Source organism: Carassius carassius, chromosome 19 (assembly GCF_963082965.1).
Source record: "Carassius carassius chromosome 19, fCarCar2.1, whole genome shotgun sequence".
NCBI lineage: Eukaryota > Metazoa > Chordata > Actinopteri > Cypriniformes > Cyprinidae > Carassius > Carassius carassius.
Window position 1 is genome coordinate 13,314,418 of NC_081773.1, and position 72,089 is coordinate 13,386,506.

Below are 72,089 nucleotides of genomic sequence, written 5' to 3' on the forward strand. Positions count from 1 at the left end.
TGTGTGAGAGAGAGAGAGAGAGAGAGAGAGAGAGAGAGAGAGAGAGAGAGAGAGAGAGAGAGACAGTGTCACACAGTGGGGTCAGCTGTCTTAACCATCCGTGGCTTGTGTACTGCAAACACATACGAGCTTTATCACTGTGTCTGTCACATCACTCTGTTCCCTTTCAGGCTTGAACTGATGGAAAAACTAAGGTAATTATAAACTGTCTTTACATTTATTTTGAAGCTCGCAATTATGGAAATGGGCATTACATTTACAACGAATGCTTGCAGTGATCGGCAAATCACAATGCACTGGGTAAGTTGGCCAATCAGAGCAGACTGCTCTTTGTCAGAAGGAGGGACTAGAAACAACGCATTTGAGAGAGGCAGGGCATAGACGACCTACAATAATACAGTATTTGAAAAATATTTTTGTACATTAAAGCAATGCTACATATTCTGTCACACCAAACACAGAAAATAATGATCTTTAAAAAAGCATCATATGACCCCTTTAAACAATGAGTCATTCAAGGTGCACACACATTTCTTTTAAAGGATCTTAAGGTCATGGAGTACAATCAATGACCTTGTAGTCCTGTCATTTGCACAAGTACGTCAATTTGCCGTATTGAACAAAAGGGGAATGGAGTGTGAATAATGAGTAAAGACCATTGAAGCTCATTTGAGGGAAACATGAGTGGCTTCTCTTTGATGAAATAATAGAGGAGGTCAAGGATAGTTTTTAGACTGCAGAACAAGAATTATAAATGTGGCCACTGTGGGATGTAAAAAAGAAATATAAATGAATGTCAATAAATTAATAATTTGAATGATTAAAGGAAACCCTTGCTTATTTCTACTTAACTTGTACTAAACCCAGAATATTCCTAGAACCAACAGAATTTACATGTTAATATATTAGCTATGCTAACAAATACCTAATTCTGTTCAATTTATGATTCAACAATGTCAAGAAATGGGAGTTATAATATAAACTAATTTATGCCACGTTTAAGTATAACTTATGCTAATATATCAACTCAGGCTTATGCATAGATGTAAAATTCATCACATTCACTTCTGCTGACATATTCTCTAAATGGGTCTTCATTCTTTGATCTATAGATTTATAATTTATATTGAAATTGCAGAGACTGTATTAAGCACTGAGAGGTGCTCAGCAGAGTACAAAAGGCAAAAATGTCAACACAAATATGAACTGGAAGTATAGAGTGAGATAAGTTGACAGAGTGATGAGTTATCCATTTCCGTTACAGACAGCAGCTGTCAGAGACACAATATCAGCTAGTGTTTCCTTATTACCTCCGGAAATACGAGACTAGCCTCATCATGAGAGCAGCCATCAGCTACGACAGAAACAATAAACAAACTCATACATGTAGGATGATCCATGTTACCCCTGGCCTTTCTCTTGTGTATGCTCTGCAGCATGTCCGTCAGAATCTCATAATACAGTGTTGACTTTATTGACTTTTCACAGACTCCTTGCCTTGACTTGGGTTTCTGTGTACATATAGTGTCTTGTAAAAGTATTCATACCCCTAATTTTTTTTCACGTTTTGTTTTATTGCTGCCTCATGTTAAACTGCTTTAAATGACTTTTTTTCCCACATCAATTTACACTCCATACACCATAATGACAAAGCAAAAACAGAATTGTCACAACTTCGTAAATTTATTAGAAATAAAAAAACTGAAGTACATTGCATAAATATTCAAACTAAATATTTAGCTAAAGCACCTTTACAGTTTCAAGCCTTTACAGTTTCTTTTTGATAAGACAAGCTTTGCTCATCGGCATTTGGCAATTATCTGTCATTCTTCTCCTCACCTCTCAAGCTCTGTCAGGTTTTGTCTGTCACTTTACTTTCGAGATGGTACTCTGCAGGAAATGAGCAGAGCTGGTTTCCTTCAAACATGATGCTTAGAATCGAGGTTCACCAGAACAAAGAATCTTGTTTCTCAGCATCTAAGGGTCCTTTGGGTGATTTTTGCTAATTCCAAGTGTGTTTTCATCTGTCTTCACTGAGGAGAGGATTGAGTTTGGCCACACTGCCATAAAACCCAGATCAGTGGAGTGTTTCAGTGATGTTTGTCCTTCTGTAGATTTCTCCTATATCCACATATGATCACACTAACCAAAGCCGTTCTCCATCAGTCCTGGTGGTTTCAAACTTCTTCCATTAAGGGTAACAGAGACTACATTCTTCTTTGAAACTTCAATGTATTTTTTTTCCCTTCCCCAGATGTGTGGCTTGAAGCAAACCTGTTTCTGAGCTCTACATGCGTTTCTTTAGACTTCAGGGTTTGGTTTTTGCTCTGATATGCATTATCATCATTTAGACCTTTTATTAAGATGAGTGTGCCTTTGCAAATCATGCCCATTCAATTGAATTTGCCACAGGTTAACTTTACTCGAAGTGTAGTAACATCTACAAGCAATATGAATACTCCTGAGCTAAATTTCAACTGTCCCAGATATGAATACTTATGCAATGGAATCGTTTAAGTTTTTTTTATTTTTAATACATTTGCAAAGATGTTAAAAACCAATTTCTTGCTTTACCATTATGGTGTATTGAGATTGATGTGGGGGTGGGGTGAGGGTAAATTAAAGCAGTTTAACATAAGGCAGCAACTTGACAAAACATGAAAACAATTAAGGGGTATAAATACTTTTGCAAGGCACTGTATTTACAGAAGATCATGATGGTAATGTTTATATCTTAATATCTTCATGCCTTTTAGTACTGTTTAGCAGATTAGAGCTGAGTGTTAATGTAATTTGCGATTTATCATTTTGCAATGATAAAGCAATCAAGCAGATGAGAACTGCTCTATAATGTATATGCAGTATGTAGTATATCACCGTATATCACCGTACGAGTACACTGTATGTATGCTGTTTACTCATACTCACACAATGGCTTAATATTTATTCCACTGGTATCACAACTACTCTGGATTTGTGATTTTTGTATTTGGAAAATTTTAAACAGACATACTTTAATACTGAAATTGCTTTTAAATACTCCCACTAATTTCAGAGCTACTCTTCAAAGTGCAATACACACGGCAGTGAAGACCACTCAAGCTTAAAGAACAGCATAATTGTTTTGCACCAGGACTGGATCACGTAAGCTCCACTGCCGCTCAGCAAACACAGCCTGACACTGAACTATGCATGGTTCTACATTATAGTGGAGGGCCCTCACACATTACTAGTGCTGACAGTACGGCAAAACGACATCGCTCCTCTAAAGCAGCCTGCAGTGACAGCTCTGCAGTCACAGCCCCTAAATACACTGCATTTAAATGCATGAAATCCCAGCTCTGCATCTCACTGAGCCGTTCTGGCAGGTCTTCAGAGACATGTGGGACATTCTTCCCCCTCTGAGGGAACCATAATTATAAGTCTGTGCACTGGGACCTCAATTATTCATTCGTGGAATGTGAAAATGTAATGCAATCGTGCATAAAGAGCTCTTTAAAGAAAGAGAAGAAGCAGCATTAAGAAAGATCTGTGCCTGAGGGGTAGGACTGACTTTCACATGATGTGAACTGACTTTAAGAATGTATAACTTTTCTAAAAACTGCGTTAAGCTTTTAAGCAAGAACAAAATGAAAATTCAATCTCTTTTTCCACCAACACAAAAGCAAAACGGGGGCAAAGAAACAATGTCATATTCTAGTAGTTCAGGGATTTATGAGAGGCTGTTGACATGAGAGTCTCAGGTTCTAATTCAGGAAGGGGCAAACTTTGAAATAAAAGGTCACAGAGTGTGGTGCTATTACAAAGTGTGCTAAAAAACTTAGTCCTATTTGCTCTACTGTAAAAATAAAGCACACACAGTTGGCAACATAAAATGTCCAGTGTTCAACAAGGGTCCCATAACATTTCTCCACTGCAATTAGAGATATTGCCTGCACGTAAATCCTCTTTGTAAATAATGAACAGGAAAGGCAAGAGAAAATTAACAACAAATTAAATACAAGACCAAACCATTCGCTAAAAGCAAACAGACTTATTAACAGACTTTCTACACACATGTAAACATATTTTTGGCCAAAGCATTGGAAGCTTTAAAGTGATAGTACAGTCAGTGTTATAATAATACATTTCCTAGGTCTTCCAAGTGGCATTCCAGCAGATGACATAGGACATAGACATAGCATAAGCTCCAGTGAAAATATACTATAGTCTCGTGAGAAGTCTCTTTACATTCAAATTAAAACCAGTCTCCTCTTGGCTTATATCAATATCCTCCAAAAATTATTATTACCGTATTTTTTTTTAAATCCTTATTTTGTATTTCTAATTCGTGACTGGTGTTTTGTGCTCTCCATTGTGCTTCTGGTTTTGTCACTTCTCACTGGAGCTTATGCTACACCTTCGTCATCCACTGGAACTCTACACTCTTATATGACCGTTAGTGGAAGCTAGAGATTATGGGTTATTAACTTTTAAATATGGCTATTTTTTTTTTTTACTCAAACGCATCGATTTCCTTCAGAAAGCCTTTATTAATGTTCCCCCCGAGTTGTGTGGAGTACTTTTCTGATGGATGGATGCTCCTTATTGGACTTCAAAATCTCAACACCCATTCACTGCCATTAAAGAGCTTGGAAGAGCCAGGACATTTTTTAATAACTCCCATTGTATTCGTCTGAATGAAAAAAGTCATATATAGGATGGCTTGAGGGTAGTGTTATCAAAAGTACCCTACCAAAGTACCGATATGGCGGATAAAAAATAAAAGAGGATAAAGTCTGCAGAACAAAAGAAGGCTTAATGCAAGAAGTAGGACCCGTGTAAATATTGGATCAGCTTTTCAGTGCTGGAGAGAACTCAAGGATCAGAAGGCCTGCGATTGAACACAGAGGTTGCTTTGTTTCTTCTCAATAGGTGAGTAACACTGTGTCTGCACCATAACAGCTAAAGTCTGTCTAGTGCAGGGGTTTCAAAACTTTTCCATTCCACGACCCACCTAGACAAGTATAATCCATTTCATGACCCACCAAAATATTTGAAATAAAAAAATTAAAAACAATTGACATTACTTTAAGCCTAATCTTAATTAAAAGTTTGATATGACAGAAATTAAGTATTTAAAATATATATATTTTAGAGTACAACTGTTAAAGTTCACTACTAATACTTAAGTTTAATTTTTTTTTGTTTACAGACATTAAAATATGAAATGTCCATATAAACGTAAAACAGGCTCACTTCAGTGAACTGTTATCTGTGCTGTGAGTGTTGTTAAACTCATCGCGGGGTACAGCGCAGAAAATGCATTCATGATCCTTCCGTGTGTGTAGGTGAGCACGGATCACAATCCAACACTCTAAAGAAAACCATAAGAAGCAAAGCAGAACTATCTAAAACAGAGATAAAAATAATAAACAGATGACACTAAAAAACAAGATGACAAAATTACTTCAGTCAGAAATTTACCTTTGCAATGTTTAAATAAATCTTCAGCTATATCTTCAATAGATTTTGAACTTTGGCACATTTTTTCTCTATATAGAGATAATATGTCAAGGAAATATTGCTAAATTTTGTTATGTGGAAATGTTTAAATCTTGTAGTGTTACAATTAACCCTGCGTTGGTGCTCTGCTCACCCTGTACATGTGAAATGCTTCTTACAGACCGTTCCCCGAACAAAAACTAATAAATGAATAGCCTAATGAATCACGTGACAAAATTATTAAACAATACAAACATTAAAACATTAAGTCAGTACACTTAAAATCATAAAGACAAAAATATACACACAGATTTGTTGCCAGGGTAACTAATCAATTCTCTTTCCGGTTTAGACTGCATTGACTGAAACAGGAGACCTACTAGACTAATTCCAGTACAAAACCTAGAATTTTGCACATGCACGACTGAACGCATCACTCCCCGAGACAACTCGAGATAAAATTCATTAAAGTAGATTCTGTATATGCAGTATATATATGTAGCCTTAATAAACCCAAAATTAAGAACTCTACTTTGCTTTTAAAGCACTCTCTGGTGAAGGCCTAACAAATGAGCAGAATCATTATTACTCCAACTCCAGTTAGAGAACATCTCCAAGACATGCAAGAGCTCAGGCGAGTTACTTGACAGCCATCTTAAAAAAAGATGGATGGGATTGGAATTAATCCTGAATTGTATCTGGTTGTTATCTAACTTTCAAGCTTTTTAATGGTGTGCACACAATGTTAAAATTTCTGCATCAAATCTTATATATATATTTTTCTCTCATAATTCAAGCCCTTTTTTATTTCTATAGTTTCTCCACTTATGGCGGGAACCCCCCCCCCCCCCCCTCTCAACAATCTGTTCGTTTGACACTCCAACATCTCAAATAATAATTCATGAGCTGCACGTTAAGATGTTTAACTTTAATATAAATCTTCATTGGAGTACTGCTTGAATCTTTTTTTTTCTTCTCATTATTCGCTGACATACTGAGCGTGAAATCTCTCCAAACAGTTCATTTCGTGAATAATTGGTTTGAATGTTCAGACAAGATTCCAAACGACTGTATGATTCACGCCGGTTTGACCAATTTATTAAAACGAATCAACTCAAAAGAATGATTCATTCCTGAATCAGAAATCACTTGGATCTAAACATCTGGAAATGAAATTTGGTAAAACGTCAGACATGGATATGCACATTTAGATATTTATCATTGTTAAAAAACTTTTCCTAAAAAGTTTGCTAAAATTTATGTTGTTTGTACATGGAAAAAATTGTTTTGTAAAGTGTATCATTCATAGATGAAAACATATATGACTAAACATTAATGTTTAAAATATATGCTATAGCCTATAAGACATTAATATCAGACATTATAAAATAAAACTCCACACACAATCACATACACCATAAGACTGCAGGTGGAATGTTAGAATTTTATAGGCTAAACAGTAATTAATCAGGTGTGAAGCACGATTTATTCTCCTGTATCCACAATATGCTGATTATACAGTGAGAATCTGGCCTCTGAATCTGCAGCCTCTGCAAACACCAAAAGGCAGAGCTGGAGAAATTAAAAAAAGACTTTGGTGTGTGGATCTCTCAGTGCATTTAACAGGATTCCAGTCTTACAACAAAGGTCTGAAGAGTGTCTGTAAACACCCACTTCATGGCTAGTAATCAGACTTCCAGAGGAATGTTAAATACTTATGAATTATGTAGTTCATTAATCTTTCTCATACTGTGCAACATTTAGATCTAGTCCTCAAATTTGACCAGCCATGTGATACTTACAAGGTCTCAAGTACTCGGATGTGAGTAATGAAGAGCAAATGCAGAGCAGGGTTGTGTGGTTCCCTGTCAAGGGAACTTCGAACTGCGTCCTCTGAGGGGACACTATGGGGAACACCTTGTCGTGACCCGTGTCTGAAGCATACTTTGAAAAACGCCAACGTGTTGGCCGGCGACAGCCTCTGACGTCACTACCAGCGCGACTATAAATACGCTCCCGTAGGACCCGTCACTCATCTTCTTCGTCTTCATTGACTGTTTTGTTTGAAGCGTGCATCTGAGAAATGACCAAAACGGTAAGAGTGATCTATTATTGTTATCATGGCATCCACTAGCAAGGCGTTTAAACAGTGTGTGCATCCGTGTCAGCGTTATTTGACACCTGATGACACACACACTCTTTGCGTCTCTTGTTTGGGCGAAGAGCACGTGCGCGATGTCCTCAAGGGGGCAATCTGCTCAAAAAGCTCCGCTCTCATTTGTCTCTCTTTTCGAGGATCCGCTTGTCCGCGGCTCAGGACCCACCATTGCCGAGGCACGGAGGAGAATGAGCTCGTGGGGATCACAGGTGGATCTCGCTGAGGAGTGTAGAGAGGGACTTTTCCTTTCACACTCTCTGGCGGCAAACGAGAGTGAACTTCAGGAGGAAGATGCGTTGTCATTAACCCATTCTGACACTGAAGTTAGTGCTCTGCTGGGTTTTACCCAGGAAGAGCAGGAGATGTCTGAGAGTGGCGAAGAAGCTGAGGCTGAGCCTTCTCAATCCTCCTGCCCTGCGTATGGGGAGCTGTTAGAGGTTATGGATCGCGTCAAGGCAAAATTAGACTTGCCATGGAAGCGTGCCAGAAAAGTAACGTCGCGAGGTCGCCTCGATGAGCGTTATTTGTCTGACCATAGCCCTCCAGCCCAGGTGAGCCTTCCATTCTTGCCTGACTTACATGCAGAAGTCGAAAAGGAATGGAAGAGGCCGTTTTCCTCTCGCATCCATCGGTTTCAGCATACGACTTATGCTAATATCGAAGGCATGCACGAAAACGGCTATGAGAGGATGCCCCCTGTAGAAGAGATGCTGGCTAGCTATCTCTCTGTGGGGGAAACGTCCTCTCTTAAATCTCCCTCTTTGCCATCTAAGCCCCTCCAGGATACATCCCGCTTAAATAGCAAATCATACGCGGCAGCAGGTCAGGCTGTGGCTTCGTTGCACACGATGGCAGTGCTTCAGGCTTACCAGGCTGACCTGCTGAAGGACCTGGATACAGGCGAGGGCCTTTCAGCTGCCTTTAAATCCTTCATTCCTTCACTTAACCTCTGTTTTAACTTCTGTTTTTATCCTCCCCTGCCTAATTCCCCTGTAGCCACCAGCTCTCCACCTGATCGAGGTTAGGTGGAAAGTTTCTCACATAACAGGCTCCTGTCCTGGACCTATGATCTTTTGGTTGGTTCTATGTTCATAGTAACCACCTTACTGAAGGTCCGGACCAGAAGGGGGCGCCCCGTAAGCAGGACTCCAGTACAGGAGGGGGTGGGTGAGTACGTAACCCTTTCTTTATCTGCTTATGGGTGTTATGTTGCTGGTGGTTATATGTCTACTAACAAACTCTGTGAGTTTCCTTTACAGTGCTCTGGTATTAGGTGGCCAAGATCACAGGCTTTTGGCAGGCGGCCGCACCGCGTGGGTTCCGCCCCCCCGGGGCGCGACACCCACCGCGGAGTGGGACCCGCTTGTGGGAGGCAAGCGCTCTGCGGTTGTCCATCCCACACCCCCTCCCGAGGAGCCTGGCTGATCATCAGAACTGGCACAGCACTGTGGGGAATTTCATGGATGTCCGGCCAGGTCACCCTGAGGGGCCGCCTGGCCACTTGGCACATCCGGGGAGGTGGTAGTTGCGGAATTCTTCTGTATGTACTGCCTCAGGTGATGCTCCCCTCGCTTGAGGGTTGGAGCTCGCCTCTCCCGTGCGATCAAGCACCTCTGCGATGCTTAGGAACTTTTCTGTACACACGCTAAGCCTGTGTACTTTCTCAAAACCACATGGTGGTCAGTGTGCACGTGAACACTTTGCGCACTGTCTGAAATCCACGTAAGTGGTAAGTGTGCACGCAAGATTTTGCGCACTTTCTGAAATCCTGTACGGTAGGGGTTACGCGCTCCGCTTCGTTCCCTTTCTTAAGATGATTAGACCCGGGGTTCCTTGGGCCTCATTCAACCAGTGTGTATTTGTTATACACCTCAAGCATCGCTTCCCTCAACATGAGGGGCTGCGTGGACTCCCACATATTGTGGTTATCAGGTAGTAGGCTTCATCAGGCCTCTCTGATGGTGAGCTCCCACATTCTGTGGTTGTCAGGTAGTAGGCCTTACCAGGCCTCCCTGGTGATTTAGCTCCCACATACTGTGCGTTTTCACTAAAAAGCAAGCTCCCAAGGTTTGTGGTTGTCAGGTAGTAGGCCTCACCAGGCCTCCCTGGATCGAGTTCCATATTACTTTCAGTTTCCACTTGAGGTGGTTATCTGGTAACAGGTAGTAGGCCTCTCTAGGCCTCTCTGTAGGTGAACTCCCACATATTGTGGTTATCAGGTAGTAGGCTTCACAGGTCTCTCTGAATGTGAGCTCCCACATACTGTGGTTGTCAGGTAACCTTTCTGTACACACGCTAAGCCTGTGTACTTTCTCAAAACCACATGGTGGTCAGTGTGCACGTTAACACTTTGCGCACTGTCTGAAATCCACGTAAGTGGTAAGTGTGCACGCAAGACTCTGCACACTTTCTGAAATCCATGTAAAGTGGTAAGTGTGCACGCAAGATTCTGCGCACTTTCTGAAATTCTGTACGGTAAGGGTTACGCGCTCCGCTTCGTTCCCTTTCTTAAGATGATTAGCCCCGGGGTTCCTTGGGCCTCATTCAACCGGTGTGTATTTGTTATACACCTCAAGCGTCGCCCCTCAACATGGGGGGCTGTGTGGGCAATTCTTGCGGTAGTTTAGCAGCGCTCCCCTTTTCAAAAAGGGTCGCCTATGAGCATACTGCTCGGAGCTCGGAGTCCTCCTTTCATGGGAGACTGATTCTCGGTTCTTTCAGAGCGCTCCAGTACTACATACTGTTTTGAGACGCACTGTGAGAGCAGACATCCTGCTGAGGCAGGGGCTGAGGCTCGGGGAATGGTGCCTTTGCACCAAGGTGTTGAAGCAGAGTTAGGAGAGGTTGGCCAGATTTGGGTGGATCGGTTTTGCGGCTCGAGAGAGCATCGCACTATCCCCTCTGGTTTCCTCTGACTCAGGCAGCTCCATTGGGGCTGGACGCCATGGTACAGATGTGGTCGAGGCTTCGTCTGTATATTCTTTCCTCCAATTGTTCTGCTCCCGGGCCATTCCATCTACGAGCTGCTCTATCAGAGTGCCACGAGAGCCCCTCCTTAGAACAGTATTTGTAAATCCATGTTATGGTAAGTGTGCACGTGAAGTCTTTGCACACTTTCTGAAATCCACACTGTGGTAAGTTTGCACGCTAGTACTCTGCGTTCTTTCTAAAATCCTATATGGTAAGGGCTTCACGCGGCTGCTTCGTGCCCTTTCTTGAGTCGGTTAAAGCCCCGTTCATCTTGGGCACCACTCCACCCAGGTATCCTCTGATACCTATCTAGAACAGGGCGCCGCTACTAGAGTACTGTGGGGACAGCTCTTTCGGCAAGTTTTTGCGAAAGCTAGCAGTAGCCCCTGTGTGACAGGCAAGACTTGGTAGAAGAAAATGCTAGGTTCTTAGCCGTATCCCTTTAAAGGATTCTTTTGTGATTCCAAGCCTTCAGCTCTACCCGGGCCAGGGCCCTACAGGTAAGTTGGGTATGTAGCTTAGGCCTTTGGCCATAAGGGATAATGTCATAGACAGCCGTCGAACCGCCCCAGGGGCGACTCCCGGTGAAATGGTAGAGTTGGTACTTAGTGTTTGCCATGATTCTGGTCTGCACTCCCCTCAGCATGGCGGCATGGGTATACTGTTCCCCATAGTGTCCCCTCAGAGGACGCAGTTCGAAGTTCCCTTGACAGGGAACGTCTCAGGTTACGAATGTAACCATGGTTCCCTGAGAGGGAACGAGACACTGTGTCCTCTAGCTCCCTGCCATGCTTCGGAAGCAAGCTTCACGAAGAAGATAAGTGACGGGTCCTACGGGCGCGTATTTATAGTCGCGCTGGTAGTGACGTCAGAGGCTGTCGCCGGCCAACACGTTGGCGTTTTTCAAAGTATGCTTCAGACACGGGTCACGGCGAGGTGTTCCCCATAGTGTCCCCTCAGAGGACGCAGTGTCTCATTCCCTCTCAGGGAACCATGGTTACATTCGTAACCTGAGACGTTTTGCCTCGACTGAGGGGTGTTTTTGGAAAACTTTTATAACATTTTGTAATGTACTCAATTATTTACTTTTCTGCCGCAGTAATAAGTCTTTTGGAGTGAACTAAACATTTAGTTTATCTTTAAAATGATTTGATTCAAACAGATCAATTAAGGAATTGTCTTTTATTTTGAAGTAAAACTAAAAAATTTAATTTGTGACACATTTAAATGATGTAGCAGACATCAAAACAAGATATAATGGAACTCATGATGAATTTCTTTTTGAGAATTTTCGATTAATCCTTTATGGGGAAACTCTGTCATCAATTCCTCTTCAACATAATGTATTTTACCACACCTTAGACAATGTTTTGATATGTTTCACATTTGAATACAAGTTTTCACATCAAAGTAAAAAAAAAAAGTGTTAAAGCATTAAAAAAACAAAAAGCTTACACAAAGATTGACTTCTCATGATTTATTTAGGTGCACACAGCAATACAGAAATGCATTTTTTAGTAAGTCCAAAACTCAAGCCAACATTAACACAAACACAAAACGTGACAGCTCACTGAATCACACAAGCCCTTGCTGTATGAAACATGCACACTTTGTGGAAGAACACGCAGGTGACCAGACACATCCCTCAGTCAGCAGGTCCGCTCTGCCTCTCGAGGCCATTTGAATGTTTGTTTCTGTGCTGTAAACAATCTCAGAATAAATAATGGTGTAGAAGCTGGCACTGCAAAGACCCCTGTGGGAGTTAGTGGTGTTGCCTGTGCTCCGCAGACTTTTCCAGCTGAGATAATCGCAGACCCTGTTATCTCAAGCCGACCCCCTGAGCTGAGGTTATGTTTCTGAACTGCGGAGGTGAGCCTTCTAATGTTTAGTTCAATATTCATCATCAAAAAACCAAACAAAAATGATTTGCTCAGAACATGCTCTTACACAAACTTACCCTCTAACGTACATACAAAACATTTTCTAGGAAATATGAAGAGGGGATAAAAGCACTAAAGACTTAATCAGATTCAATTCTCAATTCTCACTGTATTTGAACAGCAGCAAAGAAACTTGAACAGAGTGGAGAAACACTACAGAAAGAACCCTAATAAAAAAAAGGAAGAAAGGAGCACATGAAACAAAGAGGTGGGCATCTAAAAAAAGCAAGGTAATAAAAACATGCTGACAAAGGGGTCCAAAGAATAAAGTCTTTGAGTCATAGTCCTGAGCTGTGTGGAAGCTGAGCTAGCCGACAGTGTGTCAAGAGAGAGCTGATCAGAGCAGATGTGATATGGGAAATGAGATGAGAAATACAGCCAGCAGCATGTCATTTATTATACACTTTACTTTGCCTTTTAATAAAATATTGAAAACCAGGAAACTATGTTAACAAAAAGAAGAACACGACAATGACACTTTAACACTGAGTAAAAAAAATATTAGTGTACTTCAGCAGCAAGGCTATAAGGATCACTCAGTTTGACGGTCAAAAGTGTAAAAGCAGTGATGTAAATGTTCAATTTAGGCATATATTTTAGGCCTTTTGTCTTTCAGCCAAAACATGATAATACTATTTTAGCTGTCCAAATTAAAAAGAAATGATCTGATGTATTGTAAAATGATGTACTTCAGTTTGAGAGTAGACGCTGAGGTCCACCCTGTTTAACTACAGTCCATTTACTTTAAAATTTCTGGCCTTACCACTAGTGTGCTTTGTGTGCATCACATGGACAGTAATTAAGAATGAACACTTTCAAAAAAAAAAAAAAAAAGATTTTAGACACCCTTGCAAAGAGAAACCATTTTATTGAAATCTACTTTTCTCTCCTAAATTACTGCCTCAACAGCTTACCCAGAACACCACAAAACTAGAATCAGAAAACAAGCCAAATGTTCTCCTTCATTCACAAGTCTATTCAACAGCAGCCAGCATTGTCCGCCAGAGAGAAACTTTACTATATCCTTTAAACAAGATTTAGGTTTTAAATTGCAGTTTTGTGAATTGCCTGAGGTTCTGTGAGAGAGCCTTAAAAAGAGTGAATGTTTTGGGAGAAAATGATACCCCAGAACAGAGTGCAATGAGAGTTCTAACTATTAAAGGGCTGCCTCCTGCTGTGGAGTTTATTGAAATGTAGGGCTCTCAGCTGCACATGTGATGGTAAAATTGCTGACTCTGGCAGTGAGGAAACCAAGCTGTTCCCACAGTACATGCCACAGGAGATAAAAGATTTTTGAAGAGACAAAACTAGGGCAAACTTATCAAAACAACCTAAGATTGCCACAAGAAATCTTCTTTAAGTGAAAAGAGAAAATAAGAATAGAAAGAGTGGAAAACTATAAGATACTTCATGCACATGGTCTCTGACAGAGACCTGTGAGAGTCCTCTGACATCCCTAGAGGATGTTCGTGTCTGAAAGAATCAATCACCATCCGCTGACGGGATAGTGCCAACATTCTCTCTCAGCACAGAGAGCACAAACAACAAACTTTCTCGTCATCTCATGTTAACTCGAGTAACAAGGAAGATAGCAATATTAACATTGTTAGCTAAGCTGAAAAATCTTATTGTACATCAATGGCAGCAGGTGATTGACTTGAAAAAAAAAAACGACATGGAGTTGATATACACCTTGAAAACGTGTTACACAAACATGGAACAGCATAAAAAGGTCACATTTTGTGTGGAAAACAAAGGAAATTATTGAAAACATTGGTCTGTCCATACACTGAAAAACAGAAACTATACATATAAAACAAGAAAAAATACTATGACACTTTTATAAATAATGCTAATAAATTATCTTGCTTTCTGTAACAGTGGATGTCAGAATGGATGGATGTCATCCATTGTATCAACAACAGAATATAACTTTTTAGGCACAGTGAACAATTTGAGAGTCTAGCAAACTGTATTCCAAACTGTTATGAATCATGCCTGCAAAGTTCAAGTCCAGGTTAATGTGAACTAACAAGCAATTAAATACATGCATTCCTAAACAAACAACATCAAATTTTGACACACTTAGCAGTACTGAATGAACTCCACTAGACAGACAAATCAGGCCAATGGACAAAGACGAGTAACTCTTAACAAAAGCAGCATCATATCTGAACCTGCTTCTTTCAACACAAAAGTTCATGAACTCAGAAGCAAACAAACAAACAAACAAAATCTAGCACATTTACAAAATAAAAATTAAGTTCAAAAGTTCACATGCAAAATGGCAGCAGAATGCTTAAGTGTTGGATGATGGGTTTGTGACTGGTGCACAATGATGTGTTTTGTGTAACACAGGGTGTGACATTTCTGCATCAATGTGCCTTTACTTTCCAATTATCTTATAGCAGACCTTCTGTCTCCTCTGCTACTAGTCATTAGGTTTTCTTTAATCAAAAAATAACTACAACAAACTTAAAAAGGGATCCATAGGCAAGCAATTAGGGCTACAAATTAATGCTTTTCAAATGACAATAAGAGCCACAATAATTGTAGACAATGCATTTACAGCTTGACCTAGCCTACTCAAAATCCCTGAATAGACAACAACCTGCTTTTGTTTGTTTAAAATGTGTCAGATTGTTGTGGTCCATCTGTGGTTCTTATGAACTTTAGACCAACTACTTTTTCAGGCCGCAACTTGGTGTTTAATTAAGCCTGAAGCATTCATCTTTATAGGGCCTTTCTCACTGCTTTAGTTCCAGAACTAAATGTACAATACTAAAGTTCTGGAATGATTTTGCGTGAACTATTTCCCAGTACCATTTAAAAGGTTGCATTCACACCGACTGTGTGTATAGGATGTGACGTAAACCGGTCAACAGCGATGTCATTTGTGCACGGCATTCAACAACAACATTAACAAAGAAGGAGAACAAACATTAACAACAGGAGGATGGAGGATGCTGTGATTGGAGCTGTGTTTTTGTTTCACAATAATGGACATGGAAATGTTGATGTATACGTAAAGCTATTGAAAGAACGGAAAGGAGGATTAAGAATCTCCAACGACAACTGGCAGTGCTACATTTGCTACTAGTGCCTGTACTTCAGCATCCGTATATTTATCCCTGTACATCATACTTGCAAAATAAGCTGACACAATGTTTACAGTATGTTACACACCATTTTAAATCATGGCGGGTGAGGGCGTTTTCAAATGCGTCTGGCCAATCAATGTCTACTTATGTCACGTTAGTACGAGTTGTGCTGGTTAGACCCTGCTCTGGAGTAAGAGCTAATTTGGTTCTCGAAAAAGGCAGTCCGGTACTAAAACACCCAAAAGTGGGTAGTTCCACAATTAATTCTGGTACTGTGAAAAGGTTCCTGCAGTGCTAAAGGCCCTAATCTAGTAAACCATGCTTCATTGTTTTAAGTAGACAATCTCTTGGCTATTACATTGGTAATTAAGATGAAATTGTTATTTTGGGTACAATAAAAAATGCATTAATATTAATGATTAGAATGAGCAGCATTGAGCACCACTGCTACAGTGAGAATAATTTTGTCTTAAATTTTGATTTATCACTCAGTGATTATGTTCTGCTTTCTTTACAAAGTCAGACTAATGAATATATGAATGTGATTCCTCTTGTTTAATATAAAATTTGAATATTATATTTATATACAAAAATCTGAAAATAACCTTATTGATATATTTTTGCTTCAAATGCAAAGTCTTAAACTTCAAATGCAAGTGGTAAAAGAAGACATATCTGAGAGGCATCTTAACATCAGGAAACAGTAATGACAATTAGTGACAATTATCACCAAAAACATGTTTGGTGGAAATAGGGCCATTGATTTTCTTTGGAGTTAAACAGTGCTCTGTGTTTTTTTGTTTTGTTTTTCTAGTGTACCTTTAAAACCTCTTAATATGATTAACTAACCTCTCTGGATGTGAAGTTCAGGACAATATGTTAATGGAGGTTGTGACATCTAATTGGCCTATAAGGAATTCTCTTATGCTCACCAAGCCTGCATTTATTGGTACAAAGTATAGCAAGAGCAGTAATATTTTGAAATAGTTTTACTATTTAAAATAACTGCTTTCAATTGGAAATAATTATGCACTGAATATAAGAACTTTTTCACTTCCAGCCTTCATGAATAATTATGTATCAATTATAAATGATTAAATACAAGATTAATAGTAGTTATTAAGATTGATGTCGTTTGGAATTGGTAAAATTTGCTTGGGAAATAATATGATCAGAACATCAACTTGCATAATAATAACAGGTGCTGGTCATATAATTAGAATATCATCAAAAAGTTGATTTATTTCATTAATTCCATTTGAAAAGTGAAACTTGTATATTATATTCATTCATTACACACAGACTGATATATTTCAAATGTTTATTTCTTTTAATTTTGATGATTATAACTGACAACTGAGGAAAATCCCAAATTCAGTATCTCAGAAAATTAGAATATTACTTTAGACCAATACAAAGAAAGGATTTTTAGAAATCTTGGCCAGCTAAAAGTATGAACATGAAAAGTATGAGCATGTACAGCACTCAATACTCCTTTTGCCTGATTTACTGCAGCAATGAGGTGTGGCATGGAGCTGATCAGTCTGTGGCACTGCTCAGGTGTTATAAGAGCCCAGATTGCTCTGATAGTGGCTTTCAGCTCTTCTGCATTGTTGGGTCTGGCATATCGCATCTTCCTCTTCCCAATACCCCATAGCTTTCTATGTGGTTAAGGTTAGGCGAGTTTGCTGGCCAATTAAGTACAGGGATACCATGGTCCTTAAACCAGGAACTGAAAGCTTTGGCACTGTGTGCAGGTGCCAAAATGAAATCTGCATCTCCATAAAGTTGGTCAGCAACAGGAAGCATGAAGTGCTCTAAACTTCCTGGTATAAGGCTGCGTTGAACCTCAGAAAACACAATGGACCAACACCAGCAGATGACATGGCACCGCAAACCATCACTGACTGTGGAAACTTTACACTTGACCTCAAGCAATGTGGATTGTGTGCCTCTCCTCTCTTCCTCTAGACTCTGGGAATCTGATTTCCAAAGAAAGTGCTAAATGTACTTTCATCAGAGAACATAACTTTAGACCACTCAGCAGCAGTCCAGTCCTTTTTGAAGCGAGACGCTTCTGATGCTGTCTGTTGTTCAAGAGTGGCTTGACACAAAGAATGCGACAGCTGAAACCCATGTCTTGAATATGTCTGTGCGTAGTGGTTCTTGAAGCACTGACTCCAGCTGCAGTCCACTCTTTGTGAATCTCCCCCACATTTTTGAATGGGTTTGTTTTCACAATCCTCTCCAGGGTTACGGTTATCCCCATTGCTTGTACACTTTTTTCTACCACATCTTCTCCTTCCCTTCGTCTCTCTATTAATGTGCTTGGACACAGAGCTCTGTGAACAGCCCGCCTCTTTTGCAATGACCTTTTGTGTCTTGCCCTCCTTGTGCAAGGTGTCAATGGTCGTCTTTTGGACAACTGTCAAGTCAGCAGTCTTCCCCATGATTGTGTAGCCTACAGAACTAGACTGAGAGACCATTTAAAGGCTTTGCAGGTGTTTTGAGTTAATTAGCTGATTAGAGTGTGGCACCAGGTGTCTTCAATATTGAACCTTTTCACAATATTCTAATTTTCTGAGATACTGAATTTGGGATTTTCCTTAGTTGTCAGTTATAAACATCAAAATTAAAAGAAATAAACATTTGAAATATATCAGTCTGTGTAATGTGTGTAATGAATGAATATAATATACAAGTTTCACTTTTTGAATGGAATTAGTGAAATAAGTTAATACTTAAATAAGTTAAACTTTTTGAAGATTCTAATTATATGAGCAGCACCTGTATGCATGCACTGTATTTTTACTCTTCTGCTGTCGTGGTAATGCAAGGAATGTTGTGATTGGTTGTCAGGGCAGCCAACCAGAATTTAGAAGCCTCGTCTCTGATTGGCTGGAATTGTGTATTTTGTAGTGCTGGGTTGTGTTAAGCAAGAAAGTTGTTGGCATGTAGAGAGCACTGAGGACGGGCATCAGGTGAGCAAGTTAGTGAAACGTTGCACCCGCAAAATTGCACAAATCTGCACAAATCCAGACATCCCAAGTCTCCCGGAAGTTCCGGGAGTCTCCCGTTTATTGAAAGCGGGAGATATATATATATATATACCTCCCTGAAATGACTTTTTGCAGGTTGGGATGTCTGCAAATCCAAAAACTTCTTTTAAATGCAAAATTGATTTTCATTCGCTCTAAATACGTTTTTCTTTGCGAGACAAACATTTTCTCCACAAAACTCAGTTCACACATGTTTTGTGCACTCAAAATATTATCTAATCATACCAGACCGCCGTGAATTATCTCGGTGCTCCTGATGCCCAGTCCTGGATATCAGGACCCTTACAAGACAATATTACATACTATCTCCATTTTGTTTTTCTGTTATGTTCTCCCTTTTGAATGGAGGCAGTGTCACAGTGTCTGGTCTGTGTTTCTCTGGGTGTCCACTAGTGGTCTCACTTCCCCATAGGCACCTCACCGCAGGCACTACATTTCATATATATATGATGAATTGTTTGTGAGAGCTGTATTACAAGCAAAATAAATTGTACATCACAGGTCAGTGGTAACCAGAGCCTAAGGTCACAACTACCTCTAATGCGGAGCCGCTATGAGAAACTCAGTAGTGTGTTTCATTTCACACCTTGCCAGGATATTTGAACATGAGGCCCTGTTACCCATGAGGGCTATTGCCCCTCACAAACAATTCTTATTTAATCTGATATGGTGGTATGATATTCCCCAGCAGCAGGACTGTTGAAAATTCAAGCACAATAACAATGATTTTTTTTTTATCTGCAAATTTTATGCTTTAAAGGTTTTACTACGATAAATGAAAAATAACAACTTTTATCATCATATTAAAAACACTTCAAATATTTGGGCAAATTATATACTGTACAACAGCCATAACATGACATATCTACTATATAATAATAGATGAGCATACTATGTGTTTCAATGTTTGAACTACAGCTCATAGATCATGTAGATATTGAAAATACATATTTATATGAATATGCACCTGTAGGTTAAACTATGGATGTGGATTTGAAAATCCGTTTTTCTAGGGTCCATCTGTTGATATGCAATCTTGAAGTCACTTCTTATGAATAATCCTATTATCTTATCAATTATGCATGTTTCGTCATCATTCTTTTAAAACTTCCAGCCAATCAGATGATTTTCTGTTGTAACACATGTAATTGTGTCGGGGCTGATGAGGCAGAGCTCTTGCAAATGGACTCAAATAGATTTTCCTTTTATTATAAATTCTATGAAACAGAGTGACCAATACAGTCTTTAATATCCCTTTATATTCCAAGGATGAAAGAAAGTCACACGGGGTTTGGAATGAAAGAAGCGTGAATGGTGGAAATAACATTATTAGGTTAACTTAAACTTTTTTTTTTTTTTTAGAAAACAATATCCTGTCATTTGAAAACATAGAGATGAAGAGATTAACATACCTTAAAAGAGTACATTGTGTAACAAACAACACATTTTGTCTAGAAGATATGATTTTCTAGTAATATCCATAAGACATACTATAGAATTGCACTCACACTGAAGAAATTCAGCCCAAGCTTATTTCAGTGCAAATTAGTGAAAGTGAAAACCTCATTAACTTTAGGAACAGAATAGCTGCACTGGGTTTATTAAAAGGTGTATGGCATATATAGGGAATGCTGTGCAGATAAGCTCTAATGCGTATCCACTGCCTATTTAATTAAAAATCCATGTTCAATAAATGCAACTGAGCCACACAAATATCACCTTTGTTTAATGAAAGCATTTTCTATCTAACAAAATGCTGCAAGTGCTCTTTTAGAAACCTGTTCACCATGTTGTTACATATGTTTAGTACTGTTCATAACAATTTTAGTGTTGCAAAAAGTGTACTTAGTCTATTTTCACACCGATATGAGAAACTAGGGCTCACATTTAGTTATGCGAGAGCTACAGGAAAAGTGAGCCCAGGTCTCAGATCCTGTGTGTGTGAAGGGGCAGATGATTCAACAGCTCAGGCCCATCGGCTCAGTCAGGATGAAAATATTTCACAATGCATTAGAATGTGGGGTGTGATGGGTCACTGTGTATTCGGACGCTTCAATGTCAGATAGAAGGGGGTGGAGGCGAGTAACAAAATATGCCAGAAGTGTCTAATTTCGCAAAACTGTTTATTTCAAAGGGATTCTGCTATCTGCTGATCATGCTATACTGAAAATTATAATATTCTATACCTATCGACTCAGACGAGGGCAGAATTTGAGAATTGTGTTTTCCTTTGTATGTACTGAGGAAAACATACCTCCTACAAAGGTAGAGAATTATTATATTATAGTACAGACCACATTTGTGACATACTATAGAAAAATTATTGACTCAGGTCTTTAGAAAAAAAGTATTGCAGTAATATGACCAAAAATGTGTTCATTGCAATGTACAAAGCAGCCTAGCAAAAAGACAAACACTGCAACAATTTACCATAATTAATACACTTTTGTTATCCAAGCCAGTTTCTGATGGGTTTAGTTCATCATATTGTTTACATATTACTATATTTAATTCAGATTTTGCACAGATTATACAGACACACTACAAAGCTGAAGAACTCTTGCATTTTTGAGCAGAGTTAGCTGCAATGGACCATTACCCATAATTAGGGGACCGATATAATATAGTGTTGCCATGGGTGACAGCGAATAGGCTATTAGGAAATATCAAACTACTGAATCACGTTAATCAGGTATTAAAGAGTTAGTTCGCACAAAAATTAAAATTCTGTTATTAATTACTCACATTCAAGTCGTTCAAAACTTTATAAGTCCTTCGTTCATATTTTGAACACAAATTAAGATATTTTTGATGTTATCTGACCCTCTAAGCTCTCTGACCATGCATAGTCAGCAACACAACAGAAATGTTCCTAGACCTAGAAAGGTAGTAAGGACATCAATAAAAATAGTCCATGTGACATCAGTGTCTCAAATTAAATTTAGCAAATACGAGAATACTTTTTGTGTGAAAAATGAACTAGTCTTCTCCCCGAGTTAATGTCTTCCAACATTTTCGAGAGTACCATGATGTATTTCCCCTGAACGTAATCAATGTAATTAACGTTATATATATATATATATATATATATATATATATATATATATATATTTGATATTATGATTTATCACACATTTAATACTTGATGTATTAATAAGAATAAGGCTAAGTCAACTGTTTGTGTAGTGTAACCTATCAACTGCCTCACATATGAGCATAGATACTAAATTCTCTTACATTCCCGTCTAATGTGCTGTCATTTGATGTGCATTACTTTTCTAAGCGATTTGAACACACAGATGTCATCCATTCTTTCCATTCCCCTTTTGGCTATTTTTGCATGATCAGCTAGCTCAAGGCACACAATGCCAAAACCATTAACACATTTTATTACAATATATGGTCTGGCTTGTAGGCATACCCAAAAGAGAACTATGATCATTTCTGTCAAATCCAATAAAAAGAGAAATAAGCATTATTTAAAACCTCACAGCTAAAAAAGAAAAAAAAATCATTCATTGAAATTCAAAAAACATTGGTTCAAGCAAGCACTGGACTGTTTCGGAGAATTGCAGTAAACATTTTGAAGTGTAGGCCTACACAGAAATGTCACTATCAGTTTCTGTTGTTTCGGTTTGTGTTTTGAAGCTGTATATTGAGCCCGTGTTAAATCACCGTAGCGTGGAATTGCTGGTCGTGTCATCACAGGCAGCTGCGTGGATGTTTGGTAGATCTGCTTCTCTCGCGCAGATACTGCTGCATGATCGAGACAACACTGCGCCCTGGTGGACGCTCTTTCAAATACACTTTGAAATGATCGCTTCTTTGTACATGGGTCAGTGAAAGGACAGTTTTTGTCTGCGTCTGTTCGTTTATTCAGGCAAACATGTAACATAGGCTGCAATTTTTTGCAAAGAGAAAATTACCTGAATACACATATTCTGTAATGATTTGGATTTTTAAAGTAACCTACATTAGACTACATTTTAAAACTAAAATAAATTTGTTCATTTTATATGAAAAATGATTAACCTAATTTGTCTGGAAACTTTTTATTTGATGGTTATGAAACTTGGTGGCTATGGAAATTAGCAACACAGTAGATCATTCTCGAATGTGTGACCATGGACCACAAAACCAGTCATAAGGGTAAATTTTTTGAAATTGCGATTTATACATCATAAGCGTTCCAGTGATGTATGGTTAATTAGGATGGGACAATTTTTGGCTCAATCATTTGCAGGCTTGCAGGCTAGAAAGTAGAAGTATTTAATTTCCACGATAACTTCTGTCTCCGAGGATGTCACACCCATTTCACGCAACAATCTAGACAGGAAAAATGGTGTGAGAAAAAGAGAAAGAGAGATGATGTGATACACACAGGAGTAGCCTATGTATTACACAGAAATTACATAAGAGAACTCTAAATCTAAGTCTAATACCTTTGTTCAGTGTCCTGTGAGAGTCGTCTGGCCTCTTCTGGATCTTTTTTTAAGAGTGTCTGGTAAGTGGAGAAAGACTCCACCATGCCGATGTAGCCAGAGACAGGGACGGGCTTCCTCACCCAAAAAATGTCCTGCCTAGAGACACAAAAACAGTTGTAGTCCGGCTTCTTATTGGTCAATGTAATATTCCATCCATGTTATAAACAACAATAAAGTAACAGTTTTTTTTTTTTTGATACTGGATAGCAACAGTCAGTTAGGCCAGGGACACTTAATGAATAAAATTACATTTAAATGTTCAAATTGAAATCCTTCTTATTTTATAATGTAGCATCAATTACATAAAAGGTCCTCAAGGCATAACAAGCCCTTGTTACTGTATGTGGCAATAACTGTGGTTATAGCAATAACAAAATGCAACTTTAAAAACAAAACAAAAAATATTAACTGATTGCACTTTGAACTGTCTCTCATGACCTACTTAATTATCTATAAAGTTTATATTTTAACAGCTAGTTTATATAAAACTACATTACCTTTTTTTGACTGGATACTGGAGAGAGTCGTATGTTTTCTTGTAAAGGTCAAAGGGGCTGGAACCTAGGCAAGGGCTCCGGAAAGGATGCAGGGCTGCATAAAACTAATGAAACAGATGTATATGCACATGTAACAGAATTTTTGTTTATTTCATGTTTCATTAACTATTTGCTGAACAAACAGTGAACTATAAGTTTAATCAGTCTAGTACTGTTAAATGCTGTGAGTAAGGTATGTTGAGTAAATTATTTAATATTATGACCTATGGGTTATATATGAGCAGAGATTTTGATATTTTTTGATCATTTTCCAACTTTTTTCCAACACTAAAATGTTCTCATGTGTGACACACACAAACGTTTGGACAGCTGACAAGCATTGAAATGTCAGAAATACCAGTGTTATGATTCTCACCTCTTTACAGATGTGGTTTAAAGTCTCTGAGCAGTCTCCGTAGCTCAGCTCCATGTCCATGGTGTAGTTGAGAACTGCAAGGCAGCCATGAGGCTTAAGCACTCTGTGAGCCTCCTGGAGAAAACGTGAATGGTCAAACCAATGGAATGCAGACATGGTGGTCACAAGATCTACAGATCCATCTTCAAAAGGCAGTTCTTCTGCTGGACTCTCCCTTTGTGTTTCCAATAAGTAAAACAGAAGCATGTGCATATCAATGGATGAAACTCATGAACAGAACAAAATCTAGACCATAATCACATTTCACATCTAAATAAATAAATAAATATTTGACATTTAGGCCCATTGAGACATTATTTTCATGTCCACACCTTTTATGTGACTGATATGCAGGTGTATTTTTTTTTTTTTTTGGCACATTAATGATTGCCATTGCTGTTATACCGTAATGGGAGTCATTTTGTCTGGACACACTTTACATTTTTATAAAAAAAAAAACAAAAAAAAACAGGCAATAAAACAAATATGATAATGATATATTGCTCTAAAAAATACAACTCAAAAGTAAAACATGCACACACAGAGAACTCGGATATTTAAATGTCAATAAAGTAACAGTTTAGTGATGTTAATATAGTAATATATAGGATGCCTGCCCCTTACATATTGTTTTATGAAATCTTTTAGAATTTCAGACAAATACTTTCATCTTAGAGTATAGTGTAGCACTATAGTGTAGGTTTTTTCTTTGTGTAAATCTGCAGATTGTCCTCCCAAAATTAGCACAGATTCTAGCTGTTGAATCGTGACAACAGTCATGCAGATCATTTGTAAGTCATTCTGAATAAATGTTTCTGGAATAAAGGAATGAAATGTAATTCATATGAAAAATGAAACTCTGTGAACAAATCTTTGTCTTTGATTAGTCTGATATGGTGTGCATATGCAAGGAAACAGAGATGTCTATTATGAAAGAAATACTGTACCATAATGGCCCAGTTCCAGAATTAATATACCATAATTCCATAATACTCAGATACACAACTTTTCAGATTAACACTTAATTTTGTGTTAGAACTGTTGCTAAATGTGAGTGCTGTGTGTTAATGACTGTATACTGTCTGGGTGATAAAAGCTTAACAGTGACAGAAGATTTACACAAAAGCTGTTACAGATGCAATTCAGGTTTGCTTACCTGTAAGAGATGTTTGAAACGTTTACATGTTTCCTCCCCATCTCCAGTTGAGCAGGACTGATGTCTATCCCGACCACACGAGTAAAATGTGGTGCTAGGAGCAACGTTCCCTGCCCTGACCCACAGCCAACATCTACTGCCAGGTCATTGGCTGAATTTTTCTGACAAAAGGCAGTAAACAATAAATGCAATTGTAAATGAAATGACACAGATGGCAGACTGATGAATAAAAAACAACAAATAGTTATAAAACTCTTACATTACTCCTGTGGAACTGTAGAACCTTGTCGATGAGCTCTTCAGAAGGAGAAATTCTGTACTTCCAGTATGAGTTTGCGTGTTCTTTATCCTCAAACAAACGTACTGCCATTTTTGAAAGCTGTACAAGTCAGAATGCTGCAGGGATTTAAATCAGTACCCACATCTTTAGGGGCTGGAGACTTTAGGGGGTGGAAACGGATAGGTTTAGGTATACAGTATGTAAGGTGGGAGGAGTTGGATCTGGATTTAACCACGCCCCCTGGATCTTGTGTTCTGCAGTGAGGACCATCTGCTTTAAACAGTCAGCATACTAGCTTTAGGAAATCTAATGAGGATATAAAGGGGAGGAGTCATCTTAGGTTTCACGCTTTGCTTCTTTCTTCCCACACTGAGAGACAGTATCAACCATGCAAATTCAATTTATACATGGTTAAAACATTCCTTTGAGGCAACTGTAATGTGCCCAGTTTGCTAATGAGGACTTGAGCATCACACAAAGATTTTTTACATTCACTCTGGACAATAGTTCTTTCAAAATGAATAAACATCTCAATGACCGGAAAGGGATCAAAGGTTTCCAGGCGAACCAGATGTCATGCTGAATAAAACATTAATAAAATATAAAACATTCACATCACTGAATATCAGGGCATGGAAAAAAATGTGACCTCAGCATGATTTTGAAAGACATCTCTGTTTAGTTTAGAATCATGAGATCTTTTGCGAAAGAAGTGATGTAAGCAGAAGTGTTAATGATAATAGATAAACCTTACAAAATTAAAAGAGAGCACATGAAAAAAAAGAAAAGTATAGAAAGGCATAATGCTTATCTGTAGATGTTGATAAGGCTAAAGAACAACAAACTTATGGACTAAAAGGTTTGTGAATGTGTGGATGTTAAGAAAGATTAATTAAAATGTTTACAACACCTAGATAGAGTAAAAATTTCTTTGACATTCAGGGAATATTTTACCTAGATATTTTATCTTTTTATGTGAACAAACTACACAACTGCAAAAAAAAAAAAAAAAAAAAGGTTATTTTAAACAACATTACATCAATGCCTGCATGCTGTAGATGAAATTAATTCTAAGTAGCACTGTGCAACATCATAATGCATAGTGCAAATATATTTTCAGAATCTTTCATGTGTAATTATAAAAAAATACTGTGTTTGTAAGACCACAAATTTGCTAACAATGTAATTAAGAAAGTAATATTAAACCTTTTGTAGGAACTAGCTAAACACTTGGGATGATAGTACAGGTGATTGAGTCATGTGTCATTCAGGTTTACATGCAAGCACACAGAAGTACTCCATTATAAAGTCAACTTTGGCCTCAGTCGATGACACTTTCATCTCCTCTAGAATACTGGAACAGAATAAGTGACAAGAAAAACAACATGATCTATAAATGTCAAAAGGCTAATTTCCTTTAATAAGAAAAATGCAATCAAATTTTTTGTTATACAATCAACGTTGCATGACAGTAGAAGCGCCTGAAGTGTTGAAGTTTCTCAGAAAGAAGTAATTACCGTGATGTTGTTCTCTCCAGCAGTGCGGTTGCAGCGATTGGATCGGCTCTCAGATAGGCCTGGTACATGGAGAACGTCCGAATAAATCCAATTACATTCTTGATGCTCAGCTGTCTCTTTATTGGAATTATTTCAATCCTTACAAAGACAGAAGATTATTACACAATTATTATAATCTACAACTGCAACTCATGTCAGTGATGACATTATTAAAAAAAACATGTAAAATACAATGCTTTTAGAATTCATTATTATTATTTTTTTAATAACATGATAAAAATATAATGTTTTATTTACACACAAATGTACCTATACAAAAGAAAGAAAATGTGACAAGCAGGTTTTTGTAGAGGCTCATTGACACAGATGGCTAATTATTCTTTACAATGAGTGCAGTGCAGTTTACCTCTCTTTATCTGGGAAGGGTATGGCTTCAAATAAGTCCTTTAGCTTACGGTTGGCTCCAGTTACCTTACTGCTCGTATAAGGCAGCAGTATTTGCATTACCTAGCAGGATAAATTATATAAGAGTGCAGTTAGCAGTTATTATGAGCATATTTAACCTTTAGTGAAATGGCTTGCAAAAGTTTAAATTGCTAAACATGCATTCAGTAAGCTGAAGCTTTGGCATTTACATATTAAACAATTTACTAGACCTGCTCTCTAGATACTCTTGTTTCATTGATATATACAAACATTTGGAATAGGCTTACTTCCCCATAGATGTTATTAAGGCGATCACCACAGGATTCATAGTGTATTTTCATATCGTCTCCATCACCAAAGAGAGCCAAGCAGCCACGTGGCTTCAGAACACGTGTAGCCTCCTTTATGAAACGTTCAGCATCAAACCAATGAGCTGCAGTTGCAGCCGTCAGCAGGTCCACTGAGCCGTCTGGGAATGGCAGCTCCTCTGCTGTAGCTACTCTGTCATTTTATGATAAACATGATAGGGACGAGACCACAGTCATCTTTTAGCACTTTATTGCACACTGTTGTGTCTCAAAAAACCTAATCTGGTCTTTAAACTTATGCAAAAGTCTAATGGTCATTGTTCCATAACTTTTACATTATCAGATCAAATATTTTTTTTAAGGAAGGGTAGAACCATGCATTACTGACCTATAGCTGAGGTTAGGGAACCCTGGCACTGTTCTTGCCTGCTCCACCTGAGATTTACTGACATCAATACCCACTACCTGCCCAAAATATGCCGTCAGGGGACGAGAGTTCTGCCCTGTTCCACAGCCCAAATCCACAGCCAGCTGATGGGGCTTTCCTTTCTGAGAAGCATGTGTTTACTATTAAACATTTTATGAGAGAATAGCTTATTTAAAAAAAAAAACACACATATTAAGTAATATACAATAAATAATTTATTGGCATAGGTTTTGTAACATTAGTTCCTTTTGGTGTGACTTCAGAGGTGTTTAAGGATTTGTTCACTCTCAAATGAAAATTTCCTGATAATTTACTCACCCCCCATGTCATTCAAGATGTTTACAGTACCTATTTCTTTCCTCAGTCAAAAAGAAATGAAGGCTTTTGATGAAAACATTATTTTTCTGGACAAATTATTTAAAAAAATTCTCTCAGTTTGATTAATATTAATGGAAGACAGGAGGAATATTGGACAGCTTCACCTTTAAGACTGATGTCCGGATTCAATATATACTATTACATATCCGTTTTCTTTTTCAGCTGTTTACTCTCTCTTAAGACCTAAATCGCTGTGTTTATGAGGATACTTGCAAGACGGGGATTCTGATGCATATAAGTGAGCTTATATAATCGTTCAAAGCCAATAAAGAGTCAGCAAAAAAAATTAAAATAAATAAAGTGCGCTCCTCTCACACAGAAATGGTGCACGCATTATACGCACTCTGTTGTTCATCTTTCAATGGCTTAAAATCGTTGTTTTAGAACTGTAGTGGTTAAAAACGCATATCCATGTTACAGATGTAGTCCCTAGTTTAGGAATAAGATCCTCCTTTTGTCCTGGCTGGTCATTCTCCACCTGGTTCTGTCTCCCCCTCAGAGGCGGACAGTAGTGAAGTATCTGTAAAAGTATCTGTAGTTTATCAGAGTGTTTTTCTTTAGAAAACTTGACTTCACAACATTCCAAAGCATAATGTCATACATTTTACTACACTTCATTTCATCAATAAGTTGTTGTTTGTTTTACCTTTAATAGCCTACTTAAGAAAAAAATATGTAGTTATTCCTTGTAAATCTTTGAAGTACATTTAATTGAGTAACCGAATTCTGTAATTTTGACCTTCAACAGTTTGGTAGCCGTGTAAAAGTACTTTTCAGGTGTATGTAGTCTGCTTAAGTAGAGTATTTTTCTTTAGAAAACTTAACTTTACAACATTTCAAAAAAGCATAATATTATACTTTTTACTACACTATGTTTCATGTTAAATTTAATTTAATACTTAATAACATTATAAATATGTAATTAATGTAATTAAATTACAGTTACTTATGAAAATTTTTAAGATTACAAAGAGGATTACATTTGAATATTTACACACATTCACATACAGATTTAATTGATTTCTTTCCCAAATTGCACCGACTATTCTGAGACATACGACCCTATAATTTCCGCAATGCAGAAACATAGTCTGGTTCGTAGAATCCAGTCATAAAAATGGGATTGCTATTGCCTAACGCGGACGGAATATGCCACATCAAAAGTAGGTCAGTACACTTGAATCAAAGCATGATATGGACTAGTGTCTGTGAATATTAAGCAGCAAAAGACAAAATGAATCCTGCACGTTCTGCGTGTCTGTGGAAAACAGGTGCGGACCGGACATCAGGAGAACCGGGACAATTCCCATTTGCCTGGCGCCAAACGGTTAGGATCAGACTCGAAGTAATCAGTGTGAGAGAGAGAGACCGGATGGGACTGTAGCGCACAGCTGGAGCATAGAAGCAAAACTACTGTTCAGGGTTTTTAAGTGCAGGTCAGTTTCATCTGTAAAGATGCTACTATAGTTTTGTATTTGTTCACTTAGTTAAGCAGCAGCAGCCCATTGCTCACAATCACTAATAATACTGTATAAAGAACATTATTATCTATTGTAATGTTACAGTATAATTTATCTAAAAAAAAAATCAGATTTTATTACAGGTTTAAGGGGAGCTATGACAGACAACTACACAACCCTTACCAAAATTAACGTTTTAATATTTTGCTAAATCCAGAGACAAAAGGTTACTATTGTTAAACCATGTCACAAATTGAAAATTAATTTACAAATTAATTTATTTAAAAAGAAATACAAATTGTAATCCATTTGCAAAAAAAATAAAATATATCCTCTATAAATATATTGTAGTGATGCACTCCTTTTGACATTTAGGCAATTTAAAAAAGTATAGTTTTGTTAAATCTTGAGTATTAAAGTCATGAGAGAGATGGATAACTGGGCAAAATAAAGAGACTGAAAAGAAAAAATGGAAGCGAAGGTGCAGTTCCCTTTCGAAAGCTACAGTTGATGCTGCGCTGCTCAGCGCATTGGGGAAAAGTCTTAATCGTGACCAGCTGTGAATAATGTGTGTAACACGTTGACAGAATTGACCCGGAGGTAATATAGCCTCTGTTGATGACGTCATCGGAGCGCGCCCGCAACACGGGGCTATAAATAGATAAGCCACAGTTGAATCAACAGGTCTTTTGTCTTCAGATCATTCTGTGCATGTGTGCATCAGGAAAATTATTTCGTCTTCTACAGATCTTCGTTAGGATGAGACAACAAAACGGTAAGTGTTGGGTTCCTCCATGCTCCCTTTCCATGTCTGAGCTAGATACACATGATTACCATTTTGTTTGTTGGGGAAGAGCACACGGTTTTTTGGTTGTAGAGAAAGGCGAGTGTGAGCATTGTGAACTGTTGACAGTGAAGAAAATGCTTCGCTCTCGTCTGAACTATTTCCAGACCGCACCCACATTATCATCGTGGGGCTCTTGTAGGGACCTGCATGATGAGCGAGTGACAGGTCCATCCCTTTCGCTTGCTGCATCACCTGATCCACGCATCCCTTCTCATGATCTTGAAGCGCGCTCCGGTGCTTCTTCAGTTCACTATGGGGATGATATACCTCTGCTTACCAAGCTGCAGGTCAGGCTGGTGCTGCGATGCACACTATGGCAGTGTTACAGGCATACCAGGCTGACCTGTTGAAGGACTTGAGTGTGGGCAGTAGACAATCTCTGGGAAAGAGTGGTGTACACTGCATTACACGGTGCCTGTCTCTCCTCAGTGCCCTCAGGAGATCGTTCTGCCAACCCTGCCGGTGTTCCAGGGTGCAGCGATCTCCAGCGAGCGCTTCTCTCAGTTGCCACCCTGAAACGTATGGTCTCAATTCGAGACAATTGTGCCCACATCGTGATCGAATCCCGACATAAGTCGTTCTCTGGGCCAGATAAAGAACACTTTTCTTGGTGTTGAGTCTCAACCCTAGAGAAACTAGGGGGGTTGCGTCCTCTAGTGCTTTAGCAAGGGGTGACCCCTTACAACAGGTTTGTGATGCGGCAGGTTGGTCCTATCCGCACACATTCATAAGATTTTATAGTTTGGATGTTCATGCTACTCCAGGCTCTCATGTCCTTGAGTCAACATCACAAGCTAATGTCTGAGGCCTTCTTGTGGTTTTGTAGCACACCTGCACAAACTTAGGGGTCCAGGCATTTTCAAGCATGGCGGTGTGGTTATTCTCGTTCCCAATGCGCTGAGCAGCACAGCATCAACTGTAGCTTTCAAAAGGGAATGTTCCCGGTTACTTAACTGTAGTCTAGTTCCCTGAGAAAGTGGAACAAGATGCTGCGCTGCGTTGCCGTGCTGAAGAGGTCCCAGGACTGCTCTTTAGACAAAATATCCTGTTGATGCACCTGTGGCTTATCTATTTATAGCCCCGTGTTGCGGGCGTGCTCCGATGACGTCATCAACAGAGGCTATATTACCTACGGGTCAATTCTATCGACGTGTTACACACATTATTCACAGCTGGTCACGATTAAGACATTTCCCAATGCGCTGAGCAGCACAGCATCTCATTCCGCTTTCTCAGGGAACAAGGTTGCAGTTAAGTAACCGGGAACGTTCAGGATATATTAAAATAACTTTTAATTATTTTGCATGTCCCCAAACTAAAGATCCATACAACTAAAGGTCCATACAAAAAATAGTGCTGTCCATGAATTTGTTTGTATGAGTTTGAGATTTCCTGGTCTGAATTTTTTTCCTAATCCGCCCCTCGTGGAAATTAATGGCAAAGACTTACTACACATAGGCCTACTGAAGCTTGCAGTGTTTTCAACCTCTGCCGCCTCAATATACTGTATGAGTACATGAACACATAAATATAATCTCTAGAACTGCTCCGAATCACTTCATGAGCATTTAACTTGTTTTGAGAAAACTATCATCATATACAAAGAGACAGCAGTGTTTCAGGAGTTTAGTACACAGAATAGGACACATGCTTATTAGATAACCTTATTTGAGTTTATGTATATACTTTTATTTATTATTTTTTATTATATTGTTAGAAGCAGTATTTCCTGTAATTATGCAAATATTTGGTTTCAACAACAGTTTCACTAAACAATTTCTTATGATTTTAAACCAGCATTAAACTTCAGATCAATCTCAAAGTAAAAGGCAGAACTAAACTCTGATTTTGTGGTAGATGTGCTCAAATTTGATCTGAATTCAAGTGATGATGGATTTTGAAAGTCTGACATAGTTGAACATTACTTTAAGGTTAACCCTGCATGGTGTAAATGTTTGAAAATGATTAACAGTGGAAAATAAAAATTCATTAAAGAATTTGAAAAGTAATCAAAAAGTAATCAGTTACATTAATGAAATAATTGAAAAAGTTACACTAATATTACATTTTAAATAAGGTAACTCGTAATCTGTAACCTACTACATTTCCAAAGTAACCTTCCCAACACTGCACACAGGTAACTTACAAACACTGATCTTTACATTAAAAATAAGAAGGTTCTCCTTCTTATTCTTGTCAGCCCTTAAACATCCCTATAGTGCCACCCACAGGACAGTTGGCGACACCACACTTAAAAACAGTACCATAGTGTTACCATGATATACTGTATATTAGACGTAGTAAAATGCTAATAAACCACAAAGTGATATCTTATACAATCAAAATTAATTTTAAATATTACTTAATTTATATTTACATATCTCTTATTAGTAGTAGCCTATAACTATAACCGCATATGTTCTTATAAAAGTTCATTGTCATTATTATCACAATAATATTAAAATGGTTTTATAATGTAGGCATATGTGCTCCATATTGGAAGGGTCTCCCAGTTATCAAACAAACATGCAGTGATTCAGCTGTCCACAAACACGACGCGTGGACGAACAAAACTCTAGCAACACGACAGATCTTACCTTTTTGTCCAGGTACTGGAGAATAAGCTCTTTCAGCTCATCTGGTGGATCAAATCGATATTTTTGATAAAGGGAGGCATGCTGTTTCTCTTCAAACATTCTTTCCGTCATCGTGACTTCAGAGCGAATCTTCATAGGAAATGTCGGCACAACTAGGGCTTTATGATAAGAGTTAATAATTACCGTACATTACAAACAGCCAAGAGGCAGGACAAACCACTGTACTATTTTTGAGTGAACATATATATATATATATATATATATATATAACGGTGTAAAAGAGAGCGTGTTTTCAAAATATAAAAAGATATGAAACAGGTCATACAGTGTGCGTGTGTTTTCATGGTAACTCACAGGACGTAGTAGTGAGCTGTGTGTCGTTCACTGCCAGTGTTGCCAGGTTGGAAATGTCCAAGTATCGTACCAGAAGTTCAAAATTATCGTATTTGGAAGAAAAATATCGTACACGAGTCAAAAGAGTTATTTATCTATTCTAAACCAACAACATTTTGACACGACCTGCAAATTACCACAATAGATAACTAGGCGTATGGTTGGACAGAAGCAGTGCGACAAAATACTATCCCATTATTTTCAGCGACTGTCTGCTTCGCGGCGCATATTAACATATTAAAATGATTTTTAACACTTGCTTTGTCGTGACTCGTGTCCAATGAAGAAGGAATTTAGCTGTTGATGCGTGGTGTAGTTAACTTCACATCTGAGCCGCTGTCATCGGAATCCTGCGTGTTGCCAGATGTTGAAGGGGTTCTTGCTGTCATGGACCGCAACATAGTGCTCGTTGGCTTTAAAGCAGGGCACCCTCCTGCATTCTTAACACACCCTGAGGTGCACACGAACGCATTTAGAGTGTCTGTAATGAGCCCATTTCGTGTATGAGTAAAGAAGCCCTATGACTGCAACTACCATCATTTACATTTTCATAAAATTCAGAAATTATCGTACATTACGGGATTTTTTTCATTATTGATCGTACATCGTACAGATGTAAAAAGTATCGTACAAATACGATAATTATCGTACGTCTGGCAACGCTGTTCACTGGTCTCTGCTGCTCAGTTTGTTGGCTGTGCGCAGGGGCGTAGTTTATGGGGGGAATGGGGGGGAGGTAACCCCCCCCCCAATATTCAAATCCATCAGTTACAACCCCCCCATTATTTCAACATGAAAATCACAGTAGATCAAATGAAAAATATAATATGAAAAAATAGAATTCATTTATTTTGTAAAAATAATTTTGTTCCTAATCAAATATGAGTATGTCATAATAAATCAGACAAAAAATACTCCCCTTCCATTGAACCGATTGGTAACGCCCAACCAATGAGTCGCACTTTCACCAAAACAAGCGAGTGGTGTTTGAATGGGAGAGCACGTCAAAAATGAAGAGAAGCGCTGCACAGCGGACTATATTTAACTGCTGGTCAGAGAGGGATGCAAAAAAATAAAGCATGTACTGAGAATGAGGTATGATAATATTGTGTAATAGTTAGTACACACCACATATATTTTAGCTAGCTAATCCATTGCAATGTATTTAGCTATAACTATCAGTATAACAAGTTACCAAAGCAGCTGTCTGTTTTGCTAGTATATTTTTCAATAGTGTCTGTAATTATCAACGACAAAAGTATTCACATCGGTGTTTGTTTTCTTACTAAATTAATCAGACTTTTGAACGAATTGGATGAATTAACGATTTAAGTGGCTAACTCATTAAAACAGTGAAACACTGCCGCCTACTGGCGGTTTCAATACTTCATTTCTTTCTTTTGATAATCTCTACTATGTTAGAATTTTATGAATGATGATTACACACAAATTTCATAACGTTATGAGGTGTATAATCTCTTAACATGTTTTTATAACAGATTCGAGGTAAATATAGCTGCAGGGTAGAAAAGTCAGCAGAGGGAGAGGAGGAGCAGGTGATCAGGTAAAGAAGATGCCATTCAATCAATAAAATAAAATAAAATAGGAAACAATATTGAAAATCAGCAGTTTTGTAAGGTTAGGCTATACATTAATGCCTTTAATGTTTTAAAGATGTGTTTCCCTTTAGAAAAAAAAATAAAATGCATTAAGGTGGAATGTAAAAATCTTAAAATAAATGTCTAAATGTTGTCTCTTTCATATTTCTATATGTTGAATTTGTAATCAGTTAAAGCATGTTGCCAGATAGATAGATAGATAGATAGATAGGAAGAAATAAATTATCCAATAACAATACACATAAAAAAAATTTTTTTGGAAACAAATAACAGGCAGCATACAACGTTCAACCCCCCCAATGTTCAAACCAAATCTACGCCCTTGGCTGTGCGTGATACAGTGCTGAATAAAAACATTCAAAGCTGATGTCCATTAAATTGGGTTTAAAGAAAGAAATCGGACCTCAGCTGAACTGATTTATTAAAATAACATCATGTAAATTGTAAAACCTCGCAGTGGTATGGAGGTCGCCATGTTTGATATAGTATCAGAAACAATATCGCGAGAATGGGCTTTTTGTTCGTGTACTAGGCGATACTGAAACAATTTAGCTAATGTAGCCTAGTTAAAACTGAAAAAGGTTAAAAAAAATACTAGGCTATTGTCACAATTGTCATATTGAACGAGTTACTGTACAATTGTGTGTGTGTGTGAGTTCGTAGACAAATTAATGCACACAAAGGAATATCTATCATAGAATATTGTATAGAATGTCTTCTTCTTTTTTAAACTGTGTAAGCAATACCATTCCAGCTGCAGCTCCAGATGTGCTCTTTGAAAAACTGTTAACTACAGCATTGCCAGAAGAGGGCAGCAGTCATCTAGCGGTGATACATAGCTCAGCTGAACCAACTTGTCTATAAAATACTATCTTTATTTTAATAGCTGAAATTTAATATTAAAAGTTGAGATTACATTAAACAAAAATGAAAAAAAAGCATAACAAATAGCACACTTACAGTCGTGGAGTAGTTGCTCAAGTCAAGACCAATCAAGTCAATATTTTAAGACCATCCTGCTGCATGCTACCACATTTGTTTGTAGCTGTTTGGTCTGATGTTGAGTCAATTTCTAAAACACGTTTCTTTCATTTCTTGTCTTTCAGCTATACTTCATCATGCTCTCAGAAATAAGACTGAAGACAACACCATGCATATCATCTCTATTTTAATAACAATGTTAAGAACTGGGTTTTGTTACAAATCTCAAGAAGGTGAGTGTTACCGATCTGAACCTAATAACAACAAAATAGCTGTATTTTCATAATGTTGCTTTATCTTATTGTTGAATGAGTTTAATTTGTCCAGAAAAAATCAGTTACATTTAGAATTTTCTAAACCATTCACCAATGATATGCACTTATGACATTGTAAATCTAGCCAGATAACTACAAAATGTATATCATATTATTATTATATAAGTAACAATTGTGTTTGTGACTGATTTAATTTACCCCCCCCCCCCCACACTAAATATTAGTTTACTCTGTTTTGATTGATCTTTTCTAAAGTTCTGTGTGGATCTGATGTATCTTTGCGATGTGACGTTCCTCTCCTGAATGAATCCTCCACATTGCTCTGGGAGAAAGACGGAGAAATAATATCCAACACCACACTGATCTACAACAACTCTGCCTACATCATCTTACACACTGTTGATGAACACAGTGAAGGCAAATATTACTGTAGATTGATGGAAGATGGAAGAGTAGAAACTGTTAGGATTCACACAATTAATGTCACTTCATGTGAGCATATTTTTTTATGGTATTTTTGTGCTGTATTGAATGACAGCTTGAAGTAATTCAGAGTCTAATTCACGGATTGATCTATATGACTATGATTATTTTTCCAGGAACTGACAGATGGTTTAAAACGAAACATGCAAGTTCAGAGGTCTGCTATAAAACACCTTCTTTCATAAATATTTCAGATTGTCAATTTGATTAGCTAATGATGATTGTTACAGTATATGTTTGTGATTTATTTACAGTAAGCACAATTTTGTATATCTCAATATCTACAGGTGCTGGACAGAAAATCTAATCATCCACACAAATATTAAAGCAATATGAGCCTTGCCACTGGGAGCTTCACAAACACACACACACACACACACACACACACACACACACATATGATCCTGAACCACAAAATCTTAAGTCGCTGGGATATATTTGTAGCAACAGTCAAAAAAAAAAAAAACATTGTATGGGTCAAAATGATCAAATTATCAAAAATCATTAGGATATTAAGTAAAGATCATGTTCCATAAATATATTTTGTAATTTTCCTACCGTAAATATATCAAAACGTAATTTTTGATTAGTAATATGCTTTGCTAAGAATTCATTTGGACAAATTAAAAGGCATTTTTCTCAGTATCTAGATTTTTTTGCACCCTCAGATGCCAGATTTCAAATAATTATTTTTCTCAAATATTGCGAGATCCTAACAAACCATACATCAATGGAAAGCTTATTTATTCAGCTTTCAGATCTCAATGACAAAAAAAAAAGACACTTAAGACTGGTTTTGTGGTCCAGGGTCACATATATATGATTTAATTATTGAATTATCAAAATGGAAAACTGAGTGAATTTTGTATAAATGATAGCATGCTCATTCATTATTTTGGTATAGTAAAGCAATAGACTAATGAACTACTGTGCTCTGTAAGCAAACTTGCATTGAAAACATAAATGCAACACCAACACAAGTTTAATTAGATCAGTATGCTCACAAACCAGAAAGAAACCTCCGTGTGGTTTCATGACACAACTGTTAAATGTAGAACGCTATTTCCGGTAATGGAAGAAGCTAAGATGATTAAGTTTTGGAACAAATGCCTCAACTAACCAAAAGTCAGAACTACAAATAATAAAGTAAATAACAATACAAAATTATATATTGATAAAAATACATGTGAAAATTACTGAATATTCTATGACACTGAAACCTATAGAAAGTAATTTATATTGCAAACTTTGAGATATGGAATTTTGTCCGGCTTAAAGGAATGTAATAATAATAATAATAATAATAATAAATGTTTCTTATATCTCTTGTCTAATCACAGTCACCTCAGACCAGCACAAAGAACACAAACATTAACATTCATTTCAAACACCAAGTTCAAAATTGACATCACTTCTTCATCTTCTTCATTATATTTTGTTCTGGCTCAATTCTATTCTACTTTCATACAAGTTATTAAATAATATTACTACTAAAAATAATAAATAAATAAAAGATGTTTTATGTTATCTTTTACATTATATATATATTTTTTACTTCTTAAATTTTCCTGAAAAGCCTAAAGAAGGCTGTTTAATGTCAAGAGAGGGATGTCACAACAGGTCAGTTCAATTAAATTTACACTACCACTTTTTAAAAGTAATTAATACTTTTATCTAGCAACTACACATAAATTGATAAAAAAAATCACAGTTAATAAATATTCTTGAAAATAATCTTGAAAATAAGAAATAATCTTGCAAAAAAATTCTATTTGAATTCAATTTGTGTCATTGAAAATGAGAAATGGATGTTATAAACTCAAGTTAGGCATCACAGGAAATAATTACATTTCAAATTATATTCAAATAGAATATATTCAGTTTATTTTCTGTATTAATATTTAATTTTATTATGTATTTAAATAGGTATTGTATTTGCATTATAGCACTTTTCACTACTTTCAACATAGTTCCAATGTACACTGTAGAAAAAGTACTTGTAATTTTGTGTCAAGGCATTATCTAGTAATTTCATGAACTTTTAACCCTTAAACACTTATAAAAGACAAATAGGGAAAATTGTTCCGAATAAGTAGTATATTGTGCCCTTTACAGATTATATATATATATATATATATATATATATATATATATATATATATATATATAGAGCGCAGCTTTACAAAGACTAATGCTTTATAATACTCAGAGCGAGCAAGATATTAATGCTTGTAGCTCATACTAAAAATCAGTTTCAAAAACAGACTTCCTCAATGAAGCTGTTGAGGTTGTGAATTTAGATCACACTCTAGATCTCAGACCTTTTTTGTGCCTGAGAGAAACCTCAAGATATCTGAGTTTAGTATTTCCTGCTCCGGAAATAAGCTAAACGTGCACACCAGACCAGTCTAAAAATAATATTTATTTTCAGCAAGCTTTATTAAGAAGACCTAAAATGGGGTTATCAGAGCCGTTTCAGTCAAAATATGTACAAAGAGAAGATTTCAAGGATGTTTGTCATCATTTCTATATACTCTTTTAATGAATAGGGAATTGTAGTTTTCTCAAATCCCCTGCATCTAGTATTAAAGGAAGAGTTCACCTTAAAACTGAACATTCTGTAATCATTTACTCATCCTCATGTCATTTCAAACCTGCCTGAGTTTCTTGCGTTGGACTATTTAGAACAATTTTGAAGAACCTCACCATCTTGGACAACACTGACTTCCATTTCTTTCCCTACTATGGAAGTCAATGGGGGCCAACTACCCATTACCAGCATTCTTCAAAATATCTTATTTTATGTTCAACAAAGAAACTCATACAGGTTTGGACTGACATGAGGGTGAGTAAATGATGACAACATTTTAATTTTTAAGGTGAGCTATCTCTTTAATATGACACAAAACAAAAATCAAAGTTCATGGTCCTTTTGAACAAGAGTTTATTCTTGAAGATTTACATAAAAATACTAAGTGCACAAACAAGAAAGTTGCTGTACACACACACACACACACACACACACACACACACACACACACAAAGCAAAGCAAACTTTTCGGTCTTGGCTGGACTATCTTCAGTGTATTTGATATCTGAGAAGTGACTGAAGAGGGTCTGACCCATGTCAGGTATACAATAACATTTAACGCAGTTTCCAGGGAAGAAATATGCACTTGTTTTGTTATTAATTAATTTGATCATCATGCAGTCAAATGAATCAAAGTCATCTATAGTTTGATGTTTTAGTCCTAGGGTATTTGTTCTGTGTGAATGTATTGTTCTGTTGCAGATGTGCTGTATCTTAACCTTGAAGGGAATAAAATAGAATCTCTGTTCATCTAAAGGAGTGTTTGCAGGTGTTTAGGAATATGATCAACAGCCACCCAGACTAAAAACAGTCTTGCAAGGTTTAAGACTCACCTGTGACCACTGTGATATCTGGTTACTAATGTTTTCAAGTTTAAAAAACACAATTTTGTAAAGAACCAAACAACATGTTTGGATGTTAGAATAATTATTTATAGGTCTAATTTAAGATTTAAGAACCTGATGAAATTATTTCAACTAAACATCCACATGACAGTAAATACTAGTGTTTCTGAGTTCTAAGTTAGTTTGAGGGTTGAACCTCTTACTCATTTTCTACAGGCTTTGGCAGTGTTTCTGATTTCTGAATATTGCACCGCCCAGTAAAAGCTGCTGTCTAGTTCTTTCTTTAAACTCTTCAGAGCGCTTCACTTAATCTGAGGCAACACAAAGAAGAATCATGGCACTTACACATATTCAAATCTTTATTCTGATGTGTGGATTATGTTCCAGATTTCACGCTATCGGTGAGTCTCATGTTAACCAAGTGATCTTGTCAAAAGGAAGATTATTATATCAAGATATTGCTTAACTCTTACCTCTTTTGATGTTTGTTGATTTTACTGTACACAACATATGACTACTAATCATTTGGTGAAAAAAATAATTAAAGGGGAACATTATACAGTACAGTAATGTGTTGTTTTCGTCATCTCCATTATTATCAAATTAAAATTAAGTGATCTGTTTAAAGATGCATATAACAGTTTTATTCAGAATAAACTAACATAAACATGTCTGTTTCAGTGATTACCAAACACTAGAAAATCTAAAACAATGTTTTATTTACAAAGCGTGCAGCCTCTCTTTGTTCAAATGTTTTAGAAAATGCTGGTAAATGCATTCTTTTGTTCAGGTCCTCGGCTGATAGCAGCTTGGTTTGTCCTGCAAAGTTTGTTATTGTAATTGTTGTAACTGTTATTCATTCTGTACAGAATATCCACCAGTTCAAACAGTTCAGACCCAAAATGAACGTTGGTTGAATTTCTTTAAAGTGTTTTAAACTTAAGAAATCTATACAGATTCTAACACTCAGTTCTTATCTCTCAAAGTCTTGCGTGGATCTGATGTATCTTTGCGATGTGACGTTCCTCTCCTGAACGAATCCTCCACATTGCTCTGGGAGAAAGACGGAGAAATAATATCCAACACCACACTGATCTACAACAACTCTGCCTACATCATCTTACACACTGTTGATGAACACAGTGAAGGCAAATATTACTGTAGATTGATGGAAGATGGAAGAGTAAAAACTGTAGGGATTCACACACTTAATGTCGCTCCATGTAAGTATATATATTTTGTTAATTCTGAGTTGTATGCCATCATCTTAACCTTTAATCATCCTTTGGGGTCAAAATGATCTGGTCCTAGAGCATAAATAAAAAGTAGAACGAACTTTGTATCTCATACACACACACACACACACACACACAAACACACACATGTATGTGACTGCAACAGAGAGCATTTTTACAGAAATTGGCAAATAAAATTAACTAAACTGGCATAAATCTAAAAATTTTTACATTTAATTCAAGGTCTGGTCCTAGAGCATAAACCCAAAGTGGAACAAACTTTCTATCTCATACACACACACACACATACACACACACACAAACATACGTATGCCACTGCAACAGAGAGCATTTTTATAGAAATTGGCAAATAAAATTAACTAAACTGGCATAAATCTAAAAAATTTTACATTTAATTCAAGGTCTGGTCCTAGAGCATAAACCCAAAGTGGAACAAACTTTCTATCTCACACACACACACACACACACACACACAAACATACGTATGCCACTGCAACAGAGAGCATTTTTATAGAAATTGGCAAATAAAATTAACTAAACTGGCATAAATCTAAAAAATTTTACATTTAATTCAAGGTCTGGTCCTAGAGCATAAACCCAAAGTGGAACAAACTTTCTATCTCATACACGCACACACACACACACACACACACACACACACACACAAACATACGTATGCCACTGCAACAGACAGCATTTTTATAGAAATTGGCAAATAAAATTAACTAAACTGGCATAAATCTAAAAATTTTTACATTTAATTCAAGGTCTGGTCCTAGAGCATAAACCCAAAGTGGAACAAACTTTCTATCTCATACACACACACACACACACACACACATACACACACACACAAACATACGTATGCCACTGCAACAGAGAGCATTTTTATAGAAATTGGCAAATAAAATCAACTAAACTGGCATAAATCTGAAAAATGTCACATATGCAACATGGAACAAGCTTGTAATATATATTCTATAATATTCTGCTTGTTCTTTCACATGTTTATTAGCCATGTGATTTATAAAAAAAGTTGTTCTGTGTACCCTTCACTCCTGTTCATTACAGTTTATTGGTGCTGTTGTTTTGTATTATATTGGTTTATTTACTTTTAAAATTCATCTTGTTCTAAAATCTCTTGTTCTAAAAAAATAAATAGTTGTTGATAAATAATTTTCTGAAATAAATAGTGTGTGATTACAATCATGTCATAGTGGTGACTTGTTTTTTTCAAATGTATGTATAATAATTTGCAAAAGCAGATAATTCAAAATATATTAGAAAACAACAACAAATTCTAACTCTGACAAAACTACAGATTTTTTTATGTATTTCAAAATGTTTAAATAAATATTCACAAAATATATATCATAAAGTTGTGAGGAGAAGTTGAAGCATCAAGAAAAATGAAGTGAAAATGAATGAGTCTCTATAGCACTCTAGTGGATACATGTGGCCATTGCACTTTAATTCCTAACCCATAAGAAATAAAGTTTTTTGACTAACCTTTAGATGGCAGTATTCTATCCCTAACACATAGAGCAATGTCCAGAAACTATTTAGATTTAATTAAGATCATCATTTAAGTGATTTTTTCTTTAAAAAATCATTTTTCATGAGCCAATTTATGGCCTAGTTATGTAATTGTGCAGTAAATAGGTAAAAAACTTCAAAATTTCCACAAAAACACAGCATAAATGTATAGTTGAGAAGTAAATAAAAAAAATGATATATAGTTTTCCATATAAAAAATGTATATTTCCTTATGCAATCGCTTTTTAAAAGTTTGGGGTAAAAATGACCCCAAAGACTTTAAGTGTTGTCCTTTTTTAGGAGTGATTAAAGGTTAATGATCTATAATTTTTTTTCCATTATGAATTATGCAGAATGTTCTTCTTGTGTGGTCTTTCTTTTTTTTTTTTTTTTTTTGCCTTTCACAAATATGCATAAAAAATGAAATGTTTTAACAGATATATTCACTGAAATTCACCAGGTTATCAATTTTCTTTCCAGATACTTCTACCCAAAGTATAAAATTAAAAAAAATTTCATTTATAGACAAAGCTCCAATAATAGTGATTTATTACTCATCTGCAAAAATAACAGGAATATTTTTGAGAGCTTGAAGTGGACCTGGGAGCCGAGGCCTAATTCACAGATTGATCTGATAGTCTCTGAAAAAGGAAGACAAAATCAGTTAAAAGGACCAATTGCACCAGGGAGATGTTCTTCAACCGAATACAACGGTCAAGTTTTAATCTTTCACATCTCACCTGTGTACTTCAATTACACTGGAACATACAACTGTTTTACAGGAGCTAGAGTCTACACAACAATAACACTACACACCATCAGAGGTTTGCAAAAAGTCAATCAGTCAAAAAATGAATCAATGAATCACTAAATCAATCCGTGATAAAGACATAGATTTTTCATTTACATTTGATTATTACCGTTTTGTAAATGTGTTCAGTGCATTTAAAAGTCATTCATGTTGTTGGTTTCAGTCTCAGTAGAGCCCCCTTATGGTGTGTTGAGGAATCAGTCAGTGGTTCTTACCTGTGAGCTTTCTGAAGTAACTGAGTCAGTAAGGTTGGTCTGGCTCAGGATGGAGGGGAACAGAGGAGTTCTAGTCAAACAGCAAATTATGACTGAGAAAAATAACAAGTTACAACTCACAGTGAATCTATCCAGCTATGAAACAGACCCGCTGAACTGGCAGTGTGCAGTTTTTACTGAGAATACACTCAGAGCTCTGGCCTCTATAACAAGCAGTCTTATCTTATCAACTACAAATACTCCAAGTATGTCAACAGAAACTTCAACTGTAACAAACCAAGGTAATATCTCTGAACCATTAATATACAGTATTTTCACCTTAACTGAGAATAAGATTTAACATTTAACATTTTACATTTAACCTTAATACAAATTGTAGGCTCATAATGTACATGAAAAGGCTTATAATGTTCCAGGGACAAAAAAAAAAAAAAAAAAAAATTCTACAAATTAAGTTAGTTAACACTTTGAACTTACTAATAAAGTCTCTATTTTCTTTCAGCAGTCAAAGGCTACAGTATTCTGTGTTTTGGCTCTGTTGGGATTCTGCTCGGAGTTCTCTTGTGTTACTGTTACAAGAAACGAAAGTCAAGTACAAAAATACTATCAGTTATTCCTCTTTTCAAAATAGTCTCTTTTGTCTTTTAATAATCGTTAACAGTGAATGATTTATTTCATTCTTACTCTTGCTATTGCAATCATTTCAGTGCACTCTTGCAATGTTACTTATAGTTAACAGAATATGTTAAAGGGATCATCAAAATAAAGTGAAACCAATATATGACTATATGATTATTTTTCCAGGAGCTGACAGTCGGTTTAAAACCAAGTCTATAAGTTCAGAGGTTAGCTGTGAAACGCCTTCTATCATAAACATTTAAAATTGTCATTGATGTGCTAATGATACATGTGTTATATATGGTTGTGATTTCTAAATACAGTCTTTAAGCTTGTACACTTCAATATTTACAGGTGTTGCACTGCAGTACTACAGTCATCTACTCAACTAGTGCAGCACAGTGAGCCAGCACTTGTACAGAAGCTGTGCAGAGCAGATTCAAGAAACAGCTTGAAATCATCTCTTCCGTGAGAACTTAACTGCATCCTGCCGAAAAAATAAATAAATAATGATTACAATTCCTATCCTTCCACTTTCTCTTAATCCCTTCCTGTTCTAGCTTGTATGATTTTAAATGATGTCTGAAGGTGATGATACATAGGGCAGCTTCTCTGAACAATGTTGCTGGGTGATGTTGCTTGGGCACTTTCCCATTGTGAATGGGCGACTCATTATTTGGATAATTTAGATCAGTCGTGGGCCCTGTGTCTTGTGTTTGTTGTCAAGATTGTTGTCTTGTACCTTTAAACTTTGTATTAGCATTTGAGTTTATTGCCCATTTATGTGGGGAATCACTTGTATTTCTCATTTGTAAGTTGCTTTGGATAAAAGGTCTGTAAAATAAATAAATGTAAATGAAAAATCTTTTTGTATTTATTTTATTATATATGATTGGATGGAATTAAAATCATCAAATTAATATGTTATTAATAAAAGCAAGTAACTCATTCATTATTTTGGTATATTAAGAATGAATTAAGATTGATAATTCTTGTTTTATGCTCTAGTGAGACTGTACAGGTGTCTCTGCATATTGTCTGTATGCAATGGTTCTTTGGGTTTCATTTGCAGTAGAAAACATAAATGCAACACTCTCTCCGAGTAATCAGACTTGAATCAATATGCTCTCATGCCAGAAAGAAACCCCACTGTGGTTTCATAACACACAACTGTTTTAAATGGAGCACAGTATTTCCTGGTATTATGACAAAAGCTTACATTTCAAGCAAGTTAAACCATGAGATATTCATTAAAAGAAATGTCAAATTATTGCATTGCTTATTTGCACTGAAGCTTTTAAAAAGTTATTTTACTATGTTTAAATATTAAATGTTGTCAGGCACATTTGAAATGGCCTTATGAAGACAATGGTTGAAATTAATCTAAAATAATAATAATAATAATAATAAAAATGATAACAAATTTTAGATTAAAACATGACCGTAGCAATGATAATATTAAGTACTGACATTTGTTGTTTGATAAATTATAATAATGATAATTGCATAAAAAAACAATACATTAAATAAAATGTATATATATATATATATATATATTTTTTTTATGGGCAATGATCAGGAAATTTCAATATTTAGATGTGCATGTGCCTACAAAGAGACTAAGCTTCAAAAATAGACCTCAATAAAGTTAGCACGTTTGTGAGTTTAGATCGCACTTTAGATCACAGATTTGGGTGACTGAGAAACCTCAAGATAGCTGAGTTTAGCAAACCATTTCCTGCTCTGGAAATGAGCTAAATGTGCAAACCAGACAAGTCTAAAAACAATATTTGTGTTCAGACATGCCTGATTTAACTGAAATAAGATAAATTATTTATCCAATAGATGTATGAACAGATGATTTCTATCTTTTCCTTTTTCTTTTGTTTTTTTCACTGTGAATATTTTTAAGGGTATTTGTTTATACTTCTAAATGTGATTTAAGATTATAACACTTAAAAAATATTAGTTTTATCTAGTACAGTATCTCGCATGGGCATTTTGTTTCAAAATCATAAGCTGATTGTTTTCTATGACGGCAGATTTCTGAATATTGCACCGCCCAGTAAAAGCTGCTGTCTAGTTCTTTCTTTAAACTCTTCAGAGCGCTTCACTTAATCTGAGGCAACACAAAGAAGAATCATGGCACTTACACATATTCAAATCTTTATTCTGATGTGTGGATTATGTTCCAGATTTCATGCTATTGGTGAGTCTATTAAGAGGAGATTCTTCTGTCAAGATACATAAACAACATATTGTTTAATTCTTCCCTCTATTGGTGTTTCATGATTTTAATCTTAATTGCTAAATTATAGAATTAAAATTAAAGTAATTAAAGAACATTTATATAATGCACTAATATGCAGTTTTCACAGTCTCTATTTTTATCAAATTCAAATTAAGTGTCAAAATAAAAGAATGTAAACATGTCTTGTGTGAGTGATTACCAATCACTAGAGAAAAAAAAAGGTTTATTTTGAAAGCGTGCAGCCTCTCTTTGTTCAAATGTTTTAGAAAATGCTGGTAAATGCATTCTTTTGTTCAGGTCCTCGGCTGATAGCAGCTTGGTTTGTCCTGCAAAGTTTGTTATTGTAATTGTTGTAACTGTTATTCATTCTGTACAGAATATCAAACAGTTCAAACAGTCCAGACCCAAAAGGAACGTTGGTTGAATTTCTGTAGAATAAAAAATATTTTAAAGTATTAAACGTTATTTTTTAAAGTGTTTTAAACTTAAGAAATCTATACAGATTCTAACACTCAGTTCTTATCTCTCAAAGTCTTGCGTGGATCTGATGTATCTTTGCGATGTGACGTTCCTCTCCTGAACGAATCCTCCACATTGCTCTGGGAGAAAGACGGAGAAATAATATCCAACACCACACTGATCTACAACAACTCTGCCTACATCATCTTACACACTGTTGATGAACACAGTGAAGGCAAATATTACTGTAGATTGATGGAAGATGGAAGAGTAAAAACTGTAGGGATTCACACACTTAATGTCGCTCCATGTAAGTATATATATTTTGTTAATTCTGAGTTGTATGCCATCATCTTAATGATCTATAATTTTTTTCCATTATGAATTATGCAGAATGTTCTTCTTGTGTGGTCTTTCTTTGTTTTGTTTTTTTTCCTTTCACAAATATGCATAAAAAATGAAATGTTTTAACAGATATATTCACTGAAATTCACCAGGTTATCAATTTTCTTTCCAGATACTTCTACCCAAAGTATAAAATTAAAAAAACATTTCATTTATAGACAAAGCTCCAATAATAGTGATTTATTACTCATCTGCAAAAATAACAGGAATATTTTTGAGAGCTTTAAGTGGACCTGGGAGCCGAGGCCTAATTCACAGATTGATCTGATAGTCTCTGAAAAAGGAAGACAAAATCAGTTAAAAGGACCAATTGCACCAGGGAGATGTTCTTCAACCGAATACAACGGTCAAGTTTTAATCTTTCACATCTCACCTGTGTACTTCAATTACACTGGAACATACAACTGTTTTACAGGAGCTAGAGTCTACACAACAATAACACTACACACCATCAGAGGTTTGCAAAAAGTCAATCAGTCAAAAAATGAATCAATGAATCACTAAATCAATCCGTGATAAAGACATAGATTTTTCATTTACATTTGATTATTACCGTTTTGTAAATGTGTTCAGTGCATTTAAAAGTCATTCATGTTGTTGGTTTCAGTCTCAGTGGAGCCCCCTTATGGTGTGTTGAGGAATCAGTCAGTGGTTCTTACCTGTGAGCTTTCTGAAGTAACTGAGTCAGTAAGGTTGGTCTGGCTCAGGATGGAGGGGAACAGAGGAGTTCTAGTCAAACAGCAAATTATGACTGAGAAAAATAACAAGTTACAACTCACAGTGAATCTATCCAGCTATGAAACAGACCCGCTGAACTGGCAGTGTGCAGTTTTTACTGAGAATACACTCAGAGCTCTGGCCTCTATAACAAGCAGTCTTATCTTATCAACTACAAATACTCCAAGTATGTCAACAGAAAATTTGAATGTAACAAACAAAGGTCATATCTCTGAACCATTAATATACATTATTTTCACTTTAACTGAAAATAAGATTTATTTAGCTACATTATATTTATAACCTGAAAATACATATTATAGGCTCATAATGTAGATGAAAATGCTTATAATGTTCCAGATACAAAACAAGCAAACAAACAAACAATAATAATAATAATAATAATAATACAAATAAATTAAGTTAGTTAACACTTTGAACTTACTTATAAAGTCTCTATTTTCTTTCAGCAGTCAACAATCATGCAAAGGCAACAGTATTCTGTGTTTTGGCTCTGTTTACTGGGATTCTGCTTGGCATTCTCTTGTGTTACTGTTACAAGAAACGAAAGTCAAGTACAAAAATACTATCAGTTATTCATCTTTTCATTATTTTGTCTTTTAATAATCTTTCACAGTGAATGATTTCTTACTTTCTTACTTACTCCTGTCATTGCAATCATTTCAGTGCACTCTGACCCTCAAGAGTCTGAACCAGTCTACATCAATATCAGCCAAATGAGGAATGATAGAGGTATTCATATCAGCTAAATATATGTTACATACAGTATATCCATTAGCTGCTACATATTTTTATTTTATTGAGATGACTAAACACATGTTTATTGAAAATTGTCATCATCATACTGGAGCCTTTTGTGCTCACAAACTTTCCAAAGTATTTTGAATGTCTAGCTTTCTTCTTCTTCCAGTAGAGCACAGCAGCACACTGGAAAACAGAGAAAACAGTCCTGAAATATACCGTAATATCAGAAGAAACAGATACGGTAAGAACTTTTCCCTTCAGGAATTGTGAAACACCATATATTTTGAACATCCTCTCTAAAATATCTTCTTTTTTTCTGTAGGAAAAACAAACATAAATAAAAGAGATGAGGTGAGTGCATATGTTTGTTAATATTATACACCTGTTACAGTCCAAAAATAGGCTATTACTATTTTTTTATTTATTTAAGTAATGGTGTTAATTTATTGTGGTGCCAAATGTGGTTGTCATTTTACCCCCAAATTGTTTATTTATTGCTGCTAATTTGCCTTGTCTTTCCACAGACAACAGTTACACCAGACAGTGTGACCTACGCAACCATTTTTTTTAACAATTCCAGGTTCCAGACTTAGACATAACTCCCCAATATCATTATGAAAACAATAGGAAGAGAGAGTTTTGTCATTTGTTTACTTTAAGCTTTGTGAATCTCAAACTATTGTATCATGGAGAAAGTATAACGTTTTCTTTATAAAACAGCAGATGGCGCTGTCTGACTACATCAACTATCAGCTGAGTAGGTTTAGGGGTGTTGTGTGATCAAAAACATCTAACTGTCTTCAGTGAACCATCACCATAACCGGCTGAAAATGTATAATTGCATCCCTGAATTAATGTTGTGTTAGTCACATGTGTACAAGCATCAACTTAAGTGAATATTATTATTACTTTACATATGTTATGGTATTATAGCCACCTTCATGTAAGTGCAAGTATACTAGTAAAATGGCCATTTGATGGCACTGTTTGAAAACATACTTGAAATATAACAATAATAAATAAAAAAGGGTAATGCAGTTACCCATCCTCTTCTCTCTCACTCTCTGTCTGTCACTTTCATCCTCCTGGAATCCACCCAGAACATGCAGCTTCAATGTACTTCAGTCTAAAACACAAAAGTGTGGAAAAAAGTAGTTTGAATAGGATGTCTTTATGGACAAGGGATAATGCTCCTCACTAACTCAAGGTTGCTCTGCTTTGTACAAATGCGTGTCTTTATTTAAACGTAGGGGGATTTTAAAACGCTTGTCAAGGTCTGCTAAGTAGAACCACTGAGTGATGAATTAGTGTATGACAGAATCCAAATGCACATAAATTATGTTCTGTGGGGAGGGGAAAGGCAGATTTTGAAAGGATGGGGTGTGTGTAGGGGGGAAAATAACCAAGGTTAACACATGCTTGGACTCACACCTTTGTCTCCAAAATGTAGGCTTCAGATAATCCTATTTTATTAAGATCCTGACCACATCAAGCCGTAAAGACTTATTCGAGGAGCACCCTGAGTATGGTCAAGATGGGTAGACTCTTATCCAAAGTCTTACTTTCTACTACTGACAATCACAGCACCTTTTCTAGTTAAGCAAAGCTTTTCTGCTCAACTTAATCTCCTTGACTTTGAATTAATATGTTCAATTTCATAAAAGAGCTTTACTCTGTCCATCACTCCAGACACTTCAGCTGTTTTTGCCATCACACACACACACACACACACACACACACACACACACACACACACACACACACACACACACACACACACACACACACACACACACACACACACAGAAAATAAATAATACTTAATGCAAACATGCAAGTATATGGTGGCTTTGGTGATTTTGCATTCACTATTTTAAGCCATGGTAAACTACACACCATCGCCTATCCTAGCAAAAACATACTGTTTCCATAATTCTGAGCATTAAACACAAAGTACACAAATTCAGCATCTTTCTCTGTGGTCCAACCCATCTGCAAATGCCCTAGAATTACATAACCTGCTGTATGTAAAACATAATGTTACAAAACATTGCACCACCTAAATCCCAATTCTTGCAGCAGGAGTAGGAATAGATTAACAAACAAAAGATATAACTAATAGTAGTTCAGACAGATATTTTAGTGGGCCCCATTTTTATGCAAGCTCACATTTTTCATCCACAACTGATAAATATGGTTATGGATGAAGGAGAACATGCAAATGTCAGAATATAGACTGTGAATAATATCTATACTGTAACCCTCAATACACATTTGAGAGTGAGTTATATTGAGGGTGAGAATGAGTTATATTGGGTACATCCCCTTAAAAAGCACTGAAATATATAACTGTATTGTATATATATATATATATATATATGTATATATATATATATATATATATATATATATATATATATACATCACTATATAATGTCACAGCTGGTGAAATTCTGCTGAATCCAGTTTAGACCAACATGAACTTACAAGCTGGTTAGAAGCTGGTGCCATTTATGAACCAGTACAGCCATGCTGTTCACCAGCAACAATGCTGGTTTTCACAAACTCGGAGATTGCTGTTAAAGCTATTTGAGAAGCTTTGTAGGGACACCAACATACCAGTATGCAAAACACTAAATATAAACACCTATGCTTTGAATAACAATGTGTATTTGTCAGGAATTTAATGACAGAGTATGAAAAACTGATATTCAGAAATTCGAAGCAAGTCACAAACTAGATTCTCAACAGCCGAAGAGGGAGTGCTTTACCATTTGTATACGGCTGATAAGGTACGCCTTGGGATGTCTATGGCACCAGATGTCTGTTGTCTGGGTTTCTCACGTGTATACATTCCTAGGGGCATGAATCTTGAGTATGTTGGAGGAAATGTGTCCTTGTGAATCTATTATTCTTTTGTAATGGAACAAGAGCCCTGTCGCTAAACGGCTGCTGTTGCGGAGAACGAGCCTTTATTGTTGAAGCTTTGCTAATATTCTAATTAACGAGTGCAAAGAGAGCGGAAAACCAGTATGAATAGAGAGAACCGAACCTGATCTACGAGTTTAATCAGAAGCGTTGCAGCATTTTATTAGTGTAAATAATGTAATGCTGCATTTCAGCTGCTTTTTACGGCCACATAATATTCACACGGCAGCTATACAAGTACACATATAAAATGGTGAGTTTCAGGGGGAAAAACACTGTGTTTGAGCACGCAGTGAAGTGTAGCTCGCTGGCAGACAGTGAGAGAGTGAATGAGAGCACAGGGGATGTTGGGATACTGGGTCTCGAGGCTGATGCATTATGATGGACATGTCGCTGACTCTGTCTGCCCTCACTGAAAGGGGGCTTCCAGGAACAGCACACTCCCTTTGGAAAAGAGAAAGAGAGATGCTCCTGATAGTACATTCAGCTTCTCTTCCTGTTCCTGAAAGATAGAAAGGTGGGTCGCATCCAAAATCACATACTTCCTTACTACTACTTACTACTATAGCAGGAAAATTAGTATGTGAAAAGAGTAGTGTGTCTGAATGCTGAACTGCAGGCAAAAAGTTCCCGAATGATCTACTGTTTCCGGTGATATTCTGAAGTGTGCATCTAATGGACACTTTACTATCCCATGAGGCCTCATGGGAGAAGATAACAGAGAAGCAGCGCAACTGATGCTGGTAGGTCACATGACAACAACAACCTGACAAATGCACTTCATCACCACACACATTCATATTATACAGAACTTTTTATCAGTCGTGAAAAAAATTGCATATTCAAAAAAGTACCTACTCAAAGAGTGTATAATTTCGGATACAGCCCTAGTGAAATAATTTCCAGGATTCTTCCATCAAAATCTTAATGTTAAACAAGGGATGGTAGTTTCACAGCAGAACTAAAGGGCATGTTTGCTCTAATGTCTAGTGTTACTGAACATGGAAAGGTCAAAGAGGCTATTGTGACATTTCATTAGCAGTATTCAGGATTTTAGGAACTAAGGTGGATCCCAGTGTCTCAAAGGAGGAAAATGCTGCACTATGCTATGACCAGTTTCCATTTGACATTCTTAAGACTTCACTTTGAGACAAACATCAAATTGAGATAATGAGAATCACACAGTAACTTGAGGTATACAAGGTCACTGAAGATGGGAACATATTTTAAAGATTCAGATATCATGGCCATATTTAGAGACTAATGCCTGATATCCAACAGATTCAATAGCAGATGTGTTAGTGAGACGCAGACAGACCAGCTCTCCCTGAGTAGCGGTTAAGCTAGGACACAACGGGGTCGATGGCGTGCAGACTCCAGCACTGCAACACAAGGGTGAACAGCCTAGTGAGCCTGTTGTGTAACGGGGGCTCTGAGCTGCAGTCTCAAACACGGCAGGACGTACACACACACATGCATTAGCCCTGCTGTGAGTCAGGAAGTGCATCAGCACACTCACTTTGAGTTCATTACAGAGGAAGCAGCTGAAGTACTCTTACTGTATATGCTAATTACTTAGGGTTTGCTCGGAATATACCATACTAGACTTTTTGTGCTTTTTATATATTTTGCAGTATTATGCAGTGTCTTTATGCATGGAATAAACAGATGTGCTTGTGATATATATATAATCTTATCATCTTAGATGTTAATATTTTAACAGAATTTGTTAAATGAAAATAACATTTATTTTGAAGATAGATGAATGGCACTCCACACACTAAATTAAAAATGCAAAGAGGTCATTGTGAAAACAACATATTTGAACTGCATATTTTTGCATATAGGAATGCATACTGTGCCGCATTTTATTTGTATTATTAAAAATGGATGTTCATGTTTATTATTATTATTATATTATTATTTTGCAGTTTTTACATTTTCCATTCCAGACATAAACTTCTTGAAGGTAAGGTTTATTTATTTACGAATTCATTTATTCATTTTTACAAAAAATGTATTTTAACTACACTGGATGATAACTTGTAAGCCAGTGTTACACTATTGACACTGGATGTTAAAAATGGATATCTGATAAATCATAATAGAGCCATTTTAACTAATTACAGTAAAAATGAGAGGCGTGTGAGACCATGATTATGATGAGCATAACCTAGTCTACTGTTAATATTGCTTTCTTCAAATCTATTTACGAGCTCTCTTGCGGCGACAAAGGTTCATTCACTGCACAGATAAAAAATCCTGTGCTAATTTTAGAGTCACTTCTCATCTTCCACATTTGCACTTTAATCTTAATTTAATGAGTTCACTTCCCTCCGTATCCAGCACTTTATGAAAAATATTTGCATATGGTCATGAATTATTTCAAATGTGCCTTGGCTCCCATAATCTTTGAGGGTGATTTTGCATACATTACATGAAAAACCGATCTGACTACAACAGTCATAAGCATTTCCTCTGTGAATGTAATGTCTGTTTTTCACACCGACTAGGCTTTACTCTGTTTTGGGTTGTTTTATGGTTCAATGACTGCAAAATATTTGCCTGCTGGACACAGTTGTAGATAAGCAAAGGCGGTGTTCAGATCCTGAAGCGATCCTCCTCATGGCTGCTGTCTCTCCAGTGTCCTGCCGCTGAGGCGGTTATAATGATCGACTGTCAAACTGATGACGCAGCTTACCGGCATCTCAAGAGGTGGAAATGAATATTTAATGTCCTCTGCTATGTGGCCGCAATGTGGAATGGAACTGTTTGCTGTTAAGTGTTACGGGCCTATTATGTGTCATTAGGTGCAAGACTCTCTCTCCTCATTGTGTTTCATTCTTTTCCTCCTCACATCAATCTGAGCATCCTATATGTGCCTTCAACATCTCCGAATGTCCCATTTGTATGACAGATCTGCGATTGATTGTTCTTTTCTCTCTATTCCTTCCTTCTCAGCACACCATCTTCTTTCTTACACTTGCTTGTTGATAAATGTTCAACATTTTGATGTTTCTTTCTCTACCTTCTTTCGCTCCCTTTATCTATCCTCTCATCCCTAGCTTCTTTTTTCTCATCGATGATTCCTTCTTGCCTTGTTTTCTCTGTCTGGACGCATCTCCTCCTCCTCCTCTCCCTCACTCACCATAATGGATTTTTCTCTGTTGGTAGGGCCTCTGTTACTCCTGAAGAGACTGCAAAAGACATGCTCTGTGGAAATGACTGGAAATTGATTTTCAGTGCAGGCTTGAGCACAGCCAACTATTAAACGGGAACAGGATCCCTCATTAACATGAAACCTGAGGAAGTTAATGTGGAGTGAACTCTGCACGAACAGGCAAAGGCGAGCTGCTTTGCTCTGCGTGACTGCAGAATATTGTGTTTGTGGCGCTGAGAGTGAGTTTAGTACGTGTGCTTTTGTTGAGCGGTTTGTTTCTGAATGAGAAGCTTATATTCAAGAATTTACCTTCTGTGCTGTTCTGTGGGGTCTGAGAGATCCCACGGTATTTTAAAAACACATAAGCATCAGCTTGACACTTCATGGCTTTTCCTAATCATATGAGAAATTATTAGACCAAACTATAACTTACAGGGATAGTTCACCATAAAATTCACACCACCATGTCAACCTTAACCTTTATCCCTTCTTTTTTTCTGCATAACAACTGAAGATATTTGGAAAAATTCTGGTAAATTGTTTTGGTTACCATTAACTTCCATTGTTAGGAAGAAAAAAAAAATCTCAAAATATCTTCTGTTATGTTTCACAGAAGAAAGTACAGGTTTGGAATGACAAGAGGATAAATAAATGAGGACATAATTTTAATCTCTGGGTGAACTATCCCTTTAATATTCAATGCACATCCTCAGTGGAAAACTGATCAACAGAAACAGAACCATAAATATATTGTAGTAGATTTCTGGGAAGTCTATATACTATGTGTACATTAACCATTTTACATTCACCAAATTGGATAATACGTTAGATTAATTCTGATAATTAATTTTTTTTTAATTATTAAATAATTTTTTTATAATTTCAGTGCAAAAGACAATATATAATAATAATATACAATACATATATATATATATATATATATTTTTTTTTTTGTCATTATTATTGTCATACATACACCAATGACGTAGCGTGTTAGGTCAAGTCAATCTCAACAGCACAAATGGGATAAAATAACCTAACGGCTAAATTTGCAAGGCAACATGAAAATGCCCACTAACATAAAGTGAGGAAGCGCATGTGGGAGAGAAAGCATGAGTGTGCTTACTTGTTTTTGTGCGTTTATCAAATAACTAACCCTCTCTGTAATTTGATTTGGCCAAAGAAAAGCATCTGCATCGAGAGAGGCAGATAGAGAGAGTGGTCAAGCGAGAGATATGGAGAGACTACACAGAAGCATTTATAATTGGCACTGTTCCCCCATCTGATAACATACAGCCAGAATCAACAATAACAAACATAATGGCTTTTTGCGCGCCGTTATTCTCGCCATCATATGAATTACATGCGATCACCCCCTTCCCCATCTTCCCCTCTTCCTCATGTACCTAATTTGTGTTTTTTTCTTTAATTTCGTGCCTAGCGGCTGAGTCATGATTAGACTGTGGCGAGGCTATTGTTAGCCGCAGGAGGGGCGCATGTACCACGCTGCTGTCTCCATGCCAACACACACTCCACGGCTACAACAAGCAGCAAGGAGATCACTGTAGATGCTTTCTGATGATGAACCTCAGGGGCCCCCAACCCCCTCGCTGAGACACATTAATGGACAAATTTCATCAAATGCCTCGTGTGTTTATGTTTTCCCTCACAGTGGACCAACATAAATCTGCAATGCTGATGTCTCGACTCAGCTCTGGGCGCATGGCGTCTCTTAAATACAACCCTGCTTAAGTATTCATTGCCGTGATATATGCATATTGTAACGCAGTTTGCCAATTAGACCTGCGACTGTTCTTAGGGGGTAATAAAACCTGCAGCTCGTGCGCCTGTAGCTGGTGGCGTCCTGCGGCGCACAGTTCAGCTGATTGAAGATCAGGTGGTGCTGGGGGGTTTCGGGTTGAGGTTGTCAAGCTTTTATTTTAACATCCATCACTCGGCCACCGATCAATAGCCCTCTTTAGACCCCTCCGCTCATAGGTTGCACTTTTTAGGTTTTGAATCCCAAACCGAACCCCGAGTGCCGGCAATGCCACATGTCAGCCTTCCTACGGTTGGGTTTGAGAGCGTGTGGCTGGTACGAGGTGGTTTAAACAAAGCAGCCATGTGATAAATATGTAATGGATTGGCTAAAGAGGAGTGATGCATCATGGGATGTGAAGTAATGTGCAATTGATGTGATTAGAATAGATCATCCACGTGCTAGCACATGGGGGAGGAAGACGCACGACCCCCACCGTCCAACAGGGGTCCCGCAGCCATCCTTCTCAGTAAATAAAGGAAACATTATTGCTGTAGACTGATATCAGAGGGGGAGGCAGAGATGAGACAGAACAGCCTTATTCATTAACCTCTCACAACAGACTTCATCTGTTTAGTGTGGCATTTGATGCAAATTGTGTCACAGTCGAGTAGCAAAATGCTATGTTTGTGTAACAGGAGCAGACAGGTTCCCATCAGTAATTTAATATACGGTCCACGTGCACGTGAAAGCCACAGAGACATACCTCATCATTTATGTCCTGTTAGAAGATTTCAAGTGGCTGAATGTCGGTGAACAGAAAATTATGCGAAGGCTTAATGACCAAAATGTAGAAAACAAAGCACAGGCTGAACATCTTGAAGGGACACTGCACTCAAAATTAATCAAATCTATATTATTATTTGTTGTACACTAAACACAAAGAGCACCAGAACAATAGCCTATATGACTTGTACATTATATTACCAGTGTAAGCAACTTTTTATGCATTTTACTGAAAATCAGTCATATGAACATTTATAGTGCTTTCACAATGTTTTTGTCTTTGTAGCTTGACAGACATGGTCACTATGAACAGCATTTTTGTAAATAGTTGCATAAATATTTTTCAACATTTTAGCATGGATTTAAAAAGATGAATGAAATGGCAGAATTTAAATTCTGAGGTGCATTAATCCAGTGTTGTTATCTTGTTTTTATTTAATTTTTTTTATTATTACTTAGATTATGCTGGCCATTTGACTTATAGCAGTTTTTCATAGATTTAGTTATTTATGGTGGCCCGTCACTATATCAAATCTGACCGAAGCAAATAGCTAGATTTTCCATGAGGCTTATAGGCCTACTTTGCTGAAATATGAGCACTGCACGTTTCAAAATTAAAATGCAGCGTGGGTGTTTTTATATGAATGTGTCTTTCAAAAGAACAAACCACATTCAGAAAATTATTTGATTTCATTTTCACTTAGTCTTTCCTGTAATGCCTGATAATGTAGCGTTTGTGAGCAGCACTTATTTGATTACAGAGGTTACCTGGGAAACAGCTATATCCCGCTCCAACAGCACCTCCTGCTGGCAGAGAATTCATTTGCATTTGCAAGTCTGTGGGAAACACTGGTGTCTGTCGACAAACATGAACAAAAAGCATGCTTCAGAACTGTTTTGAGAAGCTGCTTAAGTTTTGAGCAATGTATTATATCTATGGATTAGGCTACTACTGTTACGTTCGGAACCCAGGGAAACACAGGAGACGAGAGATCCAAACGCAGTGTGGGTTTTAATGGGTAATCCAAATCAGAATCCAACAAGCAGGGGTCAAAACCAAAAATCAATCCAAACAACAAACAAACAAACAAACCAACAGGAATAGGAACAGGAACAGGAATAGAACTTGAAACTCGGAAGGCGAGGAAACGGAAAGAAAGGACCCCATGAAAACAAACAGAAACAGACCAGTTAATATAGGCAGGGTAATGACTATCAAGTGAAGACACAGGAGTGCAATTACTGTGATGAAGGGACAAGACTTTGTGGGAATTGTAGTGCCTGCAGTGAGGTGACTATGGGGAAGTGAGACCACTAGTGGAGACTCAGGGAAACAGAGACCAGACACCGTGACATTACCCCCTCCTCCACGGAGCAGCTACCAGATGCTCCACCCGAACACAAGAAGAGACCAAGGAACACAGAGACCAGGAGGGAGGTGGAGCGGCGGAGGACCAGGGGGAGGGATGGAGGGCCAGGTAATATGGGGAAATAGAGACAAGAAGTGCAAAAAACAAAAACAAGGAGACCAGGAGGGAGGTGGACCGGCAGAGGATCAGGGGGAGGGATGGCGGGCCAGGTCCATAGAGGGAAACAAAGAGAAAAAGTGCAAAAAAAAAAAAAAAAAAAGGAGACCAGGAGGGAGGTGGACCAGCAGAGGATCAGGGGGAGGGACGGAGGGCCAGGTCCATAGAGGGAAACAGAGAGAAGAAGTGAAAAAAACAACAACAAGGCACCAGTCCAGAAGGGAACAGAAAGTTCAGTGGCCCAGGGCCGAACTGACAGGGCAGGAATCCAGAGTGGAGCAAGGTGGAATTGGAACCATTCGGTCGAGACAGAAGCCCACCAGGGCGGTGTAGAAGACCACCACATCCGTGCGGTCGAGACAGAAGCCCACCAAGGCGGCGCAAAAGACCACCAAATCCGTGCGGTCAAGACAGAAGCCCACCAGGGTGGTGCAGAAGACCACTCCATCCATGCGGTCGAGACAGAAGCCCACCAAGGTGGCGCAGAAGACTACCACATCCGTGCGGTCGAGACAGAAGCCCACCAGGGTAGCGCAGAAGACCACCACATCCATGCGGTCGAGACAGAAGCCCACCAGGGCGGCACAGAAGACCACCACAGCCGTGCGGTCAAGACATAAGCCCACCCGGGCGACGCAGAAGATCACCATAGTGGGATCGTTGACACAGGAGAGCAAGTCTCGTTAGGCAAGTCTGTAACAGAGAACATGAACATGAATTTCCAGAACATGAAGTTAAGGGTGGCCTCCGTGGCCACGACAGGATCATTCGAGCACTCAGAGAGTTCGTCTGAGACGTAACGAGGCTCTGGAAGTTCCACAGAGACGAGGAGAGGCTCTGGTAGTTCAGCCGAGACGAGGAGAGGCTCTGGTAGTTCAGCAGAGACGTGGAGAGGCTCTGGTAGTTCAGCAGAGACGTGGAGAGGCTCTGGTAGTTCAGACAGAAGCCCACAAGGGTAGCGCAGAAGACCACCACATCCATGGTGACCTGACTCCGGAGTGTCAACGGCGACTTGACCTGACTCCGGAGGGTCAACGGCGACTTGACCTGACTCCGGAGGGTCAACAGCGACTTGCCCTGACTCTGGAGGGTCAACGGTGACTTGACCTGACTCTGGAGGGTCAACGGTGACCGGAACTGACTCTGGAAGGTCAACGGGAACCGGACCTGACTCTGGAAGGTCAACGGGAACCTGACTCGACTCTGGAGGGTGAACGGGAACCTGACTCAACTCTGAAGGGGTCAACTGTGGCTGTCATCTTGTGCAGAGGCGCTGTACAAGTGGCCATCTTGTGCCATGTCTCTGGACCGGCGGCCATCTTGGGCAGTGGCACTGGGCCGGTGACCACCTTGTGCTGTGGCGCTGGGCTGGCGGACATCTTGCACCGTAGCGTTGGGCTGGCGACCACCTTGTGCTGTGGCGCTGGGCTGGCGGCCATCTTGCACCGTGGCGTTGGGCTGGCGACCACCTTGTGCTGTGGCGCTGGGCTGGCGGCCATCTTGTGCAGTGGCGCTGGGCCAGCGGCCAACTTGTGCTGTGGCGCTGGGCTGGCGATCACCTTGTGTTGTGGCGCTGGACTGGCGGCCATACTGTGCAGTGGCGCTGGGCTGGTGGTCCTCCTGTTTGAAGGCCCCGGTCTAGAATCGGCCATCCCACCGGGAGAGACAGGAGTGGCTGGGGTATCCCACGGAGGCCGATGTTGTAGGTAGAACACGAATTCCCAGAAATTAAACGCATCCAACTGACCCATTTCCATACGAGGCACCGGGTCATCCAGACCAGTGTTGAAAATGTCTTTTAGGGCTGCATCATTATATCCCATACCATCTGCCAGGGTCCAGAACACATGTGCCATAGCACCCACCTCATTCCCCTCTTGGCAGAGGGTGGTTAATCTTATGAATTTAGCCCTCCGCTCCACCATACTGGCTGGGGAACGGGAATGAATCCCACAAAGCTGGATCTCGACATAGATGGAGTCATTCTGTTACGTTCGGAACCCAGGGAAACACAGGAGACGAGAGATCCAAATGCAGTGTGGGTTTTAATGGGTAATCCAAATCAGAATCCAACAAGCAGGGGTCAAAACCAAAAATCTATCCAAACAACAAACAAACAAACAGGAACAGGAACAGAACTTGAAACTCGGAAGGCGAGGAAACTGGGTGACGGAAAGAAAGGACTCCATGAAAACAAACAGAAACAGACCGGTTAATATAGGCAGGGTAATGACTATCAAGTGAAGACACCTGAGTGCAATTAACAGGAGTGCAATTACTGTGATGAAGGGACAAGGCTTTGTGGGAATTGTACAGTAGTGCCTGCGGTGAGGTGCCTATGGGGAAGTGAGACCACTAGTGGAGACTCAGGGAAACAGAGACTCAGGGAAACAGAGACCAGACACCGTGACAATTACTTGCTATTACTATGTTGAACCCTGCAATAAACATGTACTCAAACTCCCTTTTATGAGATGAAGAGAAAAAAAAGAAAATTTGGCAAACATATTAGCATCATATTATGGCCATCAGCTGCCCTGATTTCTAAACTTCGGCATCGGCCAGAAAGAAAAAAAACATATTAGTCTACCTCAATTGCTGACACTTTTTGCAATTGTTATTAATGTATTTCGAATTCAAAAGGCACTTTATTATTATTATTTTTTAAAGATTAGTATTTGTTTGTTATGCATGTTATGTCTGTTTATTAAAAACAACAGTTTTGTAATAACCAATTGTTCCGGTCTGGACCTTTGACACTGATGAAAATTTAGATTTGGACCTTTGAATGAAGACTTTGAGAATCCTTGCTCTAAACCATGGTACATTTTCAAAAAGCTACAGTATTTTCATATCACTGGAAGCCGCTTATTGCTGTAAAATACATTATATATATAATCAATAGCAGCTATCTGCTGCATTTTGTTCATATCAACAGCTAACCATACTGCACAAACTGAACCCCTCTTTTCAAAACAACTTGAGTGTGGTTCATTGGTGCAAGACTGGGTTTTTTTTTCACAAAACTAGCCAGGAATATCTCCTCTTGTCCTCACAGCTAGGCTATTATCATGTGGCCCAGCAGTCGCCCTCATACAAAATAGAATGATGTCCTTCGCTGTTGCGTACAATGTCAACAGGATGCAAAAACCCACCCACCGCAATGCCAGCAAACCAATTCTAAAAAGGTTAATTAAATCAGAGTGCTTAATTCATTGTAATTAACCGGCTGGTTGGAATGACCGGAAAGTACTCATCGTGTTTCATCAGAGGAGAAAAATGAGGGAACGGTGAAAAAGAGAAAAACCTTAAGTGGGCACAAAGTGGCCAAATCATTCGGTGGTGAGCAGCATGGCAGACTGCTGGCACGTCAGAGTTATGAAAAGACTGAAAGACGACATGTGTGAGTGTTTGTGAATGTGTGTGGGTGTGTGTGTGTGTGTGTGTGTGGGGGGGGGGGTGCATAAGGGATAAATTGGCGCTTTTGAATGGGTATAGTGTATTTTAGCATTATAGCGTTTCCTTTGTGCATACAAACATAATTACCTCCCTAAAATGCAGGGTAGAAAACAGGGAGTTTGTCTTCTTTCAAGACAGCCACATTAAAAGGCAAAGCACATCGGCAGAAGTTAGCTCGCAACAGCAGCCCCCACAAAATAAACCTAGCCAGGGATCTCTCTCTCTCTCTGTTTTTCTCCCCATCTATTCTACCCCAGAACCCTATTCCTCCCTCTCTCGCTCCTTTTTTCACGCTCTGCAGATTATCATAAGTCGCTGCAGTTGAGTTCTGGTGTGAACACACCACTTGACCTCTGAAGCCTTTCATCCTCTCTTGTAGTCCAAACAAACCATGCCCTTCTCTCACTCCCCGACATGCCGAGGCCTCCGACGTTCTCCGCCCATAAAAGGAAAAAAAATCAGCAGCTGAGGACCAAGGAGGATTCAAACAAATCCGATTCAGCATACTTCAAGCTGTCATTTTTCCACCCCAACTATGTAAGCTAGCAGACGTGACCACACACGATGTGGGCTCTGAGTTGTCTGGAAATATGAGGCATCAAAAACAGTTGCATGGTGTACTAATACTAAAATGGGCAGCGACACAATAAAATGTAAAATTTTCTACACTAGAGTTCAAAAACTGGGGTTAGTAAGAAATTAATACTTTTTTAATTCAACAAGGATGTATTATATGAATTAAAATGGGGAAAAAATGTTGCAAAAAAGCGAAAGTTTGCAGTGAAACAGACGAATGAATTATAACACATTTTCACAATATTATTGTGTTTACTGTATTTTCAGCCAAATAAATACAGCCTTTGAGAGTAAGAGACATCTTTTAAAAAAACAAAAAAACGTACAAAACAATCATACCTACGGAGTCCCGCACATGACAAGCAGGAAAAATTATAAGGCTACCGTATTTTCCGGACTATAAGTCGCACTTTTTTTCATAGTTTGGCTGGTCCTGTGACTTATAGTCAGGTGCGACTTATTTATCAAATTTAATTTGACATGAACTGAGAGAAATGAACCAAGAGAAAACATTACCGTCTCCAGCCGCGAGAGGGCGCTCTATGCTGCCAGAGATGCTGCTCAGTTCTCCTGTAGTCTACACTGAGCAGCATAGAGCGCCCTCTCGCGGCTGTAGACGGTAATGTTTTCTCTTGGTTCTTGGTTCTACAGAAATGCGACTTATAGTCCAGTGCGACTTATATATGTTTTTTTTCCTCATCATGATGGTTTTTTGCACTCATGCGACTTATACTCAGGTGCGACTTATAGTCCGAAAAATACGGTAAATTGTGCGCACGATTTACTAATTAATTCCATCAATGTACTAAAACGTGCACACGATTACTATTGCGTTCCCTCAATTTACTATTGCATTCACTCGATTTATACATTATGTGCATGATTTGCTAATTTGTTCCCTCGATTTGCTAAATCGTGCACACAATTTAGCAAATCGAGTGAATGCAATAGTAAATCGAGGGAACGCAAAAGTAATTGTGTGCACGTTTTAGTATATTAAGGGAACAAATTAGTAAATCGTGCACACAATTTATTTATTTTTTCTTGCATGTCATGTGCGGGGCTCCGTACATACCAACTCCAAACTTCAAACGTTTGGTTACCTGGATGAAAAAGTACAGAATACAGAACTTCAGGAATCTGTACTATTACAAGAAAGCAAAAAAGCAGCCATGTGAAATGTATTAAATATATTTAAATATTTATAATGAACTATACAATTCATTAATTTATCTAATAATCAAAGTTTATCTAAATCAAAATAATTTTCTCTCTCTTGATGGCTTTACTTTAACTAGCACTGCACCTCCTCAAGTATGAAACATCAAATTTTTGTAAATCAGTGAGAACACCATTAGATGAAAGAAAATCTACCTCTATATGTTGGCTTATTCAGTCAGTGTTAAAGATATCAAATTTGTATTTTCACTTAATGTTCTGTACATTATGAAGGGCGATTTTATATAGAAAACAGCTGGATTTTCAAAGGCAAAGTCACATATTCCACTACATTCAGTACAGTCTCATCTAAATCAATTTGCTGAACTCAATATTTAAAATATACTGACATTAAATTATTGAATATATTGACAACACTACTTTAAATGGATTTAATCCATTGCCCAAGGCTGTTTATTTGTTGATCGTTTCGGTTTGATATCAGTATCAGAGGCTGGTACTCAGTGGTACATTCTAGATAGCAATGAAGATGAAATATAAATTTTGGTCTAAAGCTTTTCAGCTTGTACTCTCCAACGTCTCTCACAAACTGTGCTCAGATTTGCAAAGATATTAAAGTCTGTAATCAAAATCAAACATATATGATTTTTTACATATTTTTTTCTTCTGCTAATTCCCTCTAGATCAAATCATCCAAGCTAAAAATTGCAGTGTTAGGGAACTATTATCCTCTTTAAGATGTTCAGATGTAGGTTCATTGAAATGTACAGTACAAACATATACATGAAGCTATAATACATATTTCAATAGATGGGATTTAGATTGAAACCAAAGAGGGGAGATTTCAAGTCTCTTGATTGCTCAGTCGTAGCAAAATGAGCAGAACCCATGCGCTCTGCTGTCCTTCAAGCTGACCTTGTTAAAATATCAAAGGGAGATGGTCTCGACCTCATTAGACACATGGATTCAATTAACATTGCGCTTTTTCAAACAGACATCAGAGAAGAACTTAAGGGTCTTCAACACGATCTGAGCCAATGTCACACAGAGGTCCTCTGAAAATAAGCAAGCGAAGGTGTTTTGAGATGAAGGACCTTGTTGGGAAGTGTCTAGGTGAGGAAGCATTGTGCATAACTTCACACGATCCAGACAGCGAATAGACTCGTTCCTTCAGTGTAGCCATCAATCTTTGTAATAGCTTATCTGTTTTTATTTCTCCCCCACAAATTCAAGTACACGGCTCGGAAGTTTTTTTTAATGCATTTCTATTAGGACACTATTTCAACATACAGTGCCCACTTTAAAGAGAGAGAGAGAGAAAAGTGAGAGAACGAGCTTGCTGAGCCATACGTGCTGCTCCAGCTGTGGGAAATAAGGAAAATTGATCTGACATTGATTTTCCATGTCTGGCATGGAGGTAAGGTAATGTGCATTTCTCTCTCTCTCTGTGTGTGTGTGAAGGGTTTCCCTGGGGACATGGGTTTGGATGCTGAATCAGTATCCCTGTATTCACGTTCACACCGGCCGGTAATGGGGTTAAACGTATTTAAACAGAACCACTGACCTGCATCCCGTCTCACTTATTAAGCGCTGATTGAAACCCCAGCAACCTCTGTCTTCAAGGGGAGATGGGGGAATGGAAAATAAAAGATCCCTAACCAGACCTGATGATGCTTTTCCTCACCTTCTCCCTTCTCACTTCCTAGGGAAGAAAACTAAGGCACAAGCGTGCAAGTTAATGCCAGCATCACTATTAATAATGGTGGCCATTATGCAAGCAAATGGACTGTCCCTTTGCTATTTACTCAGAGGAGATGGCGGCCTGATATTTTGTGCTGATAAACTGGCAGTGGAACGTTGATTAGAAGCCGTGTGCCTTCTTTTATCGTTTAATGAGAAAAGACTGCCGACTTTCTCCACTCTTTGCCTGTCTCTCTCTTTCATATTTCTTTGCGTTCGGTCCTGCTCTGACTCCCCCCATCCCCCCACCCAGCCCGTCTGGGTTGCCATGACAATGGTGCGTCACCACGGCAACTGTGAGAGCTGACAGGTTGGTATAAAAAGAGATACAGCGATCTGAGCATACTAGGCTTCATACAGTAAGCATAGAAAGAGAGAGGAAAAATGAGAGAGTTATGTTGAGGTGCTAGTTGGTTGAAAAAGACAGAAGAGGAGAGAGAAAAGATAACTGAAAGGGGGTAGTGTGCACTGAGTGTGCTCCCTTTTGAACCGGAGAGAATTTGAGAGCTCAGAACATGCTGAAACATCTGTCCAGCAACATCAGAAAGAGTTGCTGCTTCACTTTCACGGCTCCATCCTGTCATGCAAACCCAGTGGAAGATTAAACTTCTCAGAGGTTTATAGCTCAGTATTATATATGAAACATAAATGAAACCATAATTGAATCACTATGTGTCATTTTAAATGCTAACTTCTGTTAAGCATAATATATTTTTAAATGAAATACAATAAAAGTCAGTGGAGATCTAAACAACACTTCTCTCTAAAAAAATAATAAAAAATTAAATAAAAAAATAAAGATATAGTTTAAGTAATGCAATAATTATTGAAAAATGTTTGACTATTTCAAGCTTTGTACTTCACAATTTTACATGTCATTCAGTGTTACTTGCTGTTTCTTTGTAATTAACTGAAATTCACTAGGAATTTCTGAGTGAAAATTGTTTCTATATCTATATATATATATATATATATATATATATATATATATATATATATATATATATATATATATATATATATATATATATATATATATATATATATATATATATATATATTATTGTGGACCCCACTGACTTGTATGGACTGAGATTTTCTACAGAAGAAAATAATTGACTGGGTTTTAATGTCATGAGGATGAGTAAATGATGTCAGTTTTCATGTTTGGGTGAACTACTCTTAATTTAGCTTGAGATTTATTATTTAATTATTTTATTAAACAATTCCAAAGTTCTGTCATTAAACTCAAGATGATACAGTCCGATAGGTCAAACTCAACCTGACATAATTATATGATCACATGGCACAGCTGATTGGTTTTCTTTGTATCAGCAGCCAATGAGCTTGCTTCTCAGCATTCAAATATGTGGCTAGTGCTTGCTGTAGCAGTTGCAGCACACTTCAAAAGCCCTCCACCTTCCCCAGCTCCACCTGTAAAGATCTGCTGATTTTTGTATGCTATATGGGGGTTATTTCATTTATATGTTCAGCAACAGTATTTCTTACATGCTCACAGCAGCATGTTGTTGATGTATTGGTAGTAGCAAGTCTCAGTACTTGCTCTGCCGCAGCAGTAGCAGCAGCGTAGCAGATCTATTCCGCCAAGACCAAACACATTAACATTGTCATGTACATTACCAATCCCAATCTTTCAGAGAGTTTTCATAGTAGAAATAAGACTGTTGATTACAATAAGAGTATAGTGCTATAAAATGATTATGGATGGTATAGCATAAATGATTTGGTTTTTTGATGAATTAGATGAAAGATCATATTAATACCCAGCATTTGCAACCCAGGCTCACTGAAAATATGTGCTTTTCTGCAACACCGTAAATTTCTGTACCTTACTGCACATTTTGAGGCCGTTTCAGAGTGAAACGTCTTTCAAATGCAAACTGCAGCGATTCCTATGTACAGTATAAGTACATTGTTTCAGTTTTACAGAAATGTATTAGAGGTGCGTATTTCCAATGTTGGACATTTGACTGCAGACTTTGGTATAAATCGGAGCACAGTTAAAGACAGTGTTTAAGGTCTGTTTTTGAAACTCTATAGAAGAAACATGTTAGATAACCAGGATCTTTTCCTTAGGAGATAAATCTGGAAACCAGGACACAAAAGGTTTCTTTGTCATTGTGAAGCTACTCTTTAAAAATAGTTATTATATACACAAATATATAAATATCTTATTAAATAATTTTATAACTTAAATCTGAAGATTTTTTTCTTGTATAAGAACATTTTTTCTTGTCAAAGTAAAACTTGAATTGATAAAAGTACACTAAATACAACTAGAATACATAATAGTTTGTGTGACTAAAGAATGAAAGCATAGCAATAAATAAAAGCAAACTAATAACTTCTTTATATAAAAGAAGCTACAGAGAGAGGGGAGGGGAGACCATTTAGGACAAACCAGTTCATTTACAGATGCATCTGAAAGACGCTTTTATCCAAAGTACTATTCTTGTTTAAGCTATAGAAACACACTGATTCACTAGTTTGATTCACTGCAGTTCAACGCTACAATGGTTCACACATTTGAATATGAGAGAGAGGATAGATTATTCACTCAGCTTGCCTAACTGTACAACACAATGTGACTTTAAAAACAGCATTTGAAGCATTTGCTTGTGAAACACCTACTGGGAAAAGTTAGTCATTAGCGAAAAGGAGCTACCGTCATTCTACTGAAAAATTTAGTTAGTATACATCAATACTTTTAGTTAATTACTCCCCAACATTTGGCTTCAAAAATTGCTTTCTTGCCTTTCCAGCCTCCATTATACTCTGCTCTCCTCTTTTCTCATCTCTTTCAGAATTTGAGAGCACAGCTCACTGCTTTCTCCTCACTGTAGGATGAGACAGAGGCATGATTCGATTACACAACAGATGCACAGCAAGGTTATGTTGCTAAAGAATCAAGGTGTGTTCGGCTCTTTCAATATCCCAAAGTGGAGCACCATACAACATATGAATTCGGCACACATGCACACACAAATACACACACTTCTTGAGACTTGTGATCTCTCCTTTATGTCTTCACTCCAACTGCATTTCCCACAGAAAAGAAAATCTTGTAAGAAGGTTGTAACAAGCTACAGTTTCAAACACTGCAATGGTCGAGGAAAATAGAGGAATGTGAGAAAAAAAGAGGACAGAAAGAGAGCATTTTGAATGGGAAACATAGGAGGGACAGTGTGAAGTTGCAAAGAGGACTGAGAGTGAGATAAATGCTGAGAGAGTAACAAGAGAAAAAAGAGATGTGAGAGAAAGAGGGAAGGATTTCTGTCCTCTGTTTAAAAGCTCTCAACTCAGTCCTGTGTCTTGACCTTGAGCATAGCACTGAAACCCCAGGGGTAGACGCTAATGTGGCCAGCGCGGATCAGCAATTCCCACATCACATCACTTAAAATCTGTTTCACGCTGACCCCAGCACAGTCCCCGCAGCACCAACTCCCATAGCGTGCCGCTAAATACCGCTCCGTCTCACTGACTTGAGTACCGTGTGGGCCATCAGATCCAAACACACATCACTAAACAGACTCGTGTCTCAATGAGCCCAGAACAGCTCGAATAACAAAACCATGCTAAAAGAATATTAATGACATTGTGCTTGTTTTTATTGATTGACAATAAGTGTGTCTTTTGTTAAACTCAGAACAGAATGCACGGAAGAACCATTTAAAATGAACAGATGAATACAACACCTGCTGGTAACTGTCATAACTACATCAAATCACATTTCCAGGAGATCTTGCACTAGGCAAGCAGCTGCCTTTAACCTGTTAACCCACACCTGGACACCAGCGCACAGAACACTCATGGGGATCTCGAGATGGTTCACCCAAAAATGAGTAAGGACATTGTTAAAATAGTTCATGTGACATCAGTGGTTCAGCTGTAATTTTATGAAGCTACGAGAATAAAAAAAATAAACAAAACAAAAGTAATGACTTTATTCAAAACATTTCTGACACAAAACCACTGATGTCACATGGACTATTTTACCGATGTCCTTATATTTTTCTTGGCCCTGAACATGGTAGTTGTGTTGCTGTCTATGCAGGGTCAGAAAGCTTTTGGATCACATCAAACTTATTTTAATTTGTGTTCCAAAGATAAACGAGGGACTTATGGTTTTGAAACAACATAAAGGTAAGTAATTAACGACAGCATTTTCATTTTTGGGTGAACTGTCCCTTTAATTTGAATGGAAATGCTAACGGATAGTTTTTTCCAGGTAAAACCTCCTTGATTACAATCAATGATGCTCCCATTACAATCAACTAAACTGTCTAGATTGCATTGTAATCAATGTTGCACACTTTTTTTTCATTTGCTCATGAATGTTCGACTCCTCTTGCACTCAGTGGAATAAACAAAACAGTAAAACAGAATTTTCTATGTTTGGGTGAACTGTTCCATTAAAACAGAAACTGCATTTGCAGCAACAAGATCGCTTTTAGTTTACCAATAACAGCGAGCAAAACCCATGTTGGGACATGTTGTTCAAAATGTGCAGATCAAAGATGATTTCTGTTTGGTTAGGATGCTGGAAGCACTGAATCAGCCTAACTGATGGTGGAAAAACTTGAAAATCATCAATATTCAGAGGAGCTGAAGGGCAGAGTTTAGTAAGTTGAATCACACACTCTGCGGTTTACACACAGCATTGAGAGGAAGGAACTGTGTGAGAAAACATATGACTACAGGCCTCCAATCCATTGTTCTCACTCCGTTTTTCTCGCAATCTCTCTCGCTTTGTCTGATTTTTGCAAAATTAAACTGTTTAAAGAAATAAATGACTTGAAACACAATGCCTGTCCTCGCTCTTTCTCTTCATCACTGCCATTGCTCATCTCTTAATCTCTATTTCTCTCCTAGTTCCCTTTTGTATCTTTATCACTCTTTTCTACACTCAATTTCTCTCTTTGCTCATATATCTGTTGTGGTGTATTGTAGTTGCTTTATTTGTTATGATGCATAGTGTCGCCGGGTTCACGGATTTGATGAATGCTACATAAAGACTTAAAGCCTGAGGCTGTCCATGAGTAGTTTGCCACGTGCTTGCTCCCAAACGGAAACCATTTCCTCATGCCCCCAGGGGTCACGCAAAATCATGTTACCAACCTAAAATGGCTCCCCCTTGAAGCTTTCACCCACCCCTTGAATACATCCACTTCACCAGCAAAACGCTAATAAAAA

General features: G+C 37.6%; 3 protein-coding genes across 5 annotated transcripts; 1 reads left to right on the forward strand and 2 right to left on the reverse strand.

Moving 5' to 3' along the window:
* Positions 1 to 22,714: 22,714 nt before the first annotated feature.
* On the reverse strand, positions 22,715 to 26,456 carry LOC132095128 (putative methyltransferase DDB_G0268948). Its single transcript, XM_059499906.1, has 6 exons — positions 25,563 to 26,456; positions 25,304 to 25,464; positions 24,109 to 24,322; positions 23,694 to 23,797; positions 23,155 to 23,292; positions 22,715 to 23,038 (listed from the first exon to the last, which is right to left on the reverse strand). Exons 1-6 carry the CDS (start codon positions 25,671 to 25,673, stop codon positions 22,942 to 22,944), a joined length of 825 nt encoding a protein of 274 aa, XP_059355889.1. The 5' UTR covers positions 25,674 to 26,456; the 3' UTR covers positions 22,715 to 22,941.
* Positions 26,457 to 26,550: 94 nt separating this feature from the next.
* On the reverse strand, positions 26,551 to 33,924 carry LOC132094703 (putative methyltransferase DDB_G0268948). The gene is made up of 7 exons (XM_059499360.1): positions 33,898 to 33,924; positions 33,544 to 33,701; positions 28,223 to 28,383; positions 27,814 to 28,027; positions 27,507 to 27,607; positions 27,101 to 27,238; positions 26,551 to 26,937 (listed from the first exon to the last, which is right to left on the reverse strand). Exons 2-7 carry the CDS (start codon positions 33,676 to 33,678, stop codon positions 26,847 to 26,849), a joined length of 840 nt encoding a protein of 279 aa, XP_059355343.1. The 5' UTR covers positions 33,679 to 33,701; positions 33,898 to 33,924; the 3' UTR covers positions 26,551 to 26,846.
* A 13,979-nt stretch (positions 33,925 to 47,903) lies between these two features.
* On the forward strand, positions 47,904 to 50,780 carry LOC132094704 (uncharacterized). Of its 3 annotated transcripts, none has more exons than XM_059499361.1 (8): positions 47,904 to 48,185; positions 48,393 to 48,737; positions 48,888 to 49,220; positions 49,468 to 49,572; positions 49,685 to 49,750; positions 49,929 to 50,003; positions 50,085 to 50,113; positions 50,287 to 50,780. In XM_059499361.1, exons 1-8 carry the CDS (start codon positions 48,131 to 48,133, stop codon positions 50,353 to 50,355), a joined length of 1,077 nt encoding a protein of 358 aa, XP_059355344.1. In that variant the 5' UTR covers positions 47,904 to 48,130; the 3' UTR covers positions 50,356 to 50,780. The 3 variants fall into 3 exon arrangements, with proteins under 3 accessions (XP_059355344.1, XP_059355345.1, XP_059355346.1); XM_059499362.1 differs by having other exon boundaries at positions 49,932 to 50,003; XM_059499363.1 differs by having other exon boundaries at positions 48,888 to 49,184.
* The last annotated feature ends 21,309 nt before the right edge of the window (positions 50,781 to 72,089 follow it).

What these genes read in the sequence shown, in the direction of transcription:
- LOC132094704 (XM_059499361.1), top strand. Translation starts at nt 48,131, where the DNA reads ATGGAAGATGGAAGAGTAAAAACTGTAGGGATTCACACACTTAATGTC. An exon ending in AACACTACACACCATCAGAG is followed by an intron (nt 48,738 to 48,887) that starts GTTTGCAAAAAG and finishes TGTTGGTTTCAG; the next exon opens with TCTCAGTGGAGCCCCCTTAT. An exon ending in TTACAAGAAACGAAAGTCAA is followed by an intron (nt 49,573 to 49,684) that starts GTACAAAAATAC and finishes CAATCATTTCAG; the next exon opens with TGCACTCTGACCCTCAAGAG.
- LOC132094703 (XM_059499360.1), bottom strand. Translation starts at nt 33,678, where the DNA reads ATGAAGATTCGCTCTGAAGTCACGATGACGGAAAGAATGTTTGAAGAG. An exon ending in TTCCCTAACCTCAGCTATAG is followed by an intron (nt 28,028 to 28,222) that starts GTCAGTAATGCA and finishes ATAAAATGACAG; the next exon opens with AGTAGCTACAGCAGAGGAGC. An exon ending in CCCTTCCCAGATAAAGAGAG is followed by an intron (nt 27,239 to 27,506) that starts GTAAACTGCACT and finishes TGTCTTTGTAAG; the next exon opens with GATTGAAATAATTCCAATAA.
- LOC132095128 (XM_059499906.1), bottom strand. Translation starts at nt 25,673, where the DNA reads ATGGCAGTACGTTTGTTTGAGGATAAAGAACACGCAAACTCATACTGG. An exon ending in TACAGTTCCACAGGAGTAAT is followed by an intron (nt 25,465 to 25,562) that starts GTAAGAGTTTTA and finishes GCCTTTTGTCAG; the next exon opens with AAAAATTCAGCCAATGACCT. An exon ending in TAAACCACATCTGTAAAGAG is followed by an intron (nt 23,798 to 24,108) that starts GTGAGAATCATA and finishes CTGTTTCATTAG; the next exon opens with TTTTATGCAGCCCTGCATCC.